The sequence below is a fragment of the Calypte anna genome, chromosome W (assembly GCF_003957555.1).
Source record: "Calypte anna isolate BGI_N300 chromosome W, bCalAnn1_v1.p, whole genome shotgun sequence".
Taxonomy (NCBI): Eukaryota; Metazoa; Chordata; class Aves; order Apodiformes; family Trochilidae; genus Calypte; species Calypte anna.
Window position 1 is genome coordinate 7,453,207 of NC_044276.1, and position 72,089 is coordinate 7,525,295.

General features: G+C 47.0%; 2 pseudogenes; one reads left to right on the plus strand and one right to left on the minus strand.

The window, feature by feature from the left end:
- Window positions 1–11,919: 11,919 nt before the first annotated feature.
- On the minus strand, window positions 11,920–47,659 carry LOC115600059 (annotated as a pseudogene).
- Window positions 47,660–52,618: 4,959 nt separating this feature from the next.
- Window positions 52,619–53,481, plus strand: LOC115600060 (annotated as a pseudogene).
- The last annotated feature ends 18,608 nt before the right edge of the window (window positions 53,482–72,089 follow it).

Sequence of the window (72,089 nt, forward strand, 5' to 3'; positions counted from 1 at the left end):
CGGTCGCAGGTCTCCAAGAACTTTGTTTGAAGAAGAAAGGCTGGGAAGAAGCCGGTTATTGGTGCGCACCACTCATCACCTCCTCGCGATTGGCAGGTGAGCTTGGAGAAACTACTTTTTTTGTTATGGGTTCAAACATTTCAAAAGAAGAACGAGACGTTTATGTTACTTTAAAGACTTTACTTAATAAGGATAAAAAAGTTATATCGGGCCATGATTTAAAACTGGTTTTAAAATGGGCCCGTGAGCATTTTCCCGACATCGATTCAGTCTCTACTTATGACCCTTCATTTTGGGACGAGGTCGGAGTTAAATTATGGGATGCCGCTACACAGGGAAATAACGAAACCACCAAACTCTTAGCTCCTTGGCGAATACTCTTTGAAACTTTAAAAGGAAAAGAACCTACTACTCCATCTGCCCCTCCGCTGCCAATCACCGCCGCTATGGTGAATTCGGACTCGGACTCAGACCCCTTTGACCCAGGTCCTGTCGATCCTGAACCGGAACCCGATTTATACCCTGATGATTATGATGATCCGCGAAGTGTGTGGGCGGTGATTAGGGTTGAAGCACAGAAAGCGGGGGAAATGGACATTGCCTGCTTAATTGAAATCCCTCCAAAGCCAAAACCCCGTAAAAAAGACAGAGGATCTGTGATAGTTGCGCCTGTGATATATGGTGGGCAAGGGCAACCACGATGGGCCGCGCTGAATTTCTCTATTGTAAAAGAACTTCGCCGCACTGCAGCAGAAAACGGCTTAAGCTCTCATTATTTTCAAGGCTTGTTTGCAAACGTTTGCGAGGCGCATGTACTTACTCCTTATGATTTAAAATCTATTGCTGCCCTCCTTCTCAATCCCGCGCAACAATCATTATGGGAATCGCGTTGGAGAACGGCGGCAGAAAAGCTGCTACGGGAGTATGCAGACGGAGATAACCAGCAGCTGCAAACCCTTACAATTGACCATCTCATGGGTACGGGTGAGTTCAGCGACCCCGCGAAACAGGCCCGACATATTCCGGGAAAGGCACTGAAAGACAATATGCATATAGCAAAGAGAGCCTTCTTACAAATCCCTGATGCAAATAGGCCTGAAAAAGCCTTTACGACAATTTCTCAAGGGCAAAAGGAACCGTATATGGATTTTATTGCAAAATTGCAGGACGCCCTAGGAAAACAAGTTGATAATACCGAAGCCCGTGATATTCTCCTTCTTAAATTGGCTGTTGAAAACACTAATCCTGATTGTAAAAATCTCCTGAAAACTTTACCTAATCCTAACCCAACTTTAGTTGAAATGATGGAAGCCTGTAATAGGTTTGGATCTTCCGAACATAAATACGAAGTTATGGCAACGGCATTTAGAAATATCCAGCTTACTTCGGCACAACCTAGATCCTCGGGGTCCGTCCCTAGTTGTTACGGCTGCGGGAAAATGGGACATTTGCAGAAGCAGTGTCGTATTAAAACATTAATTCCCATTTGTACCCGGTGTCGAAAAGGTCAGCACTATAATAACCAATGCCGTTCTAGGCTTGATATTGATGGCAACGTGATACCTCAGTGGCAGAATGCTCCCCAGGGAAACGGGAGGCAGAGCGCGGGCTGGCGCCGTGCTCCGACATCAAATTACATGCCGAACCAGCAGATGTACAACCCTCCGCTACCACAAACGCCAGCGGTAATGCCGACACAAACACCATTCGGGCCACAGGTGGCAGCGCAGGCTTGGACCTCTTCACAGAATATGCTGTTACATTAACTGATGCCACTGTTCACCTCATATCGACAACAATGAGAGGACCTTTGCCATCAAAGACTGTAGGACTTATTATCGGAAGATCATCTACTACATTTTCTGGTCTTTTTGTTTTGCCAGGGGTCATTGATAAGGACGCCATCGAGATTTCCGTCATGGCTTGGACCCCAACACCACCTTGTAATATTCCAAGACATAGCCGCATCGCGCAAATTGTGTTGATATACGGTGCAGCTGATTTAGTTGCTCATTCATCCAATCAGAGAACAGGAGCCTTTGGCTCAACGGGAGCTCCACAAATTTTTTGGTCTCATCTTATTGGCGAAGATAGACCACTTATTACGTGTAATGTTTCTTATAATTCTCAACAAATTACTATCACAGGTTTAATAGATACGGGAGCAGATGTTACGGTTCTTTCCAAATCTAAATGGCCACCAAATTGGTCCTTAGTGCCTACTCCGTCAGCACTGGCGGGAATAGGTGGCACGGGTACCAGTTTTCAAAGTCAATTTCATGTTCAAATCAAAAATCCCCAAGGGCAAACAGCGACAGTTAAACCGTTTGTCTGTCCGGTCCCAATTAACCTTTGGGGTCGGGATGTTTTATCACAATGGGGAATGCGACTAGAGACTCCTTTTCAGTAATGGCCACTGATGTAAGGCACAGAGTACCCAAAATTACATGGAAAACAGAAGACCCTGTGTGGGTCAATCAGTGGCCATTGCCAGAGGAGAAACTCTGTGCTTTGAAAACTTTAGTTCAAGAACAGCTCCAGAAAGGGCATATAATTACGTTAACAGGCAGAGATCTTACTCATGTTTATGTCCCCTTTACTGAATTTTACCTTGATTTTATAATTCAACATGAGGTATTGTTTCAAATTGCAATTCTTGATTTCCCGGGAAAAATTTCAAACCATTTTCCTCCTTCCAAACTGTTGCATGCTTCTCTACCGCTTGTTGAATGCCCCAAAATATCTGCAGCGCCCCTTTCCGCTTTAACGGTTTTTACTGATGGTTCTGCAGCCACCCACAAGGCTGTGGTGACGTGGCTTAATGATTCACAGGAGTGGGTTTCCGATATCACGTTTCACCCAGGATCTTCGCAAATTGTCGAACTTGCCGCAGTCGTTAGAGCATTCCAATTGTTTTCAGACCAAGCAATTAATTTGGTTACTGACTCTGCTTATGTTGCAGGAATTGTACAAAAGGCTGAACATTCTGCGCTGAAAAATTTAACACATCCCCTTCTGTACCCTTTGTTGTTACAGCTAATTTCGCTACTTGATGCTAGGAAATATCCATATTTCGTTTTGCATATACGCTCTCATACCTCATTACCAGGTTTTCTTACACAAGGTAATCGTCAAGCAGATCTCCTCACGCTTAATGTTAATGTCCTTCCAAACATTTTTGAACAGGCTCGTATACACCATTCCTTTTTTCATACGAATTTGCGTGGTCAAAAGAGGCAATTTAATCTCAGTACCCAGCAGGCGGCTGATATAATTTCTGCCTGTCCTGATTGTCAGCAATCCTCCTTATCTTCTAACTCCTTGGGCACTCTTCCTAGGGGACTACAAAGTTTAGAACTTTGGCAAACGGATGTTACACACTTTCCTGAATTTGGTCGACAAAAGTTTATCCATGTTTCCATTGATACCTTTTCAGGTGCTATTTATGCATCTTGTCATACGGGGGAGACAGCAAAAGACGTTCAGCGTCACCTTTTAAAGGCATTTGCCTCGTTAGGAATTCCTAAGCAGATAAAAACAGATAATGGCCCTGCATATACTTCACGTTCTCTACAATCCTTTTTTACTGACTGGGGAATTACACATATTACGGGTATCCCTTACTCTCCTACTGGTCAAGCAATTGTGGAACGAGCCCACCATACCTTAAAAACTATATTACAGAAACAGAAAGGAGGAGTTGGAGCATTGTCAATACCTGAAGAAAGACTGCTCAAGGCTATATATACTTTTAATTTTTTAAATTGTTATACTTCAGATGTGCCTCCCATTGCTAAACACTTTACTAGTAATAATCTTTTTCAATTCCAGGAAAAACCTCCAGTCCTTATTAAAGATATGGAAACGGGACAAATTAAAGGCCCATATTCACTCATAACATGGGGAAGGGGTTATGCTTGTATTTCCACAGATCAAGGACCTAGATTGGATTCCAGCGAAAAATGTTCGACCCTACAGGCTACGAGCCACGCAGGACTAATATTTCTTGTTATTACTGTTTCACCTGTAGTAACTTTTACGCTACCTAAAGAAAATATGTGGCTCACTTTATTATAATTATACCTCTAAAAATGTATCTAAATCCACTAACAAACTTTTCTTGCTTCCCCCGGGCTTGTTTTTTTTTATAGACCATGGCCTGAAAGTTGCTGAGGAGAGTGAGAACTGCTCCTCGTACAGAGAACACAGAGTAAAAAAAAAAAAAAAAAAAAAAAGAAGTGTGTGTGCCTTTGTTGTTTATAGGCTTGGAATTTTATTTGGCTTTTTAGGCTTTAATTTGGCAACCATGGAGGAAACTAGGACTCCACCGTGCTGTGATCCGGGAGGGGTCTGGGGACGCTTTTGGGGCCCCCCGACCAATTTTTGTCGGATAAGCCTCCTCTACCCCCTTGGTTCTATGCGCCAGTGGACATCTGAACTTCCTTCCTAAAAAGTTGTTTAAGTCCTTCCACTGCAGTTTGAAATGTGCTTTTCGTATTGTATTGATAACAGGCATTTGTTAATGTTGTAATTCATGTGATCGTTTATATGTTGACTAAGGGATCCCTCGTCTATATGTTAATTGTTGATTGTGCTATTCTGTTGTACTGCTCTTTTATTGTTAGCTTTTCGGTCATGTTTGTGAAGATTTTAATGGAATGTGTTGTATGAATCTTTCTGAGCACTCGCAATCTATACATGCTGCAATACAATCACTTAAAGAAGGGATTACACATTTGCAGTCACAGGATAACTGGGACTGGTTTGATAATCTTTTCTCAGGATGGGGTTTAACAGGATGGTTGCGAAGTTTAGTTAAGACTGTTTGTTATGCTTTATTTGCTTTTTTGCTTTTTTTATTCTTGCTGCCCTGCATTTTACAATGCTTTCAGCGGAGGTTCGATCGTGCTATGAACCGGGTTTATCTTGTTCTTTCGGAAGGGGGAATTGAGACAGCACAGTCTCGCACTGATAGCAGTGAAGAGTTGTTAATTAAACAATTTCACCACAAGCCTTGGGCTATCAGTAAGAACAGGGCTACTTAATGCATACTTTGTAACCGCAGGAACAAAGCCTTGGGACATCAAAGGTTAAGGAGTAAACAAGGCGATAGGATTAGGGGACCTGGTTAAGGAGCATGGCGTTCTTACAACATCCACGGAGATGCTTGAATGTGATAAACAAGCTTTGTACGTTAACTGTTTTGTAGCCAATCAAGTTAAAACTCGTGTAACAAGATGTAGAGACTTCTGGTATAAATATAGCCTTCTGATTCAATAAAGGCAGACGATTCGTTTGTATCAAACTGTGTCTCCGTCTCGCACTGCGACAACTCCCAGTTTTAATTTGGGAAATTATACCATTCCATCGTATTTTGGGCTGACTCCACCATATTTTGGTGGCAATAGCATTTCATTTCTCAATCTTCTGGTGGGTGTTGTTAATTTCTCTCATATATTGGTGAGGAGTAACACAAAAACCACAGTAATGAGATTGAGTATGCCTTTTCGTAGGCCGAGAGTTTCTGTTCGGAGAGTGAGAGCTGCTCCTCGTACAGAGCACCCCCACTCCTGCCTCCACAGCCGCTTCTCGCCCCCCCTCACGCAAGGGCACAACTCAGATAAGGCCGGCCAGCATCGCCAGTGTTTCTGCTACAGCTCCAGTTGCTGTGTCTACTCCCAGAGACACTGCTGCTTCTCAGAAAGCAAGCCCTGCTGCTGCTACTGCTGCAGACACCTCAGCCTCTCCCCCTCAGCCCACACAGTTACTTGTTGACCCTGTAACTAGGAGAAAAGGAAAACAATGAAAATCAGAAATGAGCCTTAACCCTTCCAACTCTGAACAAGATGACCAGGTGATAGAGGAAATAGAGGATAATGCCTCTCCTCCTAGACCAGCTAGAGCATATTCTAAAGTAGAGTCAGCTGAAGACTCAGACTCAGAATCTGCTCAGCCCTATTCCATGAGAGACTTGGGTACTCTGAGAAAAGACTACAGCCATTTTTCAGGTGAACCACTCCTCTCTTGGTTACTCCTATGCTGGAATGAGGGGGCTGCTACCATAACATTAACTCAGAAGGAAGCCAGGCAGTTGGGATCCCTGGCCAAAGATGCAGGTATTGATCGGGCATTTGGGGAAAAGGCTGGAACTACCAGCCTATGGAAACGACTCTTGTCAGCTGTAAGGGAGAGATATCCCTATAAAGAGGAAATAGACTGCCCACAGATCAAAGCAGCCAGACTTGGAAAAGCTATCAGGTATCTCGAAGAATTGGCTGTGCGAGACGTGATCTATAATAATGATGACATTGAAGATCCCTATCACATACCATGCCCTAAACCTATGATGCAAAGGTTTGTGCATGCTGCACCAGCACCTTTTAACCATACACTATCAGTAATGCTATGGGTTCCTGCAGATGTGGATGCAACTGTGGTTGAAGTGATTAAAACTGTACGAGAGTGTGAAGATGCTGTCATAGCCCCTTGTCAGGCCTGGGTCTCAGCTATCAAGGGAGCATCTGAGAAACTGCATTCACCCCTTTCTCCTTACACAGACGGAGGACACCGCATTGCAGCCATTAAGAGGAGACGCTCTCCTATGAGACAGAATCGAGAGAAAAAGAAATTAGCAAGAGGAACCCTATGGGCAATCCTGTGTGAGTGTGGAGAGGACATGAAAAAGTGGGACAAGAAACCTACTGCTGCCCTACAGGACCGAGTGTTTGAGTTGATGAGTAAGCCGAAGGCAAAAGGAGGTCCTTCTAAAACGATGGCTGCTCAAGTCTCCAGTGTGGAGTTACCCAATCCAAATATGATGGTGACTCAAGATCCATGCACATCAGGTGTGAGTACTGGGGATGCAAGCTCCAGTAATGCACATACTGACAATGCTGTATGTGCTCAAGCTTAGAGGTGCCCTGCCTCCAGCCAGGTGGAGGAGAGGGACAACCAAATCTATTGGATTGTGTGAATTCGATGGCCTGGCACATTAGAGCCACAAAAGTATAAAGCCTTGGTGGACACTGGTGCACAGTGCACCCTAATGCCATCGAATCAGAAAGGCACAGACTCCGTCACTATTTCTGAAGTGACGGGGGGATCTAAAGAACTGACTATTGTGAAGGCTGATGTGAGCCTCACTGGAATAAAGTGGCATAAACACCCAATAGTGACTGGTCCAGATGCTCCGTGCATCCTTGGTGTAGACTACCTCAAGGGAGGTGACTTCGAGGATCCAAAAGGGTACCGGTGGTCCTTTGGTACTGCAGCTATTAAGACTGAGAATGCAGAATGGCTGCATGCTTTGTTTGGCCTTTCAGATAAATCCTTTGTAGTGGGATTGCTGAGAACTACAAACCAGTGGCTGCCAACTGCTACTTCAGTAGTGCATCGTAGACAGTATCGTGTCAACAGAGATGCTGTGATCCCCATTCACAAGCTGATCCGGCAATTAGAGAGCCAAGGAGTGATCAGCAAGACTCATTCACCCTTCAACAGTCCTGTATGGCCAGTGAAAAAGCCTAATGGAGAGTGGAGGCTGACAGTGGACTATCGTGCCCTGAATGAGGTTACACCGCCACTAAGTGCTGCTGTGCCGGACATACTAGAACTTCAGTATGAGCTGGAGTCAAAGACAGCCAGGTGGTATGCAACTATTGACATTGCTAATGCATTTTTTGCTATTCCTATAGCACCAGAATGCAGAGCACAGTTTGCCTTCACCTGGAGAGGTGTCCAGTACACTTGGAATTGACTGCCCCAGGGGTGGAAACACAGTCCTACCATCTGCCATGGACTGATCCATGATACCTTGGAAAAGGGTGGAGCTCCAGAACATCTACAGTACATCGATGACATCATTGTGTGGGGTGACACAGCAAAGGAAGTCTACGAGAAAGGTAAGAAGATAATTGAAATCCTTCTAGAGGCTGGTTTTGCTATTAAAAGGAGCAAGGTCAAGGGACCTGCACAAGAGATACAGTTTCTGGGAGTTAAGTGGCAAGATGGACGTCGCCACATCCCAATGGACGTGATTAACAAAAATAACAGCTATGGCCCCACCAACTACCAAAAAGGAAACTCAGTCCTTCTTAGGAACTGTTGGTTTCTGGAGAATGCATATTCCTTTTTATAACCAGATTGTGAAACCTCTCTATGAGGTTACCCGGAAGAAGAAAGATTTTAAATGGGGCTCAGAACAACAAGCTGCTTTTGAGGGTATTAAATAGGAGATTGTGCAGGCAATGGCCCTTGGACCAATTCGAACAGGGCCAGACATCAAAAATATTCTTTACACCGGAGATGGAGGTGATGGTCCTTCATGGAGCCTCTGGCAGAAAGCTCCAGGGGAGACTCGAGGACGACCTTTAGGATTTTGGGGTCGAAACTTCAAAGGCTCCGAAGCCAACTACACAGCCGCTGAAAAAGAGATACTGGCCGCATACGAAGGAGTTAGAGCTGCTTCAGAAGTGATTGGTACTGAAGCACAGCTCCTCCTAGTGCCACGATTACCTGTATGGGTTTTATGTACACAGGTAGAGAATCTTCCCATCATGCTACCAATTCTACCTGGAGTAAATGGATTGCTTTACTCTCACAGAGAGCTAGGATAGGAAGACTCAATCGTCCAGGAATTGTAGAAGCAATAACACATTGGCCAGAAGGCAAACACTTTGGAATGCCACCAGAAAAAGTGGTGAAACGGGCTGAAGAAGCCCCACCATATGACCAGTTACCAGAGAATGAGAAACAATATGCTCTTTTCACTGATGGATCCTGTCGTCTGGTAGGAGGCCATCGAAGGTGGAAAGCTGCCGTATGGAATCCTACACAACTAGTTGCAAAAACAGATGAAGGAGATGGTGAATCAAGTCAATTTGCAGAGGTGAAAGCCATCCAATTGGCTTTGGACATTGCTGAACAAGAAAAGTGGCCGAGACTTTATCTCTATACTGACTCATGGATGGTAGCAAATGCCTTATGGGGTTGGTTAAAGCAGTGGAAGCAAAACAACTGGCAACATAGAGATAAACCTGTCTGGGCTGCTGAACTCTGGAAAGACATTGTTGCTTGGTTAGAGAAACTTGATGTAAAAGTGCATCACATAGATGCCCACGTACCTTCCTATCGAGCTACTGAGGAACATCAAAACAACCAACGAGCAGATGAGGCTGCTCAAGTGTTCCAAATAGATTTGGACTGGGACCATAAAGGTGAACTGTTTTTGGCCAAATGGGCCCACAATGCTTCAGGTCATCAAGGCAGGGATGGAACATATCGATGGGCTCGTGACCGAGGGGTGGATTTATCTTTGGACGCTATTGTGCAGGTTATCCACGACTGTAACATATGTGCTGCAATTAAGCAAGCTAAAAGGTTGAAACCTTTCTGGTATGAAGGGAGATGGTCAAAATATAGGTATGGGGAGGCCTGGCAAGTCGACTACATCACACTGCCTCAAACCCGCCAGGGTAAGCGCTATGTGCTTACAATGGTGGAGGCAAGTACAGGATGGCTGGAAACATATCCTGTGCCTCATGCCACAGCCCGGAACACCATTCTGGGCCTAGAGAAACAAGTCCTGTGGAGACATGGTACACCAGAAAGAACTGAGTCAGATAATGGAAGTAATTTCAAAAACAGTCTCATAAATAACTGGGCCAAAGAACACGGCATTGAGTGGATATACCATATCCCCTATCATGCACCAGCCTCAGGTAAAATTGAAAGGTACAATGGACTGTTAAAAACTACCTTAAAGGCAATTGGTGGTGGAACTTTCAAAAACTTGGACAAGCACTTGGCAAAATCTACCTGGTTAGTTAATACCAGGGGTTCCATCAATCGAGCTGGTCCTGCTCAGTCAGATCTTCTACACACAGTAGATGGGGACAAAGTGCCTGTGGTGTATGAAAAGAATCTGCTAGGGAAAACAGTTTGGGTTTATCCTGCCTCGGGCAAAGGCAAACCCATTCGTGGGGTTGCTTTCGCTCAAGGGCCTGGACACACTCGGGGGGTGATGATGAAAGATGGAGAAGTACAATGTGTACCACAAGGAAATCTAACACTAGGTGAGAATTCCTAATTTCTGCTTGTTTAATTTAATCAGTAATGCATAGACTCTTCGGGAGTCGTGAACTTGCATCCCACCTTAACTACTGTTATGTGAACTGTTGCATAAACTAACAGTGTTCTGTGAGTGTTTTTCAGGATGATTTTGTGGTGATGAAACCAGAACTAGGTTCATCGGCGGACATCCAGTAACTTCCTTGAAATTACCATCTGCAACCTGCAACTTGTGGACCATGGACATGAACTGTGAAGATTGGTCCTTCTTCTGAGAATCTACAGCAATAGATGAACATCTGCAATCATAGACTGAATTACTTAGTGAATTTTAGCACAGAGAGATAGTAGTAATTTGTGTATAGATATGTTTAAGGATAAAAGATAGTAATGATTGGAGCATGACGCAAATGGTATGGAATAAGGGGTGGAATGTCCTGGTTTGGGCCAGGATAAAGGTGATTTTCTGTCTTGTACTTTTGCTTTTAGCTAAGTCTCTTGTAAGTAGTTGCACTTGCTGAAATTAACAGCAAGTTTCTCAGACAGTGTGTGCTTCTAGGATTGATAACACTTGATGTTTATAGTTACTGCTAGAGACTGGTATGCAGAGCCAAGGACAGTGCTCAGCTCTGAGGAAAACATTTTACCCTCCAGGAGGATAAAGAGGTCCCACCTGAGCCCTCCTTTGGGGAGGAACAGACAAGATAGATGCCAGAATTGACCAAACAGAGTATTCCATCCCATATACGTCACACTCAGTATAAATCTGAGGCATCAGGAGGGCCGAGCCAGATCTTTTCCGGATTTCCAGATCTCCAGACTTCTGGATTTCCTGATTTCCCTGCTTCCCTTCCTTCACCCGGCATCCTCGAAGGATCCCGTCCATTCGTCTGCCTGTGGTCCTGATCCGTGCCAGCCCATGTCTGTGTGTTCCTGCCTCCGGTTCCCGACTGCTGCCGACTCCAGGAGTCCAGCCTGGACTTTCCCAGGGCTGCCCTGCAGCCTCGGTGGTGACGTGAGAGTTATTGGGGGAGAGGAGGGAGGAATGTGGTTTCCATTTTCCTGTATATTTGTATATATTTAGTAATTTTTCCTATTTATCATTACTGTTTCATTAAAGTTGTGTAGTTTATTTTCCAACCCATAAGTCTCTCTCTCTTATTCTCTCTCCTTTCTTTCTCAAGGAGGGGAGGGGGATTAATAGAGACCATATGTCATTGAATCGTGTGACAAAGATATCAGGAAGAGGTGATTTTAATATAGAAGTTGTGACTTAATAGGATCTGATGTCAAGGATTGCTCTGTTACTATGTGGAAAGGATATGTAGGGGTTTTAATTGGAGTAGCTGACACAGGGATATGAGGCAATGATTTGTAGAGGGACAGTGGAAATGGAGCAAAGACATGGTTGGACTGATCAGGGATCAGGGAAAAGAATGAGGAAAGGCCTCTCCTTGAGTCATGAGTGAACCCCCTTGCTTTCTAAACTCCTTCTCAGAAGACTCCAGGTGTTGCTGATTCCAACCCTTACATCAGAGGAATCTCAGTAAAAGAACATCAGTTAAAGAAGTCACTGCTGTATCCTTATGTCTTTCATTGCACAGAGAGCAAAGACCTTATTAAAACAAAACCTTTCCAGCAGCCTCTTTGACACCACAAAGGAAGATAAAGAACTGAAAATGATACAAACATTGAGATTCCTTTTTGCACACCATTATCACATGTAAAAAAGAGCCAAAAGTCTCCATCATCAGAAGTCCCTGAAGGCAGGCTGAGTCTGTGATGAGACACATTATGAATGATATGAGATAGATTGTAAATGATATGCATAAGAAAATGGGATTTTATTACTTATGAAAACAATCGGGTCACCAGTTTCCACACAGTACCCTTGAGCTCCTGGTTCCTCATGCTGTAGATGAGGGGGTTCACTGCTGGAGGAACCACCGAGTACAGAAATGACACCACCAGGTCCAGGGATGGAGAGGAGATGGAGGGGGGCTTCAGGTAGGAAAACATAACCGTGGTGATCAACATGGAGAGCACAGCCAGGTGAGGGAGGCACGTGGAAAAAGCTTTGTGCCGTCCTTGCTCAGAGGGGATCCTCAGCAAAGCTCTGAAGATCTCCACATAAGACATCACTATAAAAATAAAACAGCCAAATCCTAAAGAGCAACCAAAAACAACAACCCAGATTTCCCTGAGGTAGGTGTGTGAGCAGGAGAGTTGAGGATCTGGAGAATTTCACAGAAGAACTGGTCCAAGGCATTGCCCTGGCAGAGGGGCAGGGAAAATGTATTGGCTGTGTGCAGCAGAGCAGTGAGAAACCCAGGGCCCCAGGCAGTTGCTGCCATGTGGACACAAGCTCTGCTGCCCAGGAGGGTCCTGTAGTGCAGGGTTTTGCAGATGGCCATGTAGCGGTCGTAGGACACGACGGTGAGAAGATAAAACTCCCCTATAATAAAAAAGAGGAAAAAAAAGATCTAAGCAGCAAATCCCTTGTAGGAGATGTCCATGTCCCAGAGGGAATTGGCCATGGCTTTGGGCAGAGTGGTGGAGATGGATCCCAGGTCAAGGAGGGAGAGGTTGAGGAGGAAGAAGTACATGGGGGTGTGGAGGTGGTGATCACAGGCGATGGTGGTGATGATGAGGCCGTTGCCCAGGAGGGCAGCCAGGCAGATGTCCAGGAAGAGCCAGAAGTGCAAGAGCTGTAGTTCCCGCCTGTCTGCAAATGCAAGGAGCTGATAGAGCTGCTGTTGGGCATCTGATGCCTCTGGGCATAGTGCACTGTCAGAGAAAGAAAAATCTTAAATAAGTAATGTCAGAATTTTCTTGGCAGATCTATTTAGTTGCTCACAGAAATCCCCAAAGCATCTTGCTCCATAGAGGAAGGAAGAATTTTGGCAAGTCCCATTCATGAGCTGTGGTTGGTGCTGGCTGATGGGGTCATATGGAGAAAGGGCTGCACCCTTGGCTATGCAGGTGTCAGTCCTGCCCAAAAGAAATTGGTAAAAAGGAACACGGGGGGAATTCAGTTTAAATCCACTCTAGACATCCACGAATATCTTAGAATTTTTACCCCCAATGTACCAGCCTGCAGATCATACCTGAAGGGAAAGATTTCATTTTTTCTCTTCTACTTACCCAAAAAATAATGATGAGTATTTTAAAGGCAGATATGCCTGAGATATCTGCTGGCCTTTAAGGGAAATCTGGAGGAAAAGGGTCAGTTTGGTAAAGCAGTAGAGACATGTGGTCTCTCCAACTATTCTGCTCTCATCTCTTTCCTTCTGGAGTGCAGACTGCAGCTCAATAGGAACACCCAAGAAAGAGATACTGTTAGTGGTAAAGTTTGTCACATGAAAGCAGTGCTAAACAAAAGGGGTCTCCTGCATCTGCATTCCCAGTAAAAGGAACCAGGGTGGAAAAAGGCTGTTTCAGGGAGGTTTGGGTTTTTATTTCAGCTCTCCCCATCTCTCCTGTGGAATGTTCTTGGATGTCTTGAGCCCTCAGCATTTCTGCTGCACTCGGGGAGAACAGAGCAAGGCAAGAGGATTGCCTGTGGCTGCATGCAGAGAAGGGGGAGCTGGTCTGATGAAGGGAGGGTCAACTCCTCCCCAGCCTCACAGAGGGCATTTCCCAGAGCTCCAAAGGGCAGAGGGAAGATGGACACCTCCTTGCCATGGACACATCTGCTGCCTGGAGCTGCCCCAGCCAGGACCTAGTTCTTTGGCCCCATCTCCCTTCCTGCCCCTGCTCACAGAGCCCAGCCCCTGGGTGCCCAGCTCTGCCCTGCAGCCATCCGGGGGGGGCAGGGGCTAAAGAACAGGGCACATAACACCTAAAAACAATGGAAAGGTGAGCCTGAGCTGAACTGCTTGGGGGGGAGTGGGTGGAGGCACGTTCCGAGGTTCCCATTCCCCCTCCAGGTGATACAAGAGGAGTCTCAGGCCCTGCTCTCCCCTGCATATCTGAGTTTCTATCCCCCTAAGCTGAGCCAGAGACAAGTGGAAGAAGAGCCAGAGGAGAGCCCAGACTGGAGCACAAAAGCCCTGTCCTGAAGGGACTCCTGAAAAGTCCCCTCAGAAATATTCTGGGCATCATCTGGAGATGTGAGCTGCCCTGAGTCATTCATCCCGCTCTCACCAGCACCAGGACCCTGCCCCGTGCTCCCTGTCTCCTGCCAGCCACAGCTTCTGCCAGCACCAGGGAACTCCCTGGGTAGGCTGAGAGCTGCCCCTGGCAAGCAGGCAGCAGTGTCCCTGCCCCAGCACACAGCCCCTGGGCTGCAGGACCCAGCTCTGAAGGACAGCCCTGGGCACCCCTGCCTGCACACACACCCTCACTCCTCTTCACAATTCCCCTTACACCTTGAGCCCCTTCCCCCCTATACAGCTCCCATCAGCTCTGGCTCTGCAGCTTTAGGAGATGCCTCCAGGAACTGCACCAGCTTCACTGCCCTGCACCAGACACTCACCATGTCAGAAGCTGGGAAGGTTCTCCTCCACTGAGCTGGCACTCATCCCCTCCATCTTCACCCCCTTGACGCTCTCTCTGCCTTCCTTGTCTCCCCCAGATACCTTGGTAGTGCCCTCAGCCCTGCTGCACTCTGCAGAGGACCTGTTCCAGCCTAGAGCTGTCTCTCTGCAGCACTGCCCACTTGCCAGCAGCTCCCTCCACCCCAGGAGCCCAGCTCACAACTGTCAGGAGGCCTCTGGGGTGTTGATGCTGAGCCCAGGACAATTGCTCAACAGGCAAGGAGAGGAAGCTGCAGAAGCTTCTTTCTCAACAAGAAAGTCCAAGGCAGAGTCCAAGTCCAAAGTTTTTGCCGTGTGCCTGGGTCCCCTTGAGGGACCGCCCTGAGAAAGCGTCCCCTGCAGGGCGTGGGGGGAGCAGGAACCAGGAGGCAGTGATGGCAGGTGGGGAAAAGGAAGGTGCAGGTGGCTCTGGTGCTGAGGAAGCCTGGCTGTGTGTCAGGACTGCAAAGTACCCAGCCCTGGGCCCATTCCCCAAAGGTGCCAGCCCTGACCCCCAGCCCCTGGCAAGGAAAATCCTTTCCCTCCCTCAGCCCTCAGGGCTCTCCTGGCAGCACTGGGATGTGGAGATGGGCAATGCCAAGGGCAGGACTATGGCACGGCACCTCCCAGCCTCCTGCACATGGACAAGGAGGCCCTGAGCCCCAGTGCTGCTGGAAGCTCCACTTGTCTCCCCATGGCCATCAGGTGTAGAGAGACAAGAGCCATCAGCAAAGTCATGGAGAGCTTGGCTCTGCCAAGTGTGGCTCCAGCTTTTCCACACCTTTTCCCTCTCATCTCCACCACAGTCTGTCCTGGGCTGTCCCATCCCCTGTGCCTCTTGCCCTGCAGGCTCTACTCCTTCACCCGCCTGCCCCACCTTGATGTCCCCTTTGTCTCCTGACATCTCTGTGTCCTCCCTGCCTCTGCCTTGGCACACAGAGCCTTGGGCTGATCCAGGCTCCTTCTGGGGGATGTGGTGTTCCCCAGCATGGCCCTTGCAGTGACATTTCTTTCTTCTGCTTTCCACTCCAGGCATCCCCAGCTGCACTTTGGGCCATTTTTCCTGCCCAAGCAGTTTCCCACTGTGAAGAAAAGCTCTACCATGCCCAAACCCACCCTTCAGGCACTCCCAGGATCCTCCTTTACTGCCCACAGTCTTCACAGCACTGAGCCTTGGCCCATTATCCTCTCCAGACTGGCCATTGGCTTGGGGCCTCAAAATCCCATTCTGGCAAAGCTCTGGGCACTTTCCATTGTAAATGAAGTTGCCAAAGGTCTTATAATCAGCGAATCACATAATTATTTGTGTTTGAAGGGACTTCTAAAGGTCATCCATTCCAACCCCCCTGCAGTAACTGGAGACACCCTCAGCTAGATCAGGTTTCCCAGAGCCTCCTCAAGCCTCACCATGAATGTCTCCAGGGATGAGGCCTCAAACACCTCCCTGGAAAACATGTTCCATTTTTTCCAGTACCCTCATGGTTAAGAACTTTTTCCTAACATCCAATCCAAAGAAACTCCTAACTTAAACTCATTTCTCCTCATCCTATCAGTCCAGGCCCTTGGAAGCAGTCCCTCTTCAGGATTCCACTAGGCTCTCCACAGGTACTGGAAGGTCCATTGTGCCACAGTCAGTACCACACAGGAGGATGAAAGAGGAGAAGCAGAAAACTTCTGTTGAAACTGAGTGGATTCCATATCTCTGCAATGGTAGATGTAGGTCCTAATAATGAGTAGGAAAGGAGAATATTCAGTACTCTGAATGTGCAAACACAGAGAAGGTTCTCAGGAGCAGCCAACATTGATTTACTAAGGAGAAATCTTGCTTGACTAACCTGATATCCTTCTGCAAAGGGATGACCAAATGGGTAGTCTAGAGGGCCGATGGTGTCCTGCTGTGCATCAGCAAAAGGCAGATCTAGGTTGGTTTTCCTCCCCCTCTACTCTGCCCTGGTGAGACCACACCTGGAATACTGGATGCTATTTTGGGGTCCCCAGTTCTACTAGGACAGGGATCTACTGGAGAGAGTCTAAGGGAGTGATAGGAGATGATTAAGGAACTTGACCATCTCTCCTATGAATACAGAGTGAGAGAATTTGGTCTGCTTAGCCTTGAGAAAAGAAGACTGAGGGGATTTTATGAGTGTTTATATATGTCTGAGGGGTGGGTGTCAAAAGGAAGGGGCCAATCTCTTTTCAGTTGAACAATGGATTTAAGCCAGAACATAGGAAGTTCCACCTCAACATGAGGAGAAACTTCTTGACTGTGAGTTGTGGGAGCACTGGAACAGGCTGCCCAGAGAGGCTGTGGAGTCTCCTTTTTTGGAGACTTTCAACACATACCTGGGTGTGTTCCTGGGTGACCTGCCCTGGGTGATCCTGCTTTGGCAGAGGGGTTGGACTGGATGATCTCTAGAGGTCCCTTCCAACCCCTAACATTCCAGGATTCTATGATTCTATGACCTCAGTCCCTGGGACAGTGATGGGGTCCAGCCTGCTCCAGGCAGGTGAAGGACAAAGAGGGGATTGCTGAAGCAGAGTGGGCAGGGGACAGAAAGGCATGGGGTGCACCTGGCCTTTAGCAAGCCCTTTGACATGCTCTACCATTGTCCTTTTGTAGCGAGACTGGTGATGTCTGGATTGAAGAGGTGGGTGATGTGGTGGGTGGGAAGTTCATGAGATGATGAGGGTCACAGTGCCATCAGTTATCCAAAGTCCTCCTGGAAGGATGTGACAGTGCCTCAGTGTCCAACACTTGTACCAACACTTTTTCCTGTCTTTATCCATGGGCACGATCACTTCCCTACTCCTGCTGTCCATGCTATTCCTGATACAAGCCAGGATGTTGGTGGCCTTCTTGACCACCTGGGCACACAGCTGGCTGATACTCAGCTGTCTGTCCGCCAGCTCTGACTGAGGCTGATGCTGTGGATGGGATTAAGAAGAGAGTTCCATGGGGACAGGGACCGGGTTGGCTTCAGCTGTGTGGAGGTGTCCCTACCCATGCATGCAGTGAGTTGGAACCTTTCCAATCCAACCCATTCCATGATTCCATGATTCTGTGACACAGTCACAGCTAGTTCCAGGCCTGGGCATCTCCAGAGCCAGCACCAGGGCTTTGTGATGCAGGGTCTGGTGCCTGGACACCATTGTCATGGGGGTCTCCATGGTGACCCTGGAGGTATATAAGGGCTGTGGAGACCTGGATTTCCCATTACCAGGTGAGAACCTCCCTCAGGAGTCAGCAGCTGTCCTGGGTTTACCATGGAATGTCTGTGGTAGAAAATGCCCGAGATGTCCATGGAGAATGAGGTGGAAGCCTGCTCCCAGCCCTCCACAAGACACCAAGGTCAGTGAATGAAGGAAGGGCCAGAACAGAAGTTCCCCTGCAGGCTGTGGGGAGAGGGCATCTGTCCCCTGCAGCCCATGGATGAGCATGGAGGGGCAGATGTGGATCTGCAGCCCATAGAGGAGCACTCTGTACCAGGGTGAAATTAGTTACTCACTGAAATACATAAAATTTTAGAAAGAAGTCACATTTGAGCAACGTGAGCATGGCTGGGGAAAGGGGCAGGAAGGTGAGATGGCTTTAGTCTCTCTGTGTCTAGATTTCATTCTTTTCCTTTCCAGCAATGCTGTTCCATGCCAGCTGTGCAGTTGAGTTTCCAGCCCCTCAGTTTCTCTCCCTTTTCCTCCCTCTCTCCTTTCCCCAGAGGGGAAGGTGTCTCTGCTCCAGCACTGCTCTCCTCTCGGGGACTGCTTTCAGCTGCCCCTCTCCTCTTCCCTGCAGCTCTCAGAGCAGTTCCTTTCCCCTGCTTGAAGATGTTGATGGCAGAGGCACTGTGGCTGCTGTGAGAGTTGTGTGCTTGAAATGCTCAAGTATCACAGCTGGCAAAAGCTCTGGGTGTCTGAGGAGCTGATTCTGAGGCTTTTCTCCCCAAACCCTCCTGGTTCTGTCCAGGCAGAGTTTCTGGTGGCCGCTCAGTCCTGCTGCCAGGGAGCCTGGGGAGCGTGGGGCACGGGTGTTTCTGCCTGGCTGTAGACTCCAGGAGCTGGCACAGCTCTTCAGAGGAGCATTACTGCTCCTTTTCTGTTAGGAGGGATGCTTCATGAGCTCTCCTGAAACCTCTGTGATACCACGGGTCATGAGACAGGATGCCTCAAGCAGCCTGCAGTCAGGCTTCTGTCAGTTGTCTCCTATTTTTAAAAACCAATCCCCACCTAGAGCAGAGATATTTGGTTTATTAAGATCTGCCCAGAAAATGTGCCAGGAGACATTTCCCCAAAGCCTGAAACCCTTTAGAGAAAACTTTATGGTTTGCTATGCAGACCAAAGACAAAGAAGAACCTTCAGGGCAGTGAAGGCTGCCTTGGTCATTGTCCTCCTGATTTACACCTGAAAGCACTGATTCAACAGCTTATCTCCAGGCTCCTGAGGTCTTTGTTTTTGTGATCAGGTCAGGAAGTCTGTCCTCCCATTCCCTCCTCCCCACCCCCATTATACCAGCCCTTCAGGTTTTTAAGAGTGGAATAACCTTTGTGGATGTTAAATGTTTTTTTTCACAAACAAATCCCCCCTTTGAGACTCATGGGGGTATTTTATACAACCCATAACCATCACTTTTGTGCTTGTAGAGCCACAAATCAAAGAATGGTTTGTGTTTTAGGGGACCTAAAAGATCATCTAGCTCCAACCCCCTGCATGGGCAGGGACATCTCCCACTTGACCAGGAGGCTCTAAACCCAATCTAAGCCAAATCCAACCTGGCCTTGAATAGGCAGCTTTTAGGGATGGGGCAGCCAGAGATTCTCTGGGCAATCTGGGTCAGTGTCTCATCACCCTCACAGCAAAGAATTTCTTCCTCATATCTCAAGTCAATAACACCTCTTTGAGTTTGAAACCATTCCCCCCTTGTCTGGTTACTTCAAGTCCTTGTCAAAAGTCCTTCCTCATCCCTCCTTACTTGATGATTCTGTGATAATGGAGGGCTTTAAACTAGGCTTGAAGGGGGAAGGGGTTGAAACCAGGCTCTCCAGAACGGAGCCCAAGGGTGGACAGCCCAAGTTAAGAGACAAACCAGCAGCCCAGCTGAAGTGCATGAAGTGCAGGTTTTTTGTCCCACTTTTTCATGTCCTCCCCACATTTACACAGGATTACCCATAGGGTCCCTCTTACTGATTTCTGTTTCTCTCGATTCTGTCTCATAGGAGGGCGTCTCCTCTTAATGGCTGCAATGGGGCGTCCTCCGTCTGTCTGAGGAGAAAGGGGTGAATGCCATTCCAATGCATATACATATGCCATTCCAATGCCATTCCAATGCATATACATGACGTACTTTTACATCAAGTTTCTCTAAGCAAGCAGCAATGCCTTTCCACAGTTCAGCAGCCCAGATAGGTTTATCTCTACGTTGCCAGTTGTTTTGCTTCCACTGCTTTAACCAACCCCATAAGGCATTTGCTACCATCCATGCGTCAGTATAGAGATAAAGTCTCGGCCACTTTTCTTGTTCAGCAATGTCCAAAGCCAATTGGATGGCTTTCACCTCTGCAAATTGACTTGATTCACCCTCTCCTTCAGCTGTTTTTGCAACTAGTTGTGTAGGACTCCATACAGCAGCTTTCCACCTTCGATGGCCTCCTACCTGATGACAGGATCCATCAGCGAAAAGAGCATATTTTTTTCTCATTCTCTGGAAGTTGATCTTATGGTGGGGCTTCTTCAGCCCATTTTACCACTTTTTCTGGTGGCATTCCAAAGTGTTTGCCTTCTGGCCAGTCTGTTATTGCTTCTACAATTCCTGGAGGATCGAGTCTTCCTATCCTAGCTCTCTGTGAGAGTAAAGCAATCCATTTACTCCAGGTAGAATCGGTAGCATGATGAAGGGAAGATGCTCTACCTGTGTACATAAAACCCAGTACAGGTAATCGTGGCACCAGGAGGAGCTGTGCCTCAGTGCCAATCACTTATGAAGCAGCTCTAACTCCTTCGTATGCAGCCAGGATCTCTTTTTCAGTGGCTGTGTAGTTGGCTTCGGAGCCTTTGTAGTTTCTACCCCCAAATCCTAGAGGTCGGCCTCGAGTCTCTCCTGGAGCTTTCTGCCAGAGGCTCCATGAAGGACCATCACCTCCATCTCCGGTGTAAAGAATATTTTTGATGTCTGGCCCTGTTCGAATTGGTCCAAGGGCCATTGCCTGCACAATCTCCTGTTTAATATTCTCAAAAGCAGCTTGTTGTTCTGAGCCCCATTTAAAGTCTTTCTTCTTCCGAGTAACCTCATAGAGAGGTTTCACAATCTGATTATAAAAAGGAATATGCATTCTCCAGAAACCAACAGCTCCTAAAAAGGACTGTGTTTCCTTTTTGGTAGTTGGTGGGGCCATAGCTGTTATTTTGTTAATCACGTCCATTGGGATGTGGCGACGTCCATCTTGCCACTTAACTCCCAGAAACTGTATCTCTTGTGCAGGTCCCTTGACCTTGCTCCTTTTAATAGCAAAACCAGCCTCTAGGAGGATTTCAATTATCTTCTTACCTTTCTCGTAGACTTCCTTTGCTGTGTCACCCCACACAATGATGTCATCGATGTATTGTAGATGTTCTGGAGCTCCACCCTTTTCCAAGGTATCATGGATCAGTCCATGGCAGATGGTAGGACTGTGTTTCCACCCCTGGGGCAGTCGATTCCAAGTGTACTGGACACCTCTCCAGGTGAAGGCAAACTGTGCTCTGCATTCTGGTGCTATAGGAATAGCAAAAAATGCATTAGCAATGTCAATAGTAGCATACCACCTGGCTGCCTTTGACTCCAGCTCATACTGAAGTTCTAGTATGTCCGGCACAGCAGCGCTTAGTGGTGGTGTCACCTCATTCAGGGCACGAAAGTCCACTGTCAGCCTCCACTCTCCATTTGGCTTTTTCACTGGCCATACAGGACTGTTGAAGGGTGAATGAGTCTTGCTGATCACTCCTTGGCTCTCTAGTTGCCGGATCAGCTTGTGAATGGGGACCACAGCATCTCTGTTGACACGATATTGTCTACGATGCACTATTGAAGTAGCAGTTGGCAGACGCTGGTTTGTAGTCCTCAGCAACCCCACTACAAAGGACTTATCTGAAAGGCCAAACAAAGTATGCAGCCATTCTGCATTCTCAGTCTTAATAGCTGCAGTACCAAAGGACCAGCGGTACCCTTTTGGGTCCTCGAAATCACCTCCCTTGAGGTAGTCTATACCAAGGATGCACGGAGCATCTGGACCAGTCACTATTGGGTGTTTATGCCACTTTATTCCAGTGAGGCTCACATCAGCCTTCACAATAGTCAGTTCTTTAGATCCCCCCGTCACTCCAGAAATAGTGACGGAGTCTGTGCCTTTCTGATTCGATGGCATTAGGGTGCACTGTGCACCAGTGTCCACCAAGGCTTTATACTTTTGTGGCTCTAATGTGCCAGGCCATCGAATCCACACAATCCAATAGATTCGGTTGTCCCTCTCCTCCACCTGGCTGGAGGCAGGGCACCTCTAAGCTTGAGCACATACAGCATTGTCAGTATGTGCATTACTGGAGCTTGCATCCCCAGTACTCACACCTGATGTGCAGGGATCTTGAGTCACCAGCATTTTTGGGTTGGGTAACTCCACACTGGACACTTGAGCAGCCATCTTTTTAGAAGGACCTCCTTTTGCCTTCGGCTTACTTATCAACTCAATCAGTCGGTCCTGTAGGGCAGCAGTAGGTTTTTTGTCCCACTTTTTCATGTCCTCCCCACATTTACACAGGATTACCCATAGGGTCCCTCTTACTGATTTCTGTTTCTCTCGATTCTGTCTCATAGGAGGGCGTCTCCTCTTAATGGCTGCAATGGGGCGTCCTCCGTCTGTCTGAGGAGAAAGGGGTGAATGCCATTCCTCAGATGCTCTCTTGATAGCTGAGACCCAGGCCCGACAAGGGGCTATGACAGCATCTTCACACTCTCGTACAGTTTTAATCACATCACCCACAGTTGTATCTATCTCTGCAGGAACCCATAGCATTACTGATAGTGTATGATTAAAAGGTGGTGGTGCAGCATGCACAAACCTTTGCATCATAGGTTTAGGGCATGGTACGTGATAGGGATCTTCAATGTCATCATTATTATAGATCACGTCTCGTACAGCCAATTCTTCGAGATACCTGATAGCTTTTCCAAGTCTGCGTGCTTTGATCTGTGGGCAGTCTATCTCCTCTTTATAGGGATATCTCTCCTTTACAGCTTCAAGAGTCGTTTCCACAGGCTGGTAGTTCCAGCCTTGTCCCCAAATGCCCGATCAATACCTGCATCTTTGGCCAGGGATCCCAACTGCCTGGCTTCCTTCTGAGTTAATGTTATGGTAGCAGCCCCCTCATTCCAGCATCGGAGTAACCAAGAGAGAAGTGGTTCACCTGGAAAACGGCTGAAATCTTTTCTCAGAGTACGCAAGTCTCTCATGGAATAGAGCTGAGCAGATTCTGAGTCTGAGTCCTCATCTGACTCTGCTCTAGCTGCTCTAGCTGGTCTAGGAGGAGAGCCATTATCCTCTATTTCCTCTATCACTTTGTCATCTTGTTCAGACTTGGAAGGGTTAAGGCTCGCTTCTGATTTCCATTGTTTTCCTTTTCTCCTAGTTACAGGGTCAACAAGTAACTGTGTGGGCTGAGGGGGAGAGGCTGTAGTATCTGCAGCAGTAGCAGCAGCAGGGCTTGCTTTCTGAGCAGCAGCACTGTCTGTGGGAGTAGAGACAGCAACTGGAGCTGTAGCCGATAAGCTGGCAATGCTGGCCGGCTTTATCTGAGTTGTGCCCTTGCGTGAGGGGGGGCGAGAAGCGGCTGCAGAGGCAGGAGTGGGGGTGCTCTCTTTACGAGGTGCACTCGTTCCCCTAGTTGTAATTGTCTTATTCCTCACCAACATATGATAGCACATGAAAATATTCACAGACACCTGAACAACAATGCCTACAAGAATCAGGAGGTTCAAAACTATAACAATCATAATGCCATTTTGACTAGAATCCATTGAACTCAGCCCAAGAGTGGTGTATTTCCTCAAAAGCAGGCTGAAAATGTAATTACCAACAAAGTTCTTAATCCTTCTATGAAACACCACTACACCATGCACTATGATATACATCAATATGGAGGACCATATTGCAACGATGGTTCTTAAGCATTTCTTACGGAAGAAAAACCACATATTAACAGCAATTCCAGCTGCAAATAAGCAGATTGCATACCCTAAGTACAAAAGGTATGGCATGATTGGTTTAATCTCCAACCCTGTGAAATTTCCAAAGAACAAGGTCTGATTCCAGCTCAGGAAAGCCATTCTTTCACTGGAGTTGGAATTCAAACTGTTCAGGCAATTTAGTAAAAATTTAAACTGGACTCGAGCCAAGCAGCTCGAGCCCCACGTTGGGCGCCAATAAATCTGTCACGGTTTAACACTGGCCCGGCGATTAAACCGAATAACAGACGCTCTCTATTAATCTCTCTCTCCTTGATAGGGAAAGGAGAGAGAATAAGGGAGAGAGACTTATGGGTTGGAAACTAAACTACACAACTTTAATGAAACAGTAATGGTAAATAGGTAAAATTACTAAATATATACAAATATACAGGAAAATGGAAACCACATTCCTCCCTCCTCTCCCCCAATAACTCTCACGTCACCATCGAGGCTGTAGGGCAGCCCTGGGAAAGTCCAGGCTGGACTCCTGGAGTCGGCAGCAGTCAGGAGCTGGATGCAGGAGCACACAGGTTCAGGCTGGTATGGATCAGGACCCCAGGCAGAGGAATGGATGGAATCCTCCCAGGATGCTGAAGCAAACAGGGACAGGTGAAGAAGGGGAAGCAGGAAGGGGTTTGTCCCTCATGATACCTCCAATTTATACTGAGTATTACATGTATGGATTGGAATACTCTGTTTCGTTAATTTTGGTCATTTATTTTTTCCATTCCTCCCTAAAGGAGGGTTGCAGGTGTGACCTCTTTACTCCTTTTCTCCTTCCGGAGGGCAAAATGTTCCTCAGAACTCAGCAGTGTCCTTGGCTCTGCACACCAGTCTCTATCAGTAGCTATAAACTTCGAGTGTTATCAGTCCTAGGAGCAGACACTGTCTGAGAAACTGGCTGTTCATTTCAGCAAGTACAGCAACCTATATAAAACTTAGCTGAAAGCAAAGACAGAAAATTACCTTTATCCTGGCCAAAACCAGAACAGGGATAGAAAAGGAAACTCTTAAAATGATTAATTGGTGAACACTTTATGCAATAAAACAGGGTCCCTCTGAGTCACCATCCAAATTCAGCATAGGAAAATAGGTACCCAACAATCAGTCTCCTTGTTTTTGGAACAACATACAAAAGACATAAGGGTAAAATTGGAAAAACTATGAAAAGCAGATAGTAGAAATCTGGAAGTGTTACTAGCCTGGAGATTTTTTAGCAAGAGAGAAGAAAGCTATAAAAAAGGAACATGACAAATAATGGTGGTTTAAAGAACGGATTGGGTGCGACCTAAAGGGCCTGGAAGGAAACTAAGAAAGGATCAATGTGCTTTTGGAAACAAAAGGAACGTAATAAGGAAAGGGGTTGGCAGAGTAGGAGTGTTTTTTCCCCCCTTTTTGTGTTGAGTTTTCTTCCAAAGCGACGACATTCTATCTGTGCTGGGTGATGCCAAGAACGACCATTTCCTTTCTTATGGGGAAATGCAAAGTGCAGCCTACAGGGCGTTATTGATGGCAGCGCAGAAAGCAGCTGCCGTAGGAAAGAGAGGCTGCTGCAGGCTTTTGGAAAGGGATACTTGTCATGCATTGCTCCTCCTGCCTCTAAGGGAAGGTGTCCTGCAGGCAGGGCAGGAACGGGCTTGCTGCCGCTGCCCCCATCCCCTCATTGTGTGACAGGACAATCGCTGCCAGCGCTCGGGGCTCCCTGCAGAGACCCCGATGATGCTGGTGCCATGCGGGGTGGGTGAGTGGGTATGAAGCGGCAGCGTAGGGATAGGAGTGAGCTGAAAGAGCAACAGCTGCTGGATGGAGGGTAGAAGTGGTGGCACTGACAAGGTGGTGGTGACGAGGTGATGATGACAAAATGGTGGAGGCAAATTTTCCAAGACCATTCCCAGGGAGCTAATGAGACCAATGTTGTGTTTGGGGTGGTGAGGAGTGATGAACCTCAAAGGCTTTTCCTCACTGTCCAGGCCTCTTGCAGAGACACTCTGCACCAATACCAGTTGAATATAAATTTCTAAACTGAAAACCAGTAAAACTGAACTTTTTAAAAGATTTATTTGATGCTCTTTGTAATCTTCCCCCACACTGGAACCTCTCTGATTAGCTGTTCAAGTCTTGAACACTAAAAACATCACAGGGGGACATGGATGCTCAGTGCTGTAATGGGCCCAATGGTGCCAGAGGGACTGAGCCCATGATCCTCAGGTACTGACAGGAGACTGAAAAATAAAAACCCTCTTAAGAAGTTAAAGCCAAAAAAACCCTAACCAATTTATCTTTAAGTACTGATAGGCCCCATTGGGTCCTATTACTGACAAAGCCTCCCCAGAGACTTGTTAGAGAAGGTCACTGGAGACCATGATTTCAGGGAGGAAAAGATTCTGTAAAGGTGGCTCTGAAGAAACAGATATTTATTTATTTGTGTGTTTATGTATTTATGCATTTATTTATTTTATGGATCTGTCAGGCCAAACTCGAAACCCCAGGCAATGGGAAGGCAGAGCCCCTCCCCCACTTGTGGGTCAGGACTTTTCCTGGGGGCAGTGGGGTGTGAAGATGAGCAATAAAAACTATAGGAAAAATGAACAACACCTCCGTGATACCCCAAGAAGGGGCAAAGAGCAAACTAAGTGCAGAGCCTAAACATAAACTTCTGCCTGGTGGTGGTGATACAGGGACCATTTCTAAAGTCACCTTTTCAGACACAGACTGTGCAGACAAAGGCCATTCCCATTCCTCTCCAATTGTCCCCTTCTCCTGCTCTTTGTTTATTCAGATGCCTCTCCCCTGGGTGCTGCTTTGAGCAGCAGGTTGTTCAAATTATCCCAGAGCCTTCCCAGGGAGGCAATGAGAGCAATGTTGTGTTTGGGGAGGTAAGGAGCAATGTTCTCCATGGAGTGTTGGACATCAAATGTTTTTCTTCACCGTCCATGTCTCCTGCAGAGACACTCTGCACCAATACCAGTTGAATATAAAATTCTAAACTGAAAACCAGTAAAATTGAACTTTTAAAAAAATTTATTTGATGCTCTTTTTAATCTTCCTCAACACTGGAATCTCTCCAATTAGCTGTGCAAGTCTTGAACACTAAAAACACCACAGGGTGACATGGATGCTCAGTGCTATAATGTGCCCAATGGTGCTAGAAGGACTGAGTCCATGACCCTCAGGTACTGACAGGAGACTGAAAAATAAAAACCCTCTTAAGAAGTTAAAGCCCAAAAAAACCACCCCCAAATGTAGTGGAACAAAGCAATCAAATGCCTCTGATTACCGAGAAGTGGGTGTGAGCCGGTATCAAATCCACCTGTGCCCAGTTAGGGCAGGCCCCCTATTGAGCATGTGCAAGACCAGGGGGCCAATAAGAGGTGAGGCTCACACCCACAGACTAGCTCACTCTTGGGCTAGTAATGAGAGAGGCTGGTAGCTCTTCGAGCCACGGTCTGATCTTGCTAGTTCCACTATGTGAGTGATAGACTTAGAGCACAACTCACAAGTCTAAACTGCTGCACCTAATTAGACCTTGAGGCATTGATCCCTACAGAAAGGTTCGTCTCCCAACACCCAATTTATCTAAAGTATTCATTGGCCCCATTGGGTCCCATTACTGACAAAGCCTCCACAGATACTTGTTAGAGAAGGTCACTGGAGGCCATAATTGCAGGGAGGAAAAGATTCTGTAAAGGTGGTTCTGAAGCAACAGATATTTATTTTTTTTGTTTGTGTGTTTATGTATTTATTTATGTATTTTATGGATCAGTCAGGCCAAACTCTGAACCCCAGGCAATGGGAAGGCAGAGCCCCTCCCCCACTTGCGGGTCAGGACTTTTCCTGGGGGCAGTGGGGTGTGAAGATGAGCAATAAAAACTGTAGGTAAAATGAACAACACCTCCCTACTACCCCAAGAAAGGTCAAGGACGAAACCAACTGCAGAGCCTCAACAGAAACTTCTGCCTGGTGGTGGTGATACAGGGACCATTTCTAAAGTCACCTTTCCAGACACAGACTGTGCAGACAAAGGCCATTCCCATTCCTCTCCAATTGTCCCCTTCTCCTGCTCTTTGTTTATTCAGATGCCTCTCCCCTGGGCTGCTGCTTTGAGCAGCAGGTTGTTCAAAGCTCTCCTGTCTTTCAGCAGCCTGATTCTCTCTTTAGCCACCTCTGTCATGATGATCAAAGCTCTCTTTTCCCATCTTTCTCTCTAAGCCATTTCTCCTCATATTCTTCTTCTCTTTCTCTGTTTGACTTTTCTTGGCTTGCACAAAGGAAAACTCCTGCTGTGCCCGTGTGCAGTCAGTTCTCTAAAGAGAGCAGGTGGGAGGTGGTGCAGTGGAGCTGTAACTTCCAGCTGCAGAGAGGAGAGGAGAAGTCTGATGCAAGGACCAAGGATGGAAGTCCCAGGTGGGACATGACAGAAATGGTGGGGCTGGGGAGGTGAGAAGCAAAGTTGCCCACACAATGTCAGCCCTCAGGGAACTTCTGTCACCTCTTCTCTAAACTGAAAATTATGAGATGATCTTTTAAAATATAATTTAAAAAATAACATAAATCAAAAACCCCAAAAGTGCTACAAACAGTTTTCATTAAGCACAGTATCAAATTTTCCTCCTTTACTACAGTGTGAAAACCTCTCCAATTAGCTGTACAAATCTTGATGATGTGAAGAATATCCCATGGAGAGCCATGACCCTTTATTGCTCTCTGTATTTCAATGAGCCCCAGGGTGTGTTTGGTGCTGAGTCCATGATCCTCAGGTGCTGAGAGATGAATGAACAAAGTGCTCCAGAAGTCAGAATGGAACCTGAAAGTATCTTGAAGCATTGATTGGCCTCACTGAGGGCCATTGCTTCCAGAACCTCCCCATGGCCTTGTTAGAGCAGATCACTGGAGGCCATGATTGCTGGGAGGCAAAGGATCTGTAAAAGTGGCTCTGAATCCAAGGGTTTTTCGTTATTTGTTTATTAATGAAGCATTGAGGACAAACTCTGAACTATAGTCAATGGGAAGGCAGAGCCCATCCCTCACTTTTGGGTCGGGACTCTTCCTGGGGACAGAGAAGTATGAAAATGAGTAATCAAAAAAAAATGTGACACATTCTGACCTCCCCCAGAAGGGGAAAGAAAGTCCAGAGCCTCAGGACAAGATTACTCCTGTCAGACCTTGGTGGTGGAGGCAGCTGCCAGGTCTGAGGTGACAAAGCCGTTGGTCCTGTTGGGCCTTTCAGCCTTCCAGAGCCCATGGCCACCTCTCCTGCAGGCTGTCCTACACTGTCCATGCCTGCAGCTCCTTTAAAATGTTTTTAAAAGGCTTTATACTGAAGGACAAGGAGGGAAGTACTCAAGATGGCAATGATCACCCCACCATCACAACTACAACGGATCTGGGATTAAACCAGGCCTGCTGACCCCAGGAGTCCAGCCTGGACTTTCCAAGGGCTGCCCTGAAGCCTTGGTGGTGACGTGACACTTGTGGGAGTGAGGGGGGAAAATCATGGTACCAGTTTTCTATGTATTTGTATATATTTAGTAATTTTTCCTTTTAATCAATAATGTTTCATTAAAGCTGTGTAGTTTAGTTTCCAACCGATCAGTCTCTCTCCCTTATTCTCTCTCCTTTCTTTATCAGGGATGGGAGGGGCATTAATAGAGAGCTTCTGTCATTCGGTTAATTACAGGCCCAGTGTTTAACCCTGACAGATTTATTGGCGACCCACGTGGGGCTTAAGCTTATTAGCTCAAGCTGAGTTCACATTTCAACTCATTTATATGAAAAGTTTGAATTTTTACTTCAGTGGGAGGATACCCAGATGGATCCGATGAACAGGAACTATTTCTTTGGAAATTTCACAGGGTTGGAAATCAAACCAATCATGCTGTACCTTTGGTACTCAGACTATGTGATCTGTGGCTTTTTAGCAGGGATTAGTGTTGCTCTGTGGTTCATTCTTAATAAGAGCTCCTTACGAACCATAGTTGTGATATGGTCTTCAACAGTGTGGTACATGGCACAGTGGTGTTTCATACACCTAGGAGATACACATAGGTTACACATTTCATACACATAGGAAATATCCCTATAAAGAGGAAATAGACTGCCCACAGGTCAAAGCACCCACACTTGGACAAGCTATCAGGTATTTGAAAGAATTGGCTGTACGAGATGTGATCTATACCCATGATGAAACTGTAGATCCTTATCACATGCCATGTCCTAAGCCTATGAGGCAAAGGTTTGTGCACGCTGCACCCTCCCCATTTAACCATACACTATCAGTAATGTTATGGGTTCCTGGAGAAATGGAACCAACTGTGGGTGATGTGATTAAAACAGCACGAGAATATGAAGATGGCTCTGCTGAGTGGGAATAAAACTTTTTCCGATGGAAATTTCACAGGGTTGGAAATTAAAGTTGCTGTAACTTTGGTATTCAGGTATGTATCTGTGCTTATATAGTTGGGATTCGTGTTGCTCTGTGGTAAGAGCTGCTTGAAAACTGCAGTTGTGATATGGTCTTGAATACTGATATACAGCGTGATACTTGGTTCAGTGTTTCATACAGAGATAAAGAATTTTGTTGATAATTACACACTGAGTTTTAATTTGGGAAATGTTACCACTCTTTCATTCTGGGCTGAGTCCACTAGAGTGTCCACCACTCCATCTTATTTCGATATATAGGTATAATGGACTGTTAAAAACTACCTTAAAGGCAATGGGTGGTGGAACCTTTAAAAACTGGGACAAGCACATGGCACAAGCCAACTGGTTAGTTATCACCAGGGCTTCCATCAATCGAGCTGGTCCTGCTCAGTCAGACCTTCCACTTTTGGGGGCAGAGTGCCTGTGGTGCATGAAAAGAATCTGCTGAGAAAAACAGTTTAGGTTTTTCCTTCCTCAGGAAAAGGTAAACCCATTTGTGGGGTTGCTTTTGCTCAAAGGCCTGGACACACTTGGTGGGTGATGATGGAAGATGGAGAAGTACAATGTGTACTACAGGGGAATCTAACACTGGGTGAGAATACCTTATTTGTGCTTGATTAGCTCAGTCAGTAGAGCATGGAATTTTGGAGAGTGTGAATTCATGCTCCACATTAATTGCTGTTTTGTTAATTGTTGCATAAATTAACAGTGTTATATGGCTGTTTTTCAGGATAATGTTATGGTGATGAAACCAGAACTGGCATCCAGTAACTTCCTTGAACCTTCAGCCTTCTACAACCTTCAACTTGTGGACCATGGACATGAACTGTGACAATTGCTTCCTGTTTTTATAATCTTCTACAATAGATGAACATCTGCAATCATTGACTAATTTACTTTGTAGGTTTTAGTATATATAGAGAGTAATAATTTGTGTAGGAGCATATTTAGGGATAAGTGAAAGTAATGACTGGAGCATGACACCAGTGTTATGGAATAAGGGGAGGAATGTCCTGGTTTGAGCCAGGATAAAGCTAATTTTCTCTCTTGCAATTTTGTTTTCAGATAAGTCTCTTGCAAGTAGCTGCACTTGCTGAAATTAACAGCAAGTTTCTCAGTCAATGTCTGCTTCTAGGACTGATAAAACTCCATGTTTATAGTTACTGCTGGAGTATGATCTGCAGAGCCAAGGCTGCTGCTCGGTTCTGAACATTTTGTGCTCCAGAAAGAGAAAAGGAGAAAGAAGGTCACACCTACAATCCACTTTTAATGAGGAACAGACAAGATAAATGACCAAAACTGACCAAACAGGGTATTCCATCCCATACATGTCATACTCAGTATAAATGTGAGGGAACACGAGGGTCAAACCCCTTCCCTTCCTCCCCTTCTTCATCTGTTCCTGTTTGCTTCAGTATCCTGAGAGGATTTTCTCTGTTTGTCTGCCTGTGGTCCTGATCCATACTAGCCTGAATCTCTGTGTTCCTACCTCCAGTTCCCGACTGCTGCTGAGTCCAGGAGCCCAGCCTGGACTTTCCCAGGGCTGCCCCGCAGCCTCAGTGTTGATGTGAGAGCAACTGGAAGAAAGGGGGGAAGTATCAATTTTCCTGTATATTTGTGTATATATAGTATTTTTTTTTCTTTTTATCATTACTGTTTCACTAAAGCTGTCTAGTTTAGTTTCCAGCACATAAGTCTCTCTCCCTTATTCTCTCTCCTTTCTTTATCAAGGAGGGGAGGGGGATTAATAGAGACCATATGTCATTGAATTTAATTGTCGGGCCAGTGTTAAACTGTGAGAGGTATGGACCGGTTGGCGTGGGTTCAGAGCAGGGCTATGAAAATTATCAGAGGTCTGGAACACCTCTCCTAAGTCCTAGTCCTGGAAGTTCCAGAAGGGCTGGTCTGGGAATGGTGGAGCTTTTCTTTACAGAGGGAAAGAGCTTGGGCTAGAAAGAATGGCCCGAAGTGCAGCTGGGGATGCCAGCCCTTGAGCTCTTGGTTCCTCATGCTGTAGATGAGGGGGTTCACTGCTGGAGGAACCACCGAGTACAGAAACGCCATCACCAGGTCCAGGGATGGGGAGGAGATGGAGAGGGGCTTCAGGTAGGCAAAGATGGCTGTGCTGAAAAAAAAGGAGACCACAGTAAGGTGAGGGAGGCACATGGAAAAGGCTTTGTGCTGTCCCTGCTCAGAGGGGATCCTCAGCACAGCCCTGAAGATCTCCACATAGGACACCACTATAAAAACAAAACACACAAATGCTAAACAAACACTGATGACAAGAAGCCCAAGTTCCCTGAGGTAGGAGTGTGAGCAGGAGAGCTTGAGGATCTGGGGGATTTCACAGAAGAAATGTGTGGGAAAAAATCTCTAAGCTATCCCCATATCCTTAAATGATTTAACCATTCATTTAACCCAGTATATGCAACAGTTAATTTTTTTCATGTTATCTTAATCAATCATTTTCGGTTGTGAATCGACTCTGAATGATCAGATAAATTTATGCAGATACACTACGTCCAAGTCTTCACAAACATAACCTAAAAGCTAACAATAAAAAGTCAGTACCAAAATGCTGCCAGTGGCAGCACGATATTGTAAAACTGCATGTCTGAAACTCTCAACATCTTTTAGCATCTGTGTTAAAATACCAGAAGTTAAGTTCATCTGCTTAGCAGTGCAACAGAATAGCACAATCAACAATCAAGATATAGACGAGGGATCCCATAATCAACATATAAACGATCACACGAAGTACAACATTAACAAAAGCCTATTATCAATGCAACACAATACGAAAAGCACATTTCACACTGCAGTGGAAGGACTTAAACACCTTTTTAGTATGAGGAAGGTCAAGTGTCCACTGCCGCATAGAGCCAAGGGGGTAGAGGAGGCTTATCCGACAAAAATTCCTCGGGGGGCCCCAAAAGCGTCCCCAGACCCCTCCCGGGTCACGGCATGGTGGAGTCCTGGTTTCCTCCATGGTTTCCAGATTGAGGCCCAAAAAGGCCTAATAAAATTGTTTAGAGACAGAATTCCAAGCCTATAAACAGCAAAGGCACACACACACACACACACTTTTTTTTTTTTTTCTCTGATGTGGTGTCTGCAGCAGGGCTCATTTTCTGAGCAGCAGCAGTGTGTGCGGGGGGGCGAGAAGCGGGTGCGGAGGCAGAAGTGGGGGTGCTCTCTGTACCAGGAGTAGCTCTCACTCTCCGCAGCAACTTCCAGCCTCCGAAAAGGCATACTCATACTCATGCCTGTTTTTCTTGTGTTCCTGTGTAGCGTGCCCTAGGTGATCCTGCTTTGGCAGAGGGGTTGGACTGGATGATCTCTAGAGGTCCCTTCCAACCCCTAACATTCTTTAATTCTATGATTCTATGGTCTCAGTCCCTGGGACAGTAATGGGGTCCAGCCTGCTCCAGGCAGGTGAAGGAAAAAGAGGGGATTGCTGAAGCAGAGTTGCCAGGGGACAGAAATACATGGGGTATACCCGGCCTTTAGCAAGCCCTTTGACATGCTCTACCATTGTCCTTTTGTAGCCAGACTGGTGATGTCTGGATTGATGTTGGGGAAACAGCTCAGAAATATACAGGTTGTGAGCAATCCTGACTTACTTCAGTTTAGGCTACATTGGGTTAATGGTTATTGAGGCCTAGTTAGAGGTTTCTAAAAATGAGCTAATGGGAAAGTGATAACTTAATTGGCAACAGAAGAATGGTATGTGTAACTGGAATACAAAGCCACCTGCATGATATGATTGTGTAAACAAGGCTTCACTATATAAAGTGAGTGCAAGCTGTTAATAAATGATTTAATACAATCATATTGATGTGTACATGGAATCCTTAACCCTCCGCAGACTTTTTTCCCACAAATGGCGCCCGAACAGGGACTAAGGGTGGCCCGGACCAGGGACTCTCATGCTGTTGCTTCAAGGCTCAATGAAGACAGCTGGAATGAGAGGGTAGCAGAGAAGCCAGTTGAAAGGAGATTGCTGCCCTGGCAGTCTATGTAGCTAGTGCCCGGCTACAGAATAAATGAGCTCGGAATTGAAGAATCTTGCCCTGTTTAGGTGAGCGTCTGGGGACGAGATGGGGTCTACACTCTCTTGAAGAAGAAGAGGCAGTAGTTAAGCTCCTCCAATGTATTCTCTCTAAGAGAGGTTTATTACACGAAGGCAGGACTTTATGTGAATTACTGAAATGGGCACGGGATAGAGACTTGATCCCCTCGATGGGTACCGTTTTTGAGTTACCTACTTGGGAAGCCATAGGTACTGCTCTATGGGATAAAATTAGCGATAAGGAGGAACAACGATTAGCGACACTCTGGAAATTGATTAGAGAAACCTTAAAAGAAATGAAAAGTGAGAGGGCAGCAGCAGCAGCCTCAGCGTTTGCTGCCTTAACGCCTGACCTACCAGCACCGATGAATGCTCAAAATATGAACTTGACCTCTAAACAGTTGTTTGAGACACCTAAAATACCCTTACCAGCACCTGAAGGGACTGTACTGATTCAAGCTCAGCCAACTGTGCCATTTGACCCTGGGGGTCGGATGAAAAGTAAAAATGGGACCAAGAAGCAAAACCAAAAGCTACCGAAAAAACCACAAGAATCGTTGGAGGACCCAGAGGGAGAGAAGCCAGAGAACACAGGCGAGGAATCTTGGAATGCAAACTCCTGACCTTGTGACTGCCTGCCGCGGCTCCCGGCCACTCTGCCTTCCTTTCAACCTCCAACGCTTGATTTATCTTCTTGACCACAGTTGCCATCAATTAATCCTTCGCTTCACCTGTCAACACCATCAGCGCCTGCTATAGAGCAACAACCAAGGAAAAAACTGGGACTCAGAGACAAGCAACTAAGGAAACTGCTGAAGAAACTGAAAGAACTGGAGACCAAACATGAGTATACCCCTGAAAAAAAACTAGTTTTTGCTCCGGGGAACATCCCGAACAACCCAGGGGCACTAATCCATTTTTACCCCCTGATCTGTTCCCTATTCCTGCTCCTATTTCCCTTAACCCTTTAACACCCACTGCTCCACCTCGTCCAGATCCAACATGGGGAGGGGAGGGTGGTGGAGGTATAGTGTGGGGGGTGTGGTAGTGTGTATCCAGTAACTAGATGGAAGGGAATTATTCAAAATGCTATAGTTGAAGGAGAAATGGTTCCCAATATGAGTCCGATGGTTTTCCAGTTATTGTGGGACCAGGAGGAGGAGGTCAATGGGTGTCATTAGATTGGAAAATGATAAAAGAAGCCAAAGCTGCCATTGCGCAGTACGGTTTGAAATCGGTTTGAGTCATTTACTCAATCTGTTTTGCAACATCTTTTTACTGCTGAATAGTTGACGCCATATGACATAAAAATGCTCATTGATACTCTGTTATCTCCTTCTCAACAACTGCAATTTCATCATAAATGGTAAATGCTATGCGAAAATGCAGCTGTGATTCCTAGACAGAACACCAAGGCATTACAAGGAGTGCAAGCACAAACGTTACTGGGTGCTTGTCCTTTTGCAGGTGCAGATTTCCAGGCATGGTTTCAAACTGAAGTGTTACAACTTTCACAAGAATTGGCGTATAAGGCTTTGCAAATTGTTCATGATCCTGCACAAGCAACCCCTTCTTTTACAAATATTAGAGAGAGCAGAGTCATATTCAAAATTTGTGGGGCTGAATCTCTGGCGGTCACCAGTTGGGGGGTCCTGGCTGCGGGGCGGGGGGTGTTGGTGCAGCCCTGGGGAAGCAGAGCGAAACTTCTCGGGAGCTGCAGCACGATTGCAGGAACCGGCAGGGGGAGGAAGGAAAGGTGGGGAGTGGCCTCAGGGGGGCGGGACCCGACCTGGGGGCGTGAGGTTGGAAGTTGAAGGGGGGGGTGGGGGTGGGGTGACCTGGGGGGGCTGGGCACAACAGGCTTGTGTCCAGAGGGAGATGAGGACATAAGGCTTGTGGCATGGGCAGGGGGAGGGGACACATCACAGCTGGGTGGTGCTGACCCAACCTCAACACAAAGCCCGCGGGCCCTGGAGATAAGAGGCTGTTAATTCACTGCTTTAAGGTGTAAACTCAGGGGGACAATGACCAACCCAGTGGTTACTGCCCTGAAGGATCTTCCTTCATTTCCATTTCACATTCAGCTTGTTCCTCTTCATAGAAGAGAACGCATTCTAAACAATTTTTCTCTTCAGAGAACCTCAACTTTTGTGAGGCTGCAGACTTCAACACTGCAAGAGCAAGGGAGACCAGAAGTGTTGTGTTTGGTTCTCCACAGCTCTAGAATGAGGAATCCATGTGTGGTATACATGTGGAACCAAAAATATAAAATATGTCTCTTGAATCAGTTTTTTTTCCTCTTTCCTTCATCCTGCTTGTAATTACCATATGTTTACCTCAATGTATGCCTGACAGACACCTAGAAGATAAGATTATTTATCAGGTCGACCAAAACTAGCAGGACTCCAGGAAACAAAAGATAAGAATGAGTCATCCCAGGAAGCCTGGAGATTTGTATGTATCAGGGCTATCTTCAATGAAGTTGAGCCCTCTTTCTTTTTGGGGTATAAAAATCCCTAGGGGGGAAAAGGAAAAGGAGGCTTCTTCGTCCAGACGCTCCCCCCTCTCAGCAACTCAGCTTCCAGCTACGAAAAGACACAGTAGCGGCTTGAACGGCGGAGAACCAGGAGCAACCCCCAGCCCGAGGCCAGGCCCCGCGCGGATGGTGATAATTTCTCTCTTTTGCTTTTCCCTCTTTTACTCTTAACGACCCTCGCGTTAAGGTGATTACTTTATGCAAAGGCCTTGTTGCCAGTAAACCGGCTTTCCTTGTTTTTAGAAATAAACCCTTGTAACTAATTTTATATCCAACAGTCTGGTTATTTTGTAATTCAAGCGTCGTCTCTGGGTAGTGGCTGATTTATCCTCATAATCAATATATAAAAAAATAAGCGGATCACGACACCATGTGACCATGATATAAAGTCCAGCGCAGCTGCTCCGACCTGGCCAATGCCAGTGTTCCACAGTATGACCATAAACACCCTCCCTGTAGAGCAGGAAGTTGGTCTGGATGACCCTTAGAAGTCTCTTCCAAGACAAAGCAGTCTATGGTTTACGTTTGGGAAGATGGCTTGGCTTCTTCCATGGCTGCCTTCCCCAGTGGGTCTCATCCTACCAGGCAATGTTTCACACACCTGGCACCTCCTCCTCCGCATAAAGTGACCATCGCCTTCCCACTGGAGCCACTGTAGTCATTGTTAATACTAGATTATTATTCTTCTCCTTTTAAATATGGTTTCATAGCAAGCCCCAGGGCTCCACTCCTTCCCCCCTTCCCCCTTACAGGGGGGTTCTGGTGACAGAACAACTGTCCAACCCAAGACACTTCTCCAAAGTGGTGTGAGCTCTGGGAATGATCATCTGGCACCCCCTCTATCATTTCCAAGGGTTACACATTTTCATAGAATCATAGAATCGACTGGGTTGGAAGGGACCTCAGAGATCATCAAGTCCAACCCTTGATCCACTACCGTTGCAGTTACTAGACCATGGCACTGAGTGCCACATCCAGTCTCTTTTTAAATATCTCCAGGGACGGAGAATCCACTACTTCCCTGGGCAGCCCATTCCAATGCCTGATCACCCTCTTGGTAAAGAAATTCTTTCTAATATCCAACCTAAACCTCCCCCGGCACAACTTAAGACTGTGCCCTCTTGTCTTGCTGAGAGATGCCTGGGAAAAGAGACCAACCCCCACTTGGCTCCAACCTCCTTTCAGGTAGTTGTAGAGAGTGATGAGGTCTCCTCGGAGCCTCCTCTTTTCCAGGCTGAACAGCCCCAGCTCCCTCAGCCTCTCTTCATAGGATATGCGCTCGAGTCCCTTCACCAGCTTAGTTGCCCTCCTTTGGACCTGCTCCAGGACCTCGATATCCTTCCTAAACTGAGGGGCCCAGAACTGGACACAGTAGTCGAGGTGTGGCCTCACCAGCGCTGAGTACAGGGGCAGAATCACTTCCTTGGACCTGCTGGCGACGCTGCTCCTGATACAGGCCAGGATGCCATTGGCCTTCTTGGCCACCTGGGAACACTGCTGGCTCATGTTCAGCTTCCTGTCAATCCAAACTCCAAGGTCTCTCTCTGTCTGGCTGCTCTCCAGCCACTCTGTCCCCAGCCTGTAGCGCTGCATGGGGTTGTTGTGGCCAAAGTGCAGGACCCGGCACTTGGCCGTGTTAAACCTCATCCTGTTGGAATCAGCCCATCTCTCCAGTCTGTCCAAGTCCCTCTGTAGAGCCCTCCTGCCTTCTAGCTGATCCACAATCCCCCCCAGCTTAGTGTCATCTGCAAACTTGGTGATGATGGACTCAATCCCCTCATCTAAATCATCAATAAAGATATTGAACAGAACTGGGCCCAACACTGATCCCTGGGGGACACCACTGGTGACCGGCTGCCAACTGGATGCAGCCCCGTTCAGCACCACTCTCTGGGCCCGGCCCTCCAGCCAGTTCCTAACCCAGCGCAGAGTGCCCCTTTCCAAGCTGTGGGCTGACAGCTTCTTCAGGAGCATGCTGTGGGAGACGGTGTCAAAGGCCTTGCTGCAGTCCAGGTAGACCACATCCACAGCCTTCCCCTCATCCACTATACGGGTCACCCGATCATAAAAGGAGATCAGGTTGGTCAGACAAGACCTGCCCTTCCTAAACCCGTGCTGGCTGGGTCTAATCCCTTGCCCATCCTGCAGGTGCTGTGTGATTGCACTGAGGATGATCTGCTCCATGACCTTGCCAGGCACTGAGGTCAGGCTGACAGGCCTGCAGTTTCCTGGGTCCTCCTTCCGGCCCTTTTTCTGGATTGGCGTGACATTCGCCAACTTCCAATCATCTGGGATGTCCCCAGTGAGCTGGGACTGTCGATAGATGATAGAGAGAGGCTTGGCGAACTCTTCTGCCAGCTCTCTCATCACCCTTGGGTGGATCCCATCTGGTCCCATAGACTTGTGGGGATCCAAGCAGCTCAATAGGTCACTGACTCTTTCCTTCTGGATTACAGGGAGGCTGTTTAGATTCTTGTCACCTTCTACAAGTTCCAGAAGCCAGCTGTCCTCAGGATAATCTCTCTTACTGTTGAAAACTGAGGCAAAGAAGGTGTTAAATACCTCAGCCTTTTCTTCATCTTTGACAACTATATTCCCGCTCATGTCCAGTAAAGAATGGATGTTTTCCTTGCACCTCCTTTTGCCATTAATGTATCTGTAGAAGGACTTTTTGTTATCCTTCACAGAGGTGGCGAGATTCAGTTCAAGTTGTGCCTTTGTCTCTCTAATCTTCTTTCTACACAACCTGACTATATTCCTGAATTCCTCCCGAGTAGTTAGCCCTTTTTTCCATAACCGGTAGGCCCTCTTCTTTACCCTAATTTCTTTCAAAGTCTCTCTGTTCAGCTAGACCGGTTGTCTTTCCCTCTGGCTCGCCTTTCGGCACTCTGGGACAGCCTGCTCCTGTGCTTTCAAAACTTGCTCCTTGAAATATGTCCATCCCTCCTGGACCCCTTTATTTTCAAGGGCTGTTTCCCAGGGTATACTCTGGGCTAGTCTTCTGAATAGGCCAAAATCTGCCCTCCAGAAGTCCAACGTAGAGGTTTTATTGACGATCCTCCTTGCATCCCTGAGTATTGAAAACTCTATTATTTCATGATCGCTGAGTCCCAGACGACCACCGACCACTACATCTCCCACCAGCCCCTCTCTGTTTGTGAAAAGAAGATCAAGAGGTGCTCCGTCCCTGGTAGGCTCAGTTACCAGATGGAGCAGGAAATTATCTTCTATGCACTCCAGGAATCTCCTAGACTGCCTCTTCTCTGCTGTGTGGAGTTCCCAGCAGACATCTGGCAGGTTAAAGTCACCCACGAGAACGAGGGACGACGATTTTGAAACATCCGCCAACTGTTTGTAGAATAATTCATCACCCTCATCCTCCTGGTTGGGTGGTCTGTAACATACTCCCACCAGGATGTCAGCTTTGTTTGCCTTCCCCCTGATTCTGACCCACAGGCACTCCATCTTATTATTACTGACTTCAACTTCCACAGAGTCAAGAGACTCTCTAACATACAGGGCTACCCCTCCACCTCTCCTACCCTGCCTGTCCCTTCTGAAGAGCCTGTAGCCACCCATGGCAGCACTCCAGTCATGGGAGTCATCCCACCACGTTTCTGTGATAGCAACTACATCATAGTTTTCCTGTTGCACGATGGCTTCCAGCTCCTCCTGTTTGTTGCCCATGCTGCGTGCATTGGTGTACATGTGTCCTGGTTTGGACCAGGATAAAGGTGATTTTCTGTCTTGTACTTTTGCTTTTAGCTAAGTTTCTTGTAAGGAGCTGCACTTGCTGAAACTAACAGCAAGTTTCTCAGTGTGTGCTTCTAGGACTGATAACACTTGATGTTTATAGTTCCAGCCAGAGACTGGTATGCAGAGCCAAGGACACTGCTGAGCTCTGAGGAAAACATTTTACCCTCCAGAAGGAGTAAAGAGGTCCCACCTGAGCCCTCCTTTAGGGAGGAACAGACAAGATAGATGCCAGAATTGACCAAACAGAGTATTCCATCCCATATACGTCACACTCAGTATAAATTTGAGGCACCACGAGGGCCGAGCCAGATCTTTTCCGGATTTCCTGATTTCCCTTCCTCCCTTCCTTCACCCGGCATCCTGGAAGGATCCCGTCCGTTCGTTTGCCTGTGGTCCTGATCCGTGCCAGCCCATATCTGTGTGTTCCTGCCTCCGGTTCCCGACTGCTGCCGACCCCAGGAGTCCAGCCTGGACTTTCCCAGGGCTGCCCTACAGCCTCGATGGTGACGTGAGAGTTATTGGGGGAGAGGAGGGAGGAATGTGGTTTCCATTTTCCTGTATATTTGTATATATTTAGTAATTTTACCTATTTACCATTACTGTTTCATTAAAGTTGTGTAGTTTAGTTTCCAACCCATAAGTCTCTCTCCCTTATTCTCTCTCCTTTCCCTATCAAGGAGAGAGAGATTAATAGAGAGCGTCTGTTATTCGGTTTAATCGCCGGGCCAGTGTTAAACCGTGACAGATTTATTGGCGCCCAACGTGGGGCTCGAGCTGCTTGGCTCGAGTCCAGTTTAAATTTTTACTAAATTGCCTGAACAGTTTGAATTCCAACTCCAGTGAAAGAATGGCTTTCCTGAGCTGGAATCAGACCTTGTTCTTTGGAAATTTCACAGGGTTGGAGATTAAACCAATCATGCCATACCTTTTGTACTTAGGGTATGCAATCTGCTTATTTGCAGCTGGAATTGCTGTTAATATGTGGTTTTTCTTCCGTAAGAAATGCTTAAGAACCATCGTTGCAATATGGTCCTCCATATTGATGTATATCATAGTGCATGGTGTAGTGGTGTTTCATAGAAGGATTAAGAACTTTGTTGGTAATTACATTTTCAGCCTGCTTTTGAGGAAATACACCACTCTTGGGCTGAGTTCAATGGATTCTAGTCAAAATGGCATTATGATTGTTATAGTTTTGAACCTCCTGATTCTTGTAGGCATTGTTGTTCAGGTGTCTGTGAATATTTTCATGTGCTATCATATGTTGGTGAGGAGTAAGACAACTACAACTAGGGGAACGAGTGCACCTCGTAAAGAGAGCACCCCCACTCCTGCCTCTGCAGCCGCTTCTCGCCCCCCCTCACGCAAGGGCACAACTCAGATAAAGCCGGCCAGCATTGCCAGCTTATCGGCTACAGCTCCAGTTGCTGTCTCTACTCCCACAGACAGTGCTGCTGCTCAGAAAGCAAGCCCTGCTGCTGCTACTGCTGCAGATACTACAGCCTCTCCCCCTCAGCCCACACAGTTACTTGTTGACCCTGTAACTAGGAGAAAAGGAAAACAATGGAAATCAGAAGCGAGCCTTAACCCTTCCAAGTCTGAACAAGATGACAAAGTGATAGAGGAAATAGAGGATAATGGCTCTCCTCCTAGACCAGCTAGAGCAGCTAGAGCAGAGTCAGATGAGGACTCAGACTCAGAATCTGCTCAGCTCTATTCCATGAGAGACTTGCGTACTCTGAGAAAAGATTTCAGCCGTTTTCCAGGTGAACCACTTCTCTCTTGGTTACTCCGATGCTGGAATGAGGGGGCTGCTACCATAACATTAACTCAGAAGGAAGCCAGGCAGTTGGGATCCCTGGCCAAAGATGCAGGTATTGATCGGGCATTTGGGGACAAGGCTGGAACTACCAGCCTGTGGAAACGACTCTTGAAGCTGTAAAGGAGAGATATCCCTATAAAGAGGAGATAGACTGCCCACAGATCAAAGCACGCAGACTTGGAAAAGCTATCAGGTATCTCGAAGAATTGGCTGTACGAGACGTGATCTATAATAATGATGACATTGAAGATCCCTATCACGTACCATGCCCTAAACCTATGATGCAAAGGTTTGTGCATGCTGCACCACCACCTTTTAATCATACACTATCAGTAATGCTATGGGTTCCTGCAGAGATAGATACAACTGTGGGTGATGTGATTAAAACTGTACGAGAGTGTGAAGATGCTGTCATAGCCCCTTGTCGGGCCTGGGTCTCAGCTATCAAGAGAGCATCTGAGGAATGGCATTCACCCCTTTCTCCTCAGACAGACGGAGGACGCCCCATTGCAGCCATTAAGAGGAGACGCCCTCCTATGAGACAGAATCGAGAGAAACAGAAATCAGTAAGAGGGACCCTATGGGTAATCCTGTGTAAATGTGGGGAGGACATGAAAAAGTGGGACAAAAAACCTACTGCTGCCCTACAGGACCGACTGATTGAGTTGATAAGTAAGCCGAAGGCAAAAGGAGGTCCTTCTAAAAAGATGGCTGCTCAAGTGTCCAGTGTGGAGTTACCCAACCCAAAAATGCTGGTGACTCAAGATCCCTGCACATCAGGTGTGAGTACTGGGGATGCAAGCTCCAGTAATGCACATACTGACAATGCTGTATGTGCTCAAGCTTAGAGGTGCCCTGCCTCCAGCCAGGTGGAGGAGAGGGACAACCGAATCTATTGGATTGTGTGGATTCGATGGCCTGGCACATTAGAGCCACAAAAGTATAAAGCCTTGGTGGACACTGGTGCACAGTGCACCCTAATGCCATCGAATCAGAAAGGCACAGACTCCGTCACTATTTCTGGAGTGACGGGGGGATCTAAAGAACTGACTATTGTGAAGGCTGATGTGAGCCTCACTGGAATAAAGTGGCATAAACACCCAATAGTGACTGGTCCAGATGCTCCGTGCATCCTTGGTATAGACTACCTCAAGGGAGGTGATTTCGAGGACCCAAAAGGGTACCGCTGGTCCTTTGGTACTGCAGCTATTAAGACTGAGAATGCAGAATGGCTGCATACTTTGTTTGGCCTTTCAGATAAGTCCTTTGTAGTGGGGTTGCTGAGGACTACAAACCAGCGTCTGCCAACTGCTACTTCAATAGTGCATCGTAGACAATATCGTGTCAACAGAGATGCTGTGGTCCCCATTCACAAGCTGATCCGGCAACTAGAGAGCCAAGGAGTGATCAGCAAGACTCATTCACCCTTCAACAGTCCTGTATGGCCAGTGAAAAAGCCAAATGGAGAGTGGAGGCTGACAGTGGACTTTCGTGCCCTGAATGAGGTGACACCACCACTAAGCGCTGCTGTGCCGGACATACTAGAACTTCAGTATGAGCTGGAGTCAAAGGCAGCCAGGTGGTATGCTACTATTGACATTGCTAATGCATTTTTTGCTATTCCTATAGCACCAGAATGCAGAGCACAGTTTGCCTTCACCTGGAGAGGTGTCCAGTACACTTGGAATCGACTGCCCCAGGGGTGGAAACACAGTCCTACCATCTGCCATGGACTGATCCATGATACCTTGGAAAAGGGTGGAGCTCCAGAACATCTACAATACATCGATGACATCATTGTGTGGGGTGACACAGCAAAGGAAGTCTACGAGAAAGGTAAGAAGATAATTGAAATCCTCCTAGAGGCTGGTTTTGCTATTAAAAGGAGCAAGGTCAAGGGACCTGCACAAGAGATACAGTTTCTGGGAGTTAAGTGGCAAGATGGACGTCGCCACATCCCAATGGACGTGATTAACAAAATAACAGCTATGGCCCCACCAACTACCAAAAGGAAACACAGTCCTTTTTAGGAGCTGTTGGTTTCTGGAGAATGCATATTCCTTTTTATAATCAGATTGTGAAACCTCTCTATGAGGTTACTCGGAAGAAGAAAGACTTTAAATGGGGCTCAGAACAACAAGCTGCTTTTGAGAATATTAAACAGGAGATTGTGCAGGCAATGGCCCTTGGACCAATTCGAACAGGGCCAGACATCAAAAATATTCTTTACACCGGAGATGGAGGTGATGGTCCTTCATGGAGCCTCTGGCAGAAAGCTCCAGGAGAGACTCGAGGCCGACCTCTAGGATTTGGGGTAGAAACTACAAAGGCTCCGAAGCCAACTACACAGCCACTGAAAAAGAGATCCTGGCTGCATACGAAGGAGTTAGAGCTGCTTCATAAGTGATTGGCACTGAGGCACAGCTCCTCCTGGTGCCACGATTACCTGTACTGGGTTTTATGTACACAGGTAGAGCATCTTCCCTTCATCATGCTACCGATTCTACCTGGAGTAAATGGATTGCTTTACTCTCACAGAGAGCTAGGATAGGAAGACTCGATCCTCCAGGAATTGTAGAAGCAATAACAGACTGGCCAGAAGGCAAACACTTTGGAATGCCACCAGAAAAAGTGGTAAAATGGGCTGAAGAAGCCCCACCATAAGATCAACTTCCAGAGAATGAGAAAAAAATATGCTCTTTTCGCTGATGGATCCTGTCATCAGGTAGGAGGCCATCGAAGGTGGAAAGCTGCTGTATGGAGTCCTACACAACTAGTTGCAAAAACAGCTGAAGGAGAGGGTGAATCAAGTCAATTTGCAGAGGTGAAAGCCATCCAATTGGCTTTGGACATTGCTGAACAAGAAAAGTGGCCGAGACTTTATCTCTATACTGACGCATGGATGGTAGCAAATGCCTTATGGGGTTGGTTAAAGCAGTGGAAGCAAAACAACTGGCAACGTAGAGATAAACCTATCTGGGCTGCTGAACTGTGGAAAGGCATTGCTGCTTGCTTAGAGAAACTTGATGTAAAAGTACGTCATGTATATGCATTGGAATGGCATTGGAATGGCATATGTATATGCATTGGAATGGCATTCACCCCTTTCTCCTCAGACAGACGGAGGACGCCCCATTGCAGCCATTAAGAGGAGACGCCCTCCTATGAGACAGAATCGAGAGAAACAGAAATCAGTAAGAGGGACCCTATGGGTAATCCTGTGTAAATGTGGGGAGGACATGAAAAAGTGGGACAAAAAACCTGCACTTCATGCACTTCAGCTGGGCTGCTGGTTTGTCTCTTAACTTGGGCTGTCCACCCTTGGGCTCCGTTCTGGAGAGCCTGGTTTCAACCCCTTCCCCCTTCAAGCCTAGTTTAAAGCCCTCCATTATCACAGAATCATCAAGTAAGGAGGGATGAGGAAGGACTTTTGACAAGGACTTGAAGTAACCAGACAAGGGGGGAATGGTTTCAAACTCAAAGAGGTGTTATTGACTTGAGATATGAGGAAGAAATTCTTTGCTGTGAGGGTGATGAGACACTGACCCAGATTGCCCAGAGAATCTCTGGCTGCCCCATCCCTAAAAGCTGCCTATTCAAGGCCAGGTTGGATTTGGCTTAGATTGGGTTTAGAGCCTCCTGGTCAAGTGGGAGATGTCCCTGCCCATGCAGGGGGTTGGAGCTAGATGATCTTTTAGGTCCCCTAAAACACAAACCATTCTTTGATTTGTGGCTCTACAAGCACAAAAGTGATGGTTATGGGTTGTATAAAATACCCCCATGAGTCTCAAAGGGGGGATTTGTTTGTGAAAAAAAACATTTAACATCCACAAAGGTTATTCCACTCTTAAAAACCTGAAGGGCTGGTATAATGGGGGTGGGGAGGAGGGAATGGGAGGACAGACTTCCTGACCTGATCACAAAACAAAGACCTCAGGAGCCTGGAGATAAGAAGCTGTTGAATCAGTGCTTTCAGGTGTAAATCAGGAGGACAATGACCAAGGCAGCCTTCACTGCCCTGAAGGTTCTTCTTTGTCTTTGGTCTGCATAGCAAACCATAAAGTTTTCTCTAAAGGGTTTCAGGCTTTGGGGAAATGTCTCCTGGCACATTTTCTGGGCAGATCTTAATAAACCAAATATCTCTGCTCTAGGTGGGGATTGGTTTTTAAAATAGGAGACAACTGACAGAAGCCTGACTGCAGGCTGCTTGAGGCATCCTGTCTCATGACCCGTGGTATCACAGAGGTTTCAGGAGAGCTCATGAAGCATCCCTCCTAACAGAAAAGGAGCAGTAATGCTCCTCTGAAGAGCTGTGCCAGCTCCTGGAGTCTACAGCCAGGCAGAAACACCCGTGCCCCACGCTCCCCAGGCTCCCTGGCAGCAGGACTGAGCGGCCACCAGAAACTCTGCCTGGACAGAACCAGGAGGGTTTGGGGAGAAAAGCCTCAGAATCAGCTCCTCAGACACCCAGAGCTTTTGCCAGCTGTGATACTTGAGCATTTCAAGCACACAACTCTCACAGCAGCCACAGTGCCTCTGCCATCAACATCTTCAAGCAGGGGAAAGGAACTGCTCTGAGAGCTGCAGGGAAGAGGAGAGGGGCAGCTGAAAGCAGTCCCCGAGAGGAGAGCAGTGCTGGAGCAGAGACACCTTCCCCTCTGGGGAAAGGAGAGAGGGAGGAAAAGGGAGAGAAACTGAGGGGCTGGAAACTCAACTGCACAGCTGGCATGGAACAGCATTGCTGGAAAGGAAAAGAATGAAATCTAGACACAGAGAGACTAAAGCCATCTCACCTTCCTGCCCCTTTCCCCAGCCATGCTCACGTTGCTCAAATGTGACTTCTTTCTAAAATTTTATGTATTTCAGTGAGTAACTAATTTCACCCTGGTACAGAGTGCTCCTCTATGGGCTGCAGATCCACATCTGCCCCTCCATGCTCCTCCATGGGCTGCAGGGGACAGATGCCCTCTCCCCACAGCCTGCAGGGGAACTTCTGTTCTGGCCCTTCCTTCATTCACTGACCTTGGTGTCTTGTGGAGGGCTGGGAGCAGGCTTCCACCTCATTCTCCATGGACATCTCGGGCATTTTCTACCACAGACATTCCATGGTAAACCCAGGGCAGCTGCTGACTCCTGAGGGAAGTTCTCACCTGGTAATGGGAAATCCAGGTCTCCACAGCCCTTATATACCTCCAGGGTCACCATGGAGACCCCCATGACAATGGTGTCCAGGCACCAGACCCTGCATCACAAAGCCCTGGTGCTGGCTCTGGAGATGCCCAGGCCTGGAACTAGCTGTGACTGTGTCACAGACTCATGGAATCATGGAAGGGGTTGGATTGGAAAGGTTCCAACTCACTGCATGCATGGGTAGGGACACCTCCACACAGCTGAAGCCAACCCGGTCCCTGTCCCCATGGAACTCTCTTCTTAATCCCATCCACAGCATCAGCCTCAGTCAGAGCTGGCGGACAGACAGCTGAGTATCAGCCAGCTGTGTGCCCAGGTGGTCAAGAAGGCCACCAACATCCTGGCTTGTATCAGGAATAGCATGGACAGCAGGAGTAGGGAAGTGATCGTGCCCATGGATAAAGACAGGAAAAAGTGTTGGTACAAGTGTTGGACACTGAGGCACTGTCACATCCTTCCAGGAGGACTTTGGATAACTGATGGCACTGTGACCCTCATCATCTCATGAACTTCCCACCCACCACATCACCCACCTCTTCAATCCAGACATCACCAGTCTCGCTACAAAAGGACAATGGTAGAGCATGTCAAAGGGCTTGCTAAAGGCCAGGTGCACCCCATGCCTTTCTGTCCCCTGCCCACTCTGCTTCAGCAATCCCCTCTTTGTCCTTCACCTGCCTGGAGCAGGCTGGCCCCCATCACTGTCCCAGGGACTGAGGTCATAGAATCATAGAATCCTGGAATGTTAGGGGTTGGAAGGGACCTCTAGAGATCATCCAGTCCAACCCCTCTGCCAAAGCAGGATCACCCAGGGCAGGTCACCCAGGAACACACCCAGGTATGTGTTGAAAGTCTCCAAAAAAGGAGACTCCACAGCCTCTCTGGGCAGCCTGTTCCAGTGCTCCCACAACTCACAGTCAAGACGTTTCTCCTCATGTTGAGGTGGAACTTCCTATGTTCTGGCTTAAATCCATTGTTCAACTGAAAAGAGATTGGCCCCTTCCTTTTGACACCCACCCCTCAGACATATATAAACACTCATAAAATCCCCTCAGTCTTCTTTTCTCAAGGCTAAGCAGACCAAATTCTCTCACTCTTTATTCATAGGAGAGATGGTCAAGTTCCTTAATCATCTCCTATCACTCCCTTAGACTCTCTCCAGTAGATCCCTGTCCTAGTAGAACTGGGGACCCCAAAATAGCATCCAGTATTCCAGGTGTGGTCTCACCAGGGCAGAGTAGAGGGGAGGAAAACCAACCTAGATCTGCCTTTTGCTGATGCACAGCAGGACACCATCGGCCCTCTAGACTACCCATTTGGTCATCCCTTTGCAGAAGGATATCAGGTTAGTCAAGCAAGATTTCTCCTTAGTAAATCAATGTTGGCTGCTCCTGAGAACCTTCTCTGTGTTTGCACATTCAGAGTACTGAATATTCTCCTTTCCTACTCATTATTAGGACCTACATCTACCATTGCAGAGATATGGAATCCACTCAGTTTCAACAGAAGTTTTCTGCTTCTCCTCTTTCATCCTCCTGTGTGGTACTGACTGTGGCACAATGGACCTTCCAGTACCTGTGGAGAGCCTAGTGGAATCCTGAAGAGGGACTGCTTCCAAGGGCCTGGACTGATAGGATGAGGAGAAATGAGTTTAAGTTAGGAGTTTCTTTGGATTGGATGTTAGGAAAAAGTTCTTAACCATGAGGGTACTGGAAAAAATGGAACATGTTTTCCAGGGAGGTGTTTGAGGCCTCATCCCTGGAGACATTCATGGTGAGGCTTGAGGAGGCTCTGGGAAACCTGATCTAGTTGAGGGTGTCTCCAGTTACTGCAGGGGGGTTGGAATGGATGACCTTTAGAAGTCCCTTCAAACACAAATAATTATGTGATTCGCTGATTATAAGACCTTTGGCAACTTCATTTACAATGGAAAGTGCCCAGAGCTTTGCCAGAATGGGATTTTGAGGCCCCAAGCCAATGGCCAGTCTGGAGAGGATAATGGGCCAAGGCTCAGTGCTGTGAAGACTGTGGGCAGTAAAGGAGGATCCTGGGAGTGCCTGAAGGGTGGGTTTGGGCATGGTAGAGCTTTTCTTCACAGTGGGAAACTGCTTGGGCAGGAAAAATGGCCCAAAGTGCAGCTGGGGATGCCTGGAGTGGAAAGCAGAAGAAAGAAATGTCACTGCAAGGGCCATGCTGGGGAACACCACATCCCCCAGAAGGAGCCTGGATCAGCCCAAGGCTCTGTGTGCCAAGGCAGAGGCAGGGAGGACACAGAGATGTCAGGCAACAAAGGGGACAGCAAGGTGGGGCAGGCGGGTGAAGGAGCAGAGCCTGCAGGGCAAGAGGCACAGGGGATGGGACAGCCCAGGACAGACTGTGGTGGAGATGAGAGGGAAAAGGTGTGGAAAAGCTGGAGCCACACTTGGCAGAGCCAAGCTCTCCATGACTTTGCTGATGGCTCTTGTCTCTCTACACCTGATGGCCATGGGGAGACAAGTGGAGCTTCCAGCAGCACTGGGGCTCAGGGCCTCCTTGTCCATGTGCAGGAGGCTGGGAGGTGCCGTGCCATAGTCCTGCCCTTGGCATTGCCCATCTCCACATCCCAGTGCTGCCAGGAGAGCCCTGAGGGCTGAGGGAGGGAAAGGATTTTCCTTGCCAGGGGCTGGGGGTCAGGGCTGGCACCTTTGGGGAATGGGCCCAGGGCTGGGTACTTTGCAGTCCTGACACACAGCCAGGCTTCCTCAGCACCAGAGCCACCTGCACCTTCCTTTTCCCCACCTGCCATCACTGCCTCCTGGTTCCTGCTCCCCCCACACCCTGCAGGGGACGCTTTCTCAGGGCGGTCCCTCAGGGGCACCCAGGCACACGGCAAGAAATTTTTGACTTGGACTCTGCCTTGGACTTTCTTGTTGAGAAAGAAGCTTCTGCAGCTTCCTCTCCTTGCCTGTTGAGCAAATGTCCTGGGCTCAGCATCAACACCCCAGAGGCCTCCTGACAGTTGTGAGCTGGGCTCCTGGGGTGGAGGGAGCTGCTGGCAAGTGGGCAGTGCTGCAGAGAGACAGCTCTAGGCTGGAACAGGTCCTCTGCAGAGTGCAGCAGGGCTGAGGGCACTACCAAGGTATCTGGGGGAGACAAGGAAGGCAGAGAGAGCGTCAAGGGGGTGAAGATGGAGGGGATGAGTGCCAGCTCAGTGGAGGAGAACCTTCCCAGCTTCTGACATGGTGAGTGTCTGGTGCAGGGCAGTGAAGCTGGTGCAGTTCCTGGAGGCATCTCCTAAAGCTGCAGAGCCAGAGCTGATGGGAGCTGTATAGGGGGGAAGGGGCTCAAGGTGTAAGGGGAATTGTGAAGAGGAGTGAGGGTGTGTGTGCAGGCAGGGGTGCCCAGGGCTGTCCTTCAGAGCAAGGTCCTGCAGCCCAGGGGCTGTGTGCTGGGGCAGGGACACTGCTGCCTGCTTGCCAGGGGCAGCTCTCAGCCTGCCCGGGGAGTTTCCTGGTGCTGGCAGAAGCTGTGGCTGGCAGGAGACAGGGAGCACGGGGCAGGGTCCTGGTGCTGGTGAGAGCGGGATGAATGACTCAGGGCAGCTCACATCTCCAGATGATGCCCAGAATATTTCTGAGGGGACTTTTCAGGAGTCCCTTCAGGACAGGGCTTTTGTGCTCCAGTCTGGGCTCTCCTCTGGCTCTTCTTCCACTTGTCTCTGGCTCAGCTTAGGGGGATAGAAACTCAGATATGCAGGGGAGAGCAGGGCCTGAGACTCCTCTAGCATCACCTGGAGGGGGAATGGGAACCTCAGAACATGCCTCCAACACCCCCCCCCCCCAGCAGTTCAGCTCAGGCTCACCTTTCCATTGTTTTTAGGTGTTATGTGCCCTGTTCTTTAGCCCCTGCCCCCCCCGGATGGCTGCAGGGCAGAGCTGGGCACCCAGGGGCTGGGCTCTGTGAGCAGGGGCAGGAAGGGAGATGGGGCCAAAGAACTAGGTCCTGGCTGGGGCAGCTCCAGGCAGCAGATGTGTCCATGGCAAGGAGGTGTCCATCTTCCCTCTGCCCTTTGGAGCTCTGGGAAATGCCCTCTGTGAGGCTGGGGAGGAGTTGACCCTCCCTTCATCAGACCAGCTCCCCCTTCTCTGCATGCAGCCACAGGCAATCCTCTTGCCTTGCTCTGTTCTCCCCGAGTGCAGCAGAAATGCTGAGGGCTCGAGACATCCAAGAACATTCCACAGGAGAGATGGGGAGAGCTGAAATAAAAACCCAAACCTCCCTGAAACAGCCTTTTTCCACCCTGGTTCCTTTTACTGGGAATGCAGATGCAGGCGACCCCTTTGTTTAGCACTGCTTTCATGTGACAAACTTTACCACTAACAGTATCTCTTTCTTGGGTGTTCCTATTGAGCTGCAGTCTGCACTCCAGAAGGAAAGAGATGAGAGCAGAATAGTTGGAGAGACCACATGTCTCTACTGATTTACCAAACTGACCCTTTTCCTCCAGATTTCCCTTAAAGGCCAGCAGATATCTCAGGCATATCTGCCTTTAAAATACTCATCATTATTTTTTGGGTAAGTAGAAGAGAAAAAATGAAATCTTTCCCTTCAGGTATGATCTGCAGGCTGGTACATTGGGGGTAAAAATTCTAAGATATTCGTGGATGTCTAGAGTGGATTTAAACTGAATTCCCCCCGTGTTCCTTTTTACCAATTTCTTTTGGGCAGGACTGACACCTGCATAGCCAAGAGTGCAGCCCTTTCTCCATATGACCCCATCAGCCAGCAACCAACCACAGCTCATGAATGGGACTTGCCAAAATCTCCTTCCTCTATGGAGCAAGATGCTTTGGGGATTTCTGTGAGCAACTAAATAGATCTGCCAAGAAAATTCTGACATTACTTATTTAAGATTTTTCTTTCTCTGACAGTGCACTATGCCCAGAGGCATCAGATGCCCAACAGCAGCTCTATCAGCTCCTTGCATTTGCAGACAGGCGGGAACTACAGCTCTTGCACTTCTGGCTCTTCCTGGACATCTGCCTGGCTGCCCTCCTGGGCAACGGCCTCATCATCACCACCATCGCCTGTGATCACCACCTCCACACCCCCATGTACTTCTTCCTCCTCAACCTCTCCCTCCTTGACCTGGGATCCATCTCCACCACTCTGCCCAAAGCCATGGCCAATTCCCTCTGGGACAACAGGGACATCTCCTACAAGGGATTTGCTGCTCAGATCTTTTTTTTCCTCTTTTTTATTATAGGGGAGTTTTATCTTCTCACCGTCGTGTCCTACGACCGCTACATGGCCATCTGCAAAACCCTGCACTACAGGACCCTCCTGGGCAGCAGAGCTTGTGTCCACATGGCAGCAACTGCCTGGGGCCCTGGGTTTCTCACTGCTCTGCTGCACACAGCCAATACATTTTCCCTGCCCCTCTGCCAGGGCAATGCCTTGGACCAGTTCTTCTGTGAAATTCTCCAGATCCTCAACTCTCCTGCTCACACACCTACCTCAGGGAAATCTGGGTTGTTATTTTTGGTTGCTGTTTAGGATTTGGCTGTTTTATTTTTATAGTGATGTCCTATGTGGAGATCTTCAGAGCTTTGCTGAGGATCCCCTCTGAGCAAGGACGGCACAAAGCTTTTTCCATGTGCCTCCCTCACCTGGCCGTGCTCTCCATGTTTATCACCACGGTTATGTTTTCCTACCTGAAGCCCCCCTCCATCTCCTCTCCATCCCTGGACCTGGTGGTGTCATTTCTGTACTCGGTGGTTCCTCCAGCAGTGAACCCCCTCATCTACAGCATGAGGAACCAGGAGCTCAAGGGTACTGTGTGGAAACTGGTGACCCGATTGTTTTCATAAGTAATAAAATCCCATTTTCTTATGCATATCATTTACAATCTATCTCATATCATTCATAATGTGTCTCATCACAGACTCAGCCTGCCTTCAGGGACTTCTGATGATGGAGACTTTTGGCTCTTTTTTACATGTGATAATGGTGTGCAAAAAGGAATCTCATTGTTTGTATCATTTTCAGTTCTTTATCTTCCTTTGTGGTGTCAAAGAGGCTGCTGGAAAGGTTTTGTTTTAATAAGATCTTTGCTCTCTGTGCAATGAAAGAAATAAAGGATCCAGCAGTGACTTCTTTACCTGATGTTCTTTTACTGAGATTCCTCTGATGTAAGGGTTGGAATCAGCAACACCTGGAGTCTTCTGAGAAGGAGTTTAGAAAGCAAGGGGGTTCACTCATGACTCAAGGAGAGGCCTTTCCTCATTCTTTTCCCTGATCCCTGATCAGTCCAACCCTGTCTTTGCTCCATTTCCACTGTCCCTCTACAAATCATTGCCTCATATCCCTGTGTCAGCTACTCCAATTAAAACCCCTACATATCCTTTCCACATAGTAACAGAGCAATCCTTGACATCAGATCCTATTAAGTCACAACTTCTATATTAAAATCACCTCTTCCTGATATCTTTGTCACACAACAAAGTTCAGGATGGCTAGGTCAGAAGTCCATGTCTGTGTCAAAGAGATGTTAGATCATGGAACAGATCCTCCTGGAAGCCATATCAAAATTTATTGGGGAGAGGGAGGTGATCTGAGGCAGCCAAAATAGCTTCACAAAGGGAAAACTGAGCCTCACCAACCTCCTGGCCTTCTGCCATGGAGTAATTGCAGCAGTGGAGAAGGGAAGAGCTGCAGACATAATCTACCAAGACTTGGTATGATACCCTACAACATTCTCTTTGCTGAATTAGAGAGAGATGTGTTTGATGGATGGACAGTTGGATGAGAAAGGAAATGGTCTGATGATTTCATGCAGACAGTTATGATCAGTGGCTCAGTGTCCAGGGGGATGCCATCAATAAAGGATGTCCCTTATGATTGTAAAGATACCTTCTAAATAGTAGTGGATGTCCTCAGTACTAATTGACATCTTCATCAGTGACAGAGACTGTGGGATCAAGTGATTCCTCAGCAAGTTTGCAGATGACACCAAGCTCAGGGGCACAGTTGATTCACTTGAGGGTAGGGATGACAACCAGAGGGACCTGGACAGATTTCAGTAGTAGGTCTCTGCAAACCTCATGTACTTCATCAAGGCCAATTGCAAGGTCCTGCACCTGGGAGGAGGAAATCCCCACTGTCAGTAAATACTGGGAGATGAATGGATTGAGAGCAGCCCAACAGTAAAGGACTTGGGGATCTGACTGGGTCAAATCTTTATGACAGGGTAACCCACCTAGCTGATCAGGGGAAGCACGTGGATGTAATATTTCTGGACATCAGGAAGGCTTTTGGTACTGTCTCTCATAGCATCCTCCTGGATAAAATGTCCATCATACAGCTGGACAACCGTGCTATGTGATGGGTGAGCAACTGGCTCACAGGTGGAGCACAAAGAGCGACAGTGAATGGGGGTCACATCAGGCTGGTGACCAGTCACTAGTGGGGTCCTTCAGTGTGGGAAAAAAGTCTGCGGAGGCTTAAGGATTCCATGTACACATCGATATGATCGTATGAAATCGTTTATTAACAATTTGCACTCACTTATATAGAGAAGCCTTGTTTACACAATCATATCATGCAGGTGGCTTTGTATTCCAATTACACATTCCATTCTCACGGAACCACTCTTCTCACATAATTATTTTCCTCTTCTGTTGCCAATTAAGTTATCTCTTTCCCATTAGCTCATTTTTAGAAAACCTCTAACTAGGCCTCAGTAACCATTAACCCAATGTAGCCTAAGCTGAAGTAAGTCAGGATTGCTCACAATCTGCATATTTCTGAACTGTTTCCCCAACACTTCAGGGCTCCATCCTTGGCCCAATCCTCTTCAACATCTTCATCAATGACTTGGGTGCAGGACTGGAAGGAATCTGAAGCAAGTTTGTGGATGAGAGACCTTGGCAAATTAGAGAGATGGGCAATCAGCAGGCACAGGAAGGACAAGTGCTGAACCACAAGTTCAGCAAGTGCTGAATCACCAACCACAAGGGCAAGCGCTGAATTCTGCACCTGGGATGGGGCAACCCTGGTGGCAAATACAGACTGGGGAACGAGTGGCTGGAGAGCAGAGATGAAGAGAGGGACCTGGGGGTCCTGGTTGATGGCAAACTGGACATGTGCCAGCAGTGTGTTCTGGCAGCCAGGAGGGACAACCGTGTCCTGGGGTGCATCAAGCACAGTGTCACCAGCCAGCCCAGGGAGGTGACTGTCCTGCTCTACTCTGCACTGGTACGGCCTCACTGTGAGTACTGTGTGAAGTTTTGGGCACCCCAGTATAGAAAAGACATCAAGGTGTTGGAGAGTGTCCAAAGGAGAGCAACAAGGATGGTGAAGGGTCTGGAAGGGATGACTTATGAGGAGCACCTGAGGTCACTTGGATTGTTCATTTGGGAGAAAAGGAGGCTGAGGGGAGACCCCGTTGCAGTTTATGGATGCTCACGAGGGGAAGAGATGGTGCTGGTTCTGATTTCTTCACTCCTGTGACCAATGACAGGACCTGGGGAAATGATAGGAAGCTGAATTAAGGGAGGTTTAGGTTAGATATCAGGGAAAGGTTTTTCCCCAAAGGGCAGCTGAGCAATGGAACAACTTCATTGCTTCCAAGCAATGACCACTCCCCCAGAGAAGTGGTCACAGCACCAATCCTGACTGAGTCAAAGAAGATTTTTAACGATGCTCTCAGGCTCATGGTGTGATCCCGGGAGTACCCTTCACAGGACAGAGGCAGACTTGATCATCCTGATGGGTCCATTCCAACTCTGAGTATTCTATGATTATATGATAACGCATATGGTATCAGAAAGAAATGGAGACACGTCCTTCTTGGTTCTTCATGATGGGAGGGTGAGGACCAATGGGCATCAGCTGAAGCAATGGAGGAAAAACTTAAAAGCTGTCTCCTCATCAAGACATTCAAGCAGGTCTCCCAAAGAGCTTTTGACATCTTCATCCCTGCAGCTTTTCAAGCCCCAAATTAATAAATCCTGAGTAACCTTCCCTTACCCCAAACCAACCCTGATGAGACCAGGAGGTTGGCCTAGAGACCTCCTGATGATCAGCCTTCTGACCATCTTTGTGGCCTCCTCTGGACTTGTTCTAACAGCTCCAGGTCCTTTTTGTGCTTGGGGTTCCAGAACTGGACCCAGCACTGCAGTGGGGTCTCACCAGAGTGGAGGAGAGGAGCAGAATCTCCTCCTCTGACCTGCTGGCCATGCTGCTTTTTGTGTAGCTTAGGACATGCTTGGCTTCCTGGGCTGCCAGCACACCTTACCAGCTGGTGCTGAGCTTCTCATCAACAAACACACCCAAGTTCTCCTCCTCCTCAGTGCTGCTCTCAATCCATGCTCTGCCCAACCTGTGTTTGTGCTGGGGGTGTCCCCAACCAAAGTGCAGGACCTTGTGCTTGTCCTTCTAAAACCTCATGGAGTTTGCATGGGCCTCTCTATCCTGTCCCTTTGTCTGGAAAGTCTGGGTCTGGAAAAGTGACTTTAGAAATGGTCACTGTATCACCACCACCAGGAAAAACTCTTTCTTGAGGCTTTGAACTTGGTTTGCTCCTCATCCCATCTTGGGGTAGACGGGAGGTGGTGTACATTTTCTGACATTATTGATCTTCACACCCCACTCTCCCCAGGAAGAGTCCTGACCCACAAGTTAGGGATGGGCTCTGCCTTCTCATTGCCTGCGGTTCAGAGTTTGGCCTCACTGCTTCATTAATAAATAAAAAAATGGCTTAGCTTCAGAGCCACCTTTACAGAGCCTTTGCCTCCCGGCAATCATGGCCTCCAGTGATCTGCTGTAACAAGGCCATGGGGAGGCTCTGAAAGCAATGGCCCTCAGTGGGGCCAATCAATGCTTCAAGGTACTTTCAGGTTCCATTCTGACTTCTGGAGCACTTTGTTCATTCATCTCTCAGCACCTGAGGATCATGGACTCAGCACCAAACACACCCTGGGGCTCATTGAAATACAGAGAGAACTAATGGGCCATGGCTCACCATGGGATATTCTTCACATCTTCAAGACTTTTACAGCTAATTGGAGAGGTTTTTACACTGTAGTTAAGGAGGAACATCTAACATTGTTTAAAAATATATTTTTACAGATCATCTCATGGCTTTCAGTTTTGAGAAGAGGTGACAGAAGTTCCCTGAGATCTGACACTGTGCGGACAACTTTATTCTCACCTTCCCAGCCCCACCATTCCTTTCCTGTCCCACCTGGGACTTCCATCCCTGGTCCTTACATCAGACTTCTCCTCTCTCTGCAGCTGGAGGTTACAGCTCCACTGCACCACCTCCCACCTGCTCTCCTTTGAGAACTGACTGCACATGGGCACAGCAGTTTTCCTTTGTGCCACCCAAGAAAAATCAGAGCAAGTGAAGAAGAATCTGAGGAGAAATGGTTTAGAGAGACAGATGGGAAAAGAGAGCTGTGATCATCATGACAGAGGTGGCTAAAGAGACAATCAGGCTGCTGAAAGACAGGCGAGCTTTGAACAACCTGCTGCTCAAAGCAGCACCCAGGGCATGAAACAGAGAAAGACCCTGACAGGGTTAACTCCTGGCAGGATTAATTCCTGTAACTTTCCACTAAAGCAGTGTGAACATCTTCTGTCTTGTAAGTACAGATCTTGCTTTTAAAAACAAGACACTGCCAAGGCCAACTAGGCACCAAAGGAATGCGAACACCTGCACAAAGACAAGATAAAAATGCCACAACCAGCAGATAAGTGAAAAATTATCGCAAGGGTCCAATTTCGCTCTGTAACAAGAGGATGGAGTCATCAAAAACAAGAGAGATAAAGAGTTCAAGTTTTGAGAAAGATTTCTTACTTCATCCAAAGACCCCCCCGACATCTCTCAGGAGAGGACTCCGCCCAGGCTCTGCCTGGACTCCACCTAGACTCCACCTGTCATGAATGTTATAATTATATGTTGCATACTTATGAATATGTATGTAACCTCCCCTGTAACTGTATAAATACCCTAACCCTTTCCCTCCAGGGGTGGAACTCTTTGTCCAGCGCGAGCTGGGAGTTCCCCGGATCCGAAAATAAATACCTTTGCTGTTTAAAGGCTCAAAACTTTGTCTCTAAACAGTTTTGCTTGGCCTTTTTGGGCTTCAGGGAGAGGCATCTGAATAAACAAAGAGCAGGAGAAGGGGACAATTGGAGAGGAATGGGAATGGCCTTTGTCTGCACAGTCTGTGTCTGGAAAGGTGACTTTAGAAATGGTCCCTGTATCACCACCACCAGGCAGAAGTTCCTGTTGAGGCTCTGCATTTGGTTTGCTCCTTGACCCTTCTTGGGGTAGTAGGGAGGTGTTGTTCATTTTTCCTACAGTTTTTATTGCTCATCTTCACATCCCACTTCCCCCAGGAAATGTCCTGACTCACAAGTGAGGGATGGAATCTGATTTCCCATTGCCTGGGGTTCAGAGTTTGGCCTGACTGATCCATAAAATAAATAAATATATAAATACTTTAACAAATAATTAAATAAATATCTGTGGCTTCAGAGCCAACTTTACAGCATCTTTTCCTCCCTGCAATCATGGCCTCCAGTGACCTTCTCTAACAAGTCTCTGGGAAGGCTTTGTCAATAACCAGACCAAATGGGGCCAATCAATACTTCAAGATAATTTGGAGTTTTGTTTTGGCTTTAACTTCTTAAGAGTGGTTTTTTTCAGTGTCCTGTCAGTACCTGAGGATCATGGGCTCAGTCCCTCTGGCACCATTGGGCCCATTACAGTACTGAGCAGCCATGAGTCACCCTTTGGGGTTTTTAGTGTTAAAGACTTGCACAGCAAATTGAAGAGGTTTCAATGTGGAGGAAGATTAGAAAGAACATCAAATAAAAAATACTGAAAAGTTCTCTTTTAATGGTTTTATATAATTATTTGGTATTGCTGCAGAGTGTCTCTGCAAGAGACCTAGACACTGAGGAGAAGCCTTTGAGATCCAGAACTCTGTGAAGAACATTGTTCCTCACCACCCCAAACACAACACTGCTCTCATTGGCTCCCTGGGAAGGGTCTGGGATAATTTGCCTCCACAACCGTTCCAGAACCATGTTGTCGCCACTACCTTGTAACCACCACCTATTCACCACCACCTTGTCACCACCCCTTGTCAGTGCCACCACTTCTACCCTCCATCCAGCAGCTGCTGCTCGGTCAGCTCAATCCTGTCCCTACGCTGCCACTTCATCCCCACCCACCCACCCCGCATGGCACCAGCATCATCGGTGTCTCTGCAGGGAGCCCTGAGAGCTGGCAGCGATTGTCCTGTCACACAATGAGGGGATGGGGGCACCGGCAGCGAGCCCGTTCCTGCCCTGCCTGCAGGACACCTTCCCTTAGGGGCAGGAGGAGCAATGCATGACAAGTGTCCCTTTCCAAAAGCCCGCAGCAGCCTCTCTTTCCTACGGCAGCTGCTTTCTGCACTGCCATCAATAACGCCCTGCAGGCTGCACTTTGCATTTCTTCCCCCTAAGAAAGGGAATGGTCATTCTCGGCATGACCCATCACAGACAGAATGTCCTCACTTCAGAAGAAAATGCAACACAAAAAGGGGAGACACCCACTCCCACTGGCTCACAGGTCTCCGTGCCCTTCGTGCCTCCCACCGGCCCTGGCCCTGCTGGGCTGGGTTTGCCCTCGGGGGGCTCTGCAAGTGAAGAGGGGAAAGGGGGAGGTGGGGGCCAGGGAATCCAAATGAAAAGAGTCTCCAGCTGAAGCCAATAAAAGGTCAGGCTGTCCCACCAGGCAGTGCTCTGGGGGCCACACAGGGGTGGGGGATAGGCAGCACAGTGCCATATAGAGGTGAGGCAGTACAATCTCAAACTGTTAGTACCGAACAATTGTTGATGGAACAATTCGACCATAAGCCCTGGGCTAAGCGCAAGGACAGCTCTGCGTAAAGCATATCTTGTAGCCGCAGGAGACAAAACGATGGGGCTTCTTCAAGGTTAAAGAGTAAACAAGACGCTGGGGCTTCTCCAAGGTTAAAAAGTAAACAAGACAGTTAGATTAGAGAGCTTGGCAACGATTGCAACATCCATGAAAAATCCCGAATGTACTAGAAATTCATTAAGTATTCATTAACTATTCATTAGCTCATTAACTATTGTTTAAGATTTGTAGCCAATCAAGTTTAAACTTGTGTAACAAAATGTAGGTACCACCAATCAGCAATATGTATACGTGGCATTAGCTCTTAGATTAGTGTATAAATATTGCCTTCTGATTCAATAAAGTTAGACATTTGTTTGCATCAAACAAGTCTCCGTCTCGCATCTGTTTGCATCAAACTCCCAGTGCGACAAATGGTGACCCCGACGTAGAACGGGCTAAAGACTGTAAATAAAAATTTAAAAATTGCTAAAGATTATTAAAGAAAAAAGAAGATTGAAGATTATCCGGTCGCAGGTCTCCAAGAACTCGAGAGTGAAGAAAAAGGCTGAAAGGAAGCCGGTAATTGTGGTGCGCACCTTCATCACCTCCTCGCGATTGGCAGGTGAGCTTGGAGAAACTTTTTGTTATGGGTTCAAATATTTCAAAAGAAGAACGAGACGTTTATGATACTTTAAAGACTTTACTTAATAAGGATAAAAAAGTTATATCGGGCCATGATCTAAAACTAATTTTAAAATGGACCCGTGAGCATTTTCCCGACATCAATTCGGTCTCTATTTACGACCCTACATTTTGGGACAAAGTCGGAGTTAAATTATGGGATGCCACTACGCGGGGCAATAATGAAACCGCCAAACTCTTAGCACCTTGGCGAATACTCTTTGAAGGTTTAAAAGGAAAAGAGTCTGCTACTCCATCTGCCCCCCCCCCGCTGCTAACCACCGCCGCGGTGAATGCGGACTCGAATTCCGATCCCTTTGACCCAGACTGTATCGATCTTGAATCAGAGCCTGACCTGTATCCTGATGACTATAATGACCTGCGAAGTGTATGGGCGGCGATTAAAGTTGAGGCACAAAAATCAGGGAATATGGACATTGCTTGCTTAATTGAAATCCCCCCAAAGCCGAAACCACGTACGACAGACAGAGGATCTGTGATAGTTGCGCCTGTATTGTATGCCAGGAAGGGGCAACCTCAATGGTCTGCGCTGAATTTCTCTATTATAAAAGAACTTCGCCGCACTGCAGCAGATAACGGCTTAAGCTCCCACTATTTTCAAGGCTTGTTTGCAAACATTTGCAAGGGGCATGTACTCACTCCTTATGATTTAAAATCTTTTGCTGCTCTCCTCCTAAATCCCGCGCAACAATCATTATGGGAATCACGCTGGAGAACGGCGGCTGAAAAACTGCTACGAGAGTATGCCGTCGGAGATAACCAGCAGCTGCGAGCCCTTACAATTGACCATCTCATGGGTACGGGTGAGTTTGGCGACCCCGCGAGACAGGCTCGTGATATTACGAGAAGGGCACTAACAGACAATATGCAGATAGCAAAAAGAGCCTTGTTACAAATCCCTGACGCAGATAAGCCTGAGAAAGCCTTTACGGCAATTACTCAAGGCCCAAAGGAACCTTATATGGATTTTATTGCAAAATTGCAGGACGCCCTAGGAAAACAAATTGATAATACCGAAGCCCGAAACATTCTCCTTCTTAAATTGGCTATTGAAAATGCTAATTCTGATTGCAAAAAACTCCTGAAAACTTTACCTAATCCTAACCCAACTTTAGTTGAAATGATGGAAGCCTGTAATAGGTTTGGATCCTCCGAACATAAATACGAAGTTATGGCTACTGCATTTAAAAATATCCAGCTCACTCCAACACAACCTACACCCCCCGGGTTCACCCCTATTTGTTACGGTTGCGGGAAAATGGGACATTTGCAGAAGCAGTGTCGAATTAAAACATCCATTCCCGTCTCTACCCGGTGTCGAAAAGGTCGGCACTATAATAACCAATGCCGTTCTAGATTTGATGTTTATGGAAACCCGATACCTCAGCGGCAGAATGCTTTTCAGGGAAACTGGAGGCAGAGCGCAGGTCGGCGCCGCGCCCCGACACCAAATTACATGCCGAACCAGCAGACGCGCAACCTTCCGCAACCGCAAGCGCCCGTGGCAATTCCGACCCAAACATCATTCGGGCCACCAGCGGCAGCGCAGGCTTGGACCTCTTCACAGAACACGTTGTTACATTAACTGATACCACTGTTCACCTTATAGCAACAACAATGAAAGGACCCTTGCCATCAAAGACTGTAGGACTTATTGTCGGAAGATCCTCTACCACACTCTCAGGTCTTTTTGTTTTGCCAGGGGTCATCGATGAGGATGCCATTGACATTTCCGTCATGGCTTGGACCCCAACACCACCTTGTAATATTCCAAAACATAGCCGCATCGCGCAAATATTATTGATATACGGTGCAGCTGATTTAGTTACTCATTCCTCCACTCAAAGAACAGGAGCCTTTGGTTCAACGGGAGCTCCACAAATTTTTTGGTCTCATCTTATTGGCGAAGATAGACCACTTATGACGTGTCATGTTTCCTATAATTCTCAGCAAATTACTATCACAGGTTTAGTCGACACGGGAGCAGATGTTACAGTTCTTTCCAAATCTAAATGGCCACCGAACTGGCCCTTGGTGCCTACCCCGTCAGCATTGGCGGGAATAGGTGGCACGGGTACCAGTTTTCAAAGTCAATTTCATATTCAAATTAAAAATCCTCAGGGGCAAACAGCGACAGTTAAACCATTTGTCTGTCCGGTCCCAATCAATCTTTGGGGCCGAGATGCTCTGTCACAATGGGGAATGCGACTAGAGACTCCTTTTCAGTAATGGCCACTGATGCAGAGCACAGAGTACCCAAAATTGCATGGAAATCAGAAAGCCCCGTATGGGTCAATCAGTGGCCATTGCCAGAGGAGAAACTCTGTGCTTTGAAAATCTTAGTTCAAGAACAACTTCAGAAAGGACATATAGTACCAACTTTTAGCCCTTGGAATACCCCTATTTTTGTTGTACAAAAAAAGAATGGCACTTGGCGTCTGTTACATGATCTCAGGCGAGTTAATGCTGTCATGGAATCAATGGGTGCATTACAACCAGGTTTACCCTCACCAACGATGATACCTCGAGAGTGGTCAATGATTGTTATTGATCTTAAGGATTGCTTTTTTAGCATCCCACTGCATCCGTCGGATGCTCCTAAATTTGCTTTTTCAGTACCTGCTGTCAACATGACAGAACCTCTCTCTAGATATCATTGGACGGTTCTTCCGCAGGGGATGAAAAACAGCCCTACTATATGTCAATGGTATATTGCTCAGGTATTGGCCCCATTGCGGGAACGATTTCCCCGAACCTTGATTTATCACTATATGGATGATATTCTACTCGCTGCTGAAAAAGAGGTAGAACTATCATTATTATTCGAAGAGACAACTACTACCTTGAATCAAGCAGGTTTAAAAATATCCCCAGAAAAAATCCAAAGACAGGAGCCCTGGAAATACCTAGGGTGGCGAATTTCCAGACAAAGAATTTCCCCTCAGCAGATTACTATCGCTGTTAAAGTAATTACTCTTCACGATCTTCAAAAACTACTTGGCACCATAAATTGGCTGCGCCCATTATTAGGGATATCAAATTCGGATTTAGCTCCTTTGTTTGACTTGTTAAAAGGTGATACTGATCTCAATGCCCCGCGGGTCTTAACTACCGAGGCAGTGAAAACCCTAGAAAAAGTCAGTCAGATCTTAATGACTAAACAAGCCGCAAGATGGGAGCCACAACTCCCTCTCGCATTAGCCGTAATTCCAGACGGGAAAAAGTTTATGGGACTACTTTTCCAATGGGATGAATCAATTTCTGATCCACTTCTTATATTAGAATGGATCTTTCTTCCTTACCAATCTACAAAAACAATCCTTCGCCAAGTAGAAATGATCGCTGAAATCATCATTAAGGCCAGAAATAGAGTAATTATATTAACAGGCAAAGATCTTAATCAAATTTATGTCCCTTTTACTGAATTCTACCTTGATTTTATCATCCAACATGAGGTATTGTTTCAAATTGCAATTCTTGACTTTCCGGGACAAATCTCGAACCATTTCCCTCCTTCCAAACTGTTGCATGCTTCCCTCCCGCTTATTGAATGCCCGAAAATTTCTTTAACCCCTCTTTCTGCTTTAACGGTTTTTACTGATGGTTCAGCGGCTACTCACAAAGCCGTGGTAATGTGGCTCAATGATTCACAGGAGTGGGTTTCTGACGTTACTTTCCATCAAGGATCCTCGCAGATTGTCGAACTTGCTGCGGTAGTTAGAGCATTTCAGTTGTTTTCAGATCGAGCGATTAATTTAGTTACTGACTCTGCTTATGTTGCAGGAATTGTACAGAGAGCCGAACATTCTGCGCTGAAGAATTTAACACATCCCCTTCTATACCCTTTGTTGTTACAGCTAATTTTACTGCTTAATGCTAGGAAATACCCGTATTTTGTTTTACATATACGCTCCCACACCTCCTTACCAGGTTTTCTTACACAAGGTAATCGTCAAGCCGATCTCCTCACCCTTACTGTTAATGTCCTCCCGAATATTTTTGAACAAGCTCGTATACACCACTCCTTTTTTCACACCAATTTGCGTGGTTTAAAGAGGCAATTTAATCTCAGTACTCAGCAGGCGGCTGATATAATTTCCGCCTGTCCCGATTGCCAGCAATCCTCCCTAACTTCTAATTCCCTAGGCACTCTTCCTAGAGGACTACAAAGTTTAGAAATTTGGCAAACAGATGTTACACACTTCTCTGAATTTGGCAGACAAAAATTTATTCATGTTTCTATAGATACCTTTTCAGGTGCTATTTATGCATCCTGTCATACGGGAGAGACGGCAAAAGACGTTAAACGTCATTTTTTAAAAGCATTTGCCTCATTAGGTATTCCTAAACAGATAAAAACAGATAATGGCCCTGCATATACTTCACGTTTCCTACAATCCTTTTTTAATGATTGGGGAATTACACATATCACTGGTATCCCTTACTCCCCCACAGGCCAAGCAATTGTGGAACGAGCCCACCACACTTTGAAAAATATATTACAGAAACAGAAAGGAGGGCTTGGAGCATCATCAATACCTGAAGAAAGGCTGCTCAAGGCTATATATACTTATAACTTTTTAAATTGCTATACTTCAGATTTGCCTCCTATTGCTAAACACTTTGCTAGTAATAATCTTTTTCAATCCCAGGAAAGACCTCCAGTTCTCATTAAAGATTTGGAAACAGGACAAATTAAAGGTCCATATCCACTCATAACATGGGGAAGGGGTTATGCTTGTGTTTCCACAGATCAAGGACCTAGATGGCTTCCAGCGAAAAACGTTCGACCTTACAGGCTGCAAGCCACAAAGGATTAATATTTCTTGTTATTACTGTTTCACCTGTAGTAACCTTTACTTTGCCCAAAGAAAATGTGTGGCTCACTTTAGCAAACACCACAGGTCTGCAATCACTATGCATAGCGACAGCTACGCCGCAGAACCCCTTTTCTACGTGCCTGGTGGGAGTTCCCGTGGACACCTGGCCGATCCCTGAAGATCTGAAACCAGCAATGAACGGAACGCACTGCGTTGATTCCTGGGATGGATGGGTACCATATCTAAATCCTGCTCCTCTGGAGCCGCAGGAAATAGAACTGTTAGGGTCCATAAAAATGGATTATTGCCTTAAATTCAATTATACAGGGAAATATAAGACCAAAGCCTGGGATGTTTCCCAGATACACCCCATTTTTACTAATGCATCCCTTTGGTGTAATTATACCTCTAAAAATGTGTCTAAATCTACTAACCAACCTCTCTTACTTCCCCCGGGTTTATTTCTCATTTGCGGGGATAGAGCATGGCCGGCGATTCCTTCACACATCCAAGAAGGACCCTGCTCAATAGGCAGATTAACGGTGCTGGCCCCTAATGATAGTACAATCATACAATGGAAAAAGAAATATCGGCACACAAGACAGATACATGCTTTTACTAATGATTGCCAAGATGATGTTACATTTTGGAATACACCTCAGGTTATATTTTCTTCTATTTTAGCACCTGGGGCGGCCAGTGCTCAAGCGTTAACAACACTTAGAAAATTAGGGTGCTGGCTGGCAAAGCAGAACAATGCTACTAGCATAGCTTTAGCTGATTTGTTAATGGATGTAGATAGTGTTAGACATGCTACTTTGCAAAATCGCGCTGCTATAGATTTTTTTGCTTTTAGCTCATGGTCATGGGTGTGAAGATTTTAATGGAATGTGTTGTATGAATCTTTCTGAGCACTCGCAGTCTATACATGCTGCAATACAATCACTTAAAGAACGGATCACGCATTTGCAATCACAAGATAATTGGGACTGGTTTGATAAACTTTTTTCAGGATGGGGTTTAACAGGATGGTTAAGAAGTTTAGTTAAGACTGTTTGTTATGCTTTATTTGCTTTTTTGCTTTTGCTAACATTGCTACCTTGTATCTTCCAATGTTTTCAGCGGATGCTCAATCGTGCCATGAAAAGAATTTACCTTGTTCAGTCAGAAGGGGGAATTGAGGCAGTACAATCTCGAACTGTTAGTACCGAACAATTGTTGATGGAACAATTCGACCATAAGCCCTGGGCTAAGCGCAAGGACAGCTCTGCGTAAAGCATATCTTGTAGCCGCAGGAGACAAAACGATGGGGCTTCTTCAAGGTTAAAAAGTAAACAAGACAGCTAGATTAGAGAGCTTGGCAACGATTGCAACATCCATGAAAAATCCCGAATGTACTAGAAATTCATTAAGTATTCATTAACTATTCATTAGCTCATTAACTATTGTTTAAGATTTGTAGCCAATCAAGTTTAAACTTGTGTAACAAAATGTAGGTACCACCAATCAGCAATATGTATACGTGGCATTAGCTCTTAGATTAGTGTATAAATATTGCCTTCTGATTCAATAAAGTTAGACATTTGTTTGCATCAAACAAGTCTCCGTCTCGCATCTGTTTGCATCAAACTCCCACTGCGACATAGAAGTGTTGAACAAGTGCCAGCTTCCTGCCAGAGGTGATTGAAAGGTGACAGTTGCAAATTGTCCCTTATTGCTCTGGAAGTTTTGTATCTTTTCCTCCCCTCAGACTTCTCCCCTGCAGACTGCAGCTGTATGTTACAGATCCTTTGCACTAGCTACCAACCCATCTCCTGTAGAGAACTGCTGCACTCAGGCACAGCAGGAGTTTCCCTGCTGTCAAATAGAGATGTCAAATAGAGAAAGATTCCTACACAATAAAGTACACTCTGCAAAGATCTGCTGGGCAGAAGTTGCCTCTAATGTGATTACTTTTCTACACGGCATAATGAGATGAGAAATAATTTTGGTAGCTATGTGCACAAAGACATAAACATTATCAAAGACTTCTCTAAGGACTGCTGAGAGACAGTTATTCCAGTCAGGGTCAATCCATACCATAAGAAGTGAGACTAAAAGTGGAGTGAGTGGGCTGCAGGGTTTGACCACTGCTTGGGGATTGGTTGGAAAGTCGTCAAAGGGTGTGAGGTGCAGAAACAAACTTTACAGCCCAGGAAAGGTTCTAAAGCAGGGATGCTTATTGCAGCACTTGGCTGCTTGGTCGTGGGTTATACGTGATGTAAGGGTTCATATAAAATGCCTGCTAGTAACCGCCTAGGGGCCACAATTACTGAGAGAAGCTAACACAGAATGCTTGTTTAATAGAAGCTAAGAAATTGTTTATGTAGTTATCACCTTATAAGGGAAATACGTGTGCTAAAGTGATAACTGTAGAAACCTTGAGATAAGAAACAGAACATGTTGGCTCGGCTGAAGACAGAAGAAATCGGCATGCCTGGAGATGAAGAAGTGAAAAGTTTACATAGAGAAGGATCTTTGCTTAATTTTCAGTTTATCTCTTCACCACCACCAGGAGACGCTATGCAAGTTCAGGAGGGAGGAGATTATAAAAATGACCTCTTGGGACTAATTTTAATACCAAGCAGGAGTAGGTGATGGTTATGTATAGGTTTATTTGAAATCTAACGAATACGTAAAACTTCAGTGGATATAACAAAAGCCTCATTGCAAGATTGCTGCACATGGATTTCAGAGGAATTATCCCCTTTCCCACCCAGTGCTGAATAAACACACCCCTCTCTATAACTTTCCAACTTGTAGAGTCGTTTCTGCAAGTTAGTAGAAGTGAAGGTTGGAGGACATCTGGGGCTCAGTGACCATGAATTGACAGATTTTCATGTTCTTGCCAGGAGGATGGGAGGCAAAACAACTACAGTGCACTTCAGAAGAGCAAACTTTATCCTCTTCAGCAGCCTGATGGCCAGAATCCCTTGGGAATCTGTTCTGAAGGATAAAGGAGTCCAGGAAAGATGGATACTCTTTAAGAAGGAAGTCTTGAAGGCGCAGGAACAGGCCATCCCCAAGAGCTGTAAGGTGAGTCACTGGCACAAAAGACCAGCCTGGCTGAACAAGGAATGTTGGCTGTCTCTCAAGGAAAAAAATAGAATGTACGGGGCCTGGAGGAAGGGGCAGGACACTCATGAAAGCTACAAAAATGCTTTAACTATGAAGAAAGGGAATTAGCAAGTCCAAAGACCAGCTAGAAATTTATCTGACCTGCATGGTTAAGGATACCAAGAAAACCTTTTATAAGTAGATGAACAATAAAGGAAGGACCAGGGTGACCCCCATCACCGGACAGATGTAGGAAGACTCCTGGGGTGAAACACAGGGATCTGGGAATTAAACTGTACTGGAGATTTACAGTGGCACCTCTCTGCAAGCAGAATGGAGGGAGGGATGCCTTATAACACACTCTGCACAAGGCCTGTACAAGGGTGTTTGATGATAGCCACACACAGAAATTGCAGGAGCACCTCCAGGGGTGTGCCTCAGAGTCTGGGATGGATGCTTCTGATCCCATCCCTCTAATCATTCTTGCTCTGGGCTGAGGATATAAGAATGCCTCAGGACATTCCTCTTATTCTTGTTTGTTTGTCTCAATTTTGTTAAGCCTGGTTTTTTACTTTCCTGAAGAAAGAACTTCTTCCATAATTGCTAATATGACAATAAAAAAAAAAAAAAAAAAAAAAACAAAAAAACCCAAACCAACCAAAAACCAAAAATGCAAAACCTCAAACATGGTGACAAGGAACTCTTTAAATATATAATATTTAGAAATTATAAATATATTGTATTAACATACTCTGATCAGATCTGTCGTTACCTCAGCTCTTTGTACCCCACGTTGGACCGAAATAAAGACAGTTGTGGTTGTTCCTGTGGGACAGAAAGGGTTTGCAAATTACTGTACCATCAGCACTGAGAATGAGATACAAAACTGGGAAAGCCAGAAAAAATCATGCAGACAGATCTGTGCTGTGCATCAGCTGTATTCATAATATTCACCTGGACAAACTGGAGAGGTGGCCCAGGTGAACCTCCTGAGGTTCAAAAAGACCAAGTGCAGGGTGCAGCACCTGGATCAGAACAATTCTTACCATCAGTAAAGGCTGAAGGATGAGGTTTTAGAAAGCAGCCCTGCAGAAAAGGACTTGTGGGTGCTGGTGGATGGAGAGCTGGACATGAGCCAACAGTGCACACATGCAGAAGGCCAGAAGGGCAATCCCATCCTGGGCTGCATCAAAAGAAGTGTCCAGCAGATTGAGAGAGGGGATTCTGCTACTTTGCTTTGGTAAAAAAGCTCACCTGGAGAACTGCATCCAGCTCTGGAGCCCTCAATAGAGGAAGGACATGGACCTGATGGAGTGGGTCCAGAGGAGGGCTACAAAATGATCAGGGGGCTGGAACACCTCTTCTAGAAGGCAGAGTGAGGGAGATGGGGGTGTTCAGTCTGGAGAAAAGAAGGCTCTGGGGAGACCTTCCAGTGCTGAAGGGACCCTACAGGAATGCTGGAGAGGGACGGTTTGCAAGGGCCTCTAGAGGTCACTTAAACCCAAATTATTCCACGATTCTCTGTTTCTCCAATCTTCAAACAGCTCAGTTTCCATGGCGAGATGGAGAGTGCCCAGACATCTTCCAAGATGGGATTTTGAGGTCTGAAGATGATGGGTGGTGTACAGAGACTGATGAGCCAAGTCTCAATGCTGTGGAGACTGTGGCAGTAGAGGAGGATCCTGAAAGTGCCTGAAGGGTGGGTATGGGCATGGTGGAGCTTTTCTTCACAGTGGGACACAGCTTGGGCAAGAAAGAAGGGCCCAAAGTGCAGCTGGGGATGCCTGGAGTGGAGAGCAGAAGAAAGAAAGTCACTGCATGGGACCAAGGTCCACATATGCCCCACTCTGCTCCTCCATGGCCTGCAGGGGACAGCTGCCCTCTCCCCACAGCCTGCAGGGGAACTTCTGTTCTGGTGTTCCTTCATTCACTGACCTTGGTGTCTTGGGAGGGCTGGGAGCAGGCTTCCACCTCCTTCTCCATGGACATCTTGGGCATTTTCTGCTACAGACATTCCATGGTAACCCAGGGCAGCTGCTGACCCCTGAGGGAGGTGCTCTCCCAGATATGGGCACCCCACATCTCCACAGCCCTTATATACCCCCAGGGTCACCACAGAGACCCCCATGACAATGGTGTCCAGGCACCAGACCATGCATCACAAAGCCCTGGTGGTGGCTGTGGAGATGCCCAGGCTTGGAACTGTCTGGGACTGTGTCACAGAATCATGGAATGGGTTGGGTTGGAAGGGTAAAAGATCATTTAGTTCCAACCCCCTGCATGCATGGGTAGAGACACCTCCCACCCAACTGAAGCCAACCCTGCCCCTGTCCCCATGGGACTCACTTCTCCATCCCATCCACAGCATCAGCCTCAGTCAGCAGTAGTGTCTCTCGGAGCTGCTCGAGGATGAGCTTCCCGTGCTCCTTCTGTTTCATGATCCTACAGATCATTCCCATGATGCTTCAGATCATTCAGAATCACAGAATACCTCAGGCTGGAAGAGACCGCTGAGCATCTCCTTGTCTGAGTGCCCTGCTCAAGTCTGAAACCACATGGGGTTTCTCAAGGGCTTCCCCAGTGTGGCTTCATTCCACAAAGGGGGTGAAAGTGCCTTTTTGTCCCACCCCACAGGGGGATTAAAGACAGCAAACAGTGATGGCACAAGTTCTGGACACTGAGGCACCATCACTGCTTGCCAGGAGGACTTTGGAACCCTGATGGCACTGTGACCCTCATCATCTCGTGAACTTCCCACCCACCACATCACCCACCTCTTCAATCCAGACATCACCAGTCTCGCTACAAAAGGACAATGGTAGAGCATGTCAAAGGGCTTGCTAAAGGCCAGGTGCACCCCATGCCTTTTCTGTCCCCTGCCCACTCTGCTTCAGCAATCCCCTCTTGGTCCTTCACCTGCCTGGAGCAGGATGGACCC